The sequence below is a fragment of the Grammomys surdaster genome, unplaced genomic scaffold (genome assembly GCF_004785775.1).
Source record: "Grammomys surdaster isolate TR1022 unplaced genomic scaffold, NIH_TR_1.0 174, whole genome shotgun sequence".
Taxonomy (NCBI): domain Eukaryota; kingdom Metazoa; phylum Chordata; class Mammalia; order Rodentia; family Muridae; genus Grammomys; species Grammomys surdaster.
The window spans coordinates 24631792-24702404 of record NW_021604622.1 but is presented as its reverse complement, the minus strand read 5'-3'; the positions used below and the strand labels follow the sequence as shown (position 1 = coordinate 24702404).

The 70613-nt window shown below is 44.3% G+C and overlaps 1 pseudogene; it reads left to right on the top strand.

Moving 5' to 3' along the window:
* The first annotated feature begins 9980 nt into the window (after positions 1 to 9980).
* LOC114621306 lies at positions 9981 to 41287 on the top strand (annotated as a pseudogene).
* The last annotated feature ends 29326 nt before the right edge of the window (positions 41288 to 70613 follow it).

Below are 70613 nucleotides of genomic sequence, written 5' to 3'. Positions count from 1 at the left end.
TGTGTATGTGTCTCTGTGTGTATATGTGTGAGTGTGTGTCTGTGTGTATGTATGTTTGTGAATATGTGGGGAGAGGGAGGACCGTCGAAACACTGGGAACTGAATGTAGGGGTTCATACTGCTGGGCAAGCACTCTATCACTGAGCTATCCCCACCACTCCTTTCCCTTTTCTATTTTGATACAAAGTCCCACTAAGTAACCCAGATGAGTCTTGAACTCACTCCATAGCACAAACTCGCTTAGAATATGTAACCCTTCTGCCTCAGCATCCTAAGATTACAGGCCTGAGACAATGGCCCTGGGTAGAAAATATATATATGTATATCATATATATATATATATATATATATATATATATATATATATATATATAATATGATATATATTTTACATATTATAATATATCATATATTGTATATATCATATCACACACACACACTGAATGTATATATTGAAGTAGTGTTTTCTTCACCCCAATATCCAGGGATGGAATGATAGCTGATAAACACGTGCCCTCAAATATCCATCCTTTTTCCTCCAGACTGTATCTTCTAAGTGTGTGTGTGTGTGTGTGTGTGTGTGTGTGATAGACTAGTGTGTGCTGTTAAATCTACCCCTCCCCCAAATGTTCCTTTCCTCATTCCAAGAAGTTGAATTTTTCCTAAACTACTTCAAAGCCCTATCTGCCTCCTGCCCTGCCTGCGTTACTCTGGGCTCTGCAGAGAGCCTTGATGCCCAGCATGAGAACATTCATCCCTACAGGTCACTTCTTTTAAAAGGTTAAAGCAATTGGAAGAAGTCTTTCCCTTGATATCAAAGCCGTAGACCTAGACGGTTTTCTAAGCCTAAAGAAACCCACTGTAAAAAAATAAAAAATAGGCATTTCCTTAAAAGAAAAACACCCGCTGCTTTTTCTTTGCCCAGAAAATTATCAGTTCACAAGGTGAATCTCCCCATGAATAAACTCAGATGTGGATGGGGAAATAAATCATTTGACTGTCGACATTTTTCCTTTGTGACAGTCATCTTGGAGGAAAAGGCCATTATTTTTTGTACTAATGGAAGTGTCTTGCTAGGTAAGACTTATACATTATAGAAAATGTTTAGAAAGCTTCATCTTTTCAGAGAATTTTTCTCCCCTTAGCTAATAATTTTCTGCAGGAGTCTTACAAATTATGCTACAGGTATAAATACCTGCATTTCAAAGAGATGATTTTTTAAAAAAACCTTACTGAGGCCACCTTTAAATGAGCTTGACATTACGACCTTGAGCTCGGCCTTCTCCATACACTGAACCATATGGCCCCCAACCTCCGGGGATGGGATGATTGATAGCTGATAAATAAATATCCATCTTTTTCCCCCAGACTGTATGTTCTAAGTAAATTTTTATTTGAAAAATATGTCCATCAGAGAGGTAGTCAGCTCTGGTATCGTCCAGAATGCTCTGCCAGTCTGTAGCAGCAAGTCTGATGAGCTGAGCCCGTCTACTCTACTCATGGTGTCCAGTAGAGTCACCAAACCACTGACTGGTGTTGCTATAATGCCCACTTCTCTAGACACTCTCTGCTCTCTTCTCCAGGACCTCTCCAGCCTTATTTCCATGCCCAGAGTTCCTTTTGGGCTGTTCCTTCAACATCTCCAGATACCTATCTCCACATCCACTCAAGCATGGCAGGTTGTTTGTTTGCTTGTTTACTTGCTTGTCTGGTTTTTTTTTTTCTTGAAACAGATATTGCTCTGTAGCCCCAGATGTCTTGAAACTCACTATATGATCTAAACTTGTCTTGAACTCACAGCCTTTTGAGTACTGGGATAACAGGCATGAGACAGCACTCCAAGCAATGAAAGATGTTGAGTTATTCTCTTGAACAGCCAGCAGCAGCAGGGAGTACTACACTACTTTTCTTTGAAGATGTTGTTTATGTGTGTGTGAGAGAGAGAGAGAAGAACAAGGAGACATAGCCATACAGAGAGAGACATAGACCAGGAATGTACATATGCATATGGATAGCTTCAGAGGCCAAAAGGAGGGCATCAGAGTCCCTAGAACTAGAGTCCCTGGTATTTTGAGCAACTTGGCTTAAGTACAACGTTGTGTGTAGCTTTTGCTATCCCACTTTAAGCTCTGGGAACAGACCACTCTACTAGCCCTTGCCCAGAGAATATTGGATCTGAAGATAAAAAATACAGACACAAACGTTGTTCAATTGCAACCTGCCTTATTGGCTCAATTACTGGACACTACTAATCTCCTGTGGATAGCGTGCCCTTCCAAATACTCTTAGCTCAGCACCTCTCAATCTGCCTCCAGCTTCTGTTGCTCCGTTACCTTTAGTCACAGCTCTACACCCTAACCTTCTGCCTGGAGAAGTGGCCTATGGCTGCTCTACCTGAGAGCTCACATGGATGGTCACCTTTTATCCCTCCAAAGTGTGGTGACAACTCCTCTCCTTTCTCCTGCATCTGCTAGCTTGCATGCAGGACCCCGGACATTCCACCTATTTCCTTTCACCCAGCAATTGGCCCCTCACATCTTTATTGATAGATCAAGAACCAACTGGGGAACAGGACCTTAGCATCAGCACCACCTTCTATAGTACAAGAATCCAAACTCTAGTCTTCTACAACTTCAGCCAGGGCTTTTAATCCTGAGCCATCTCTCCAACCCTTCTTCCCCTTTCTTCTGCAAATAACTTTCTCTTCTGTTCTAAGAACACTGCTCGGGTTGTTTCCACCACTCCTGCCCCTTCCTTAGGAGTTCCTTGCCTCCCTAATACCCATGACTGTTGCCATTCCTTGAGGTATGTTTGTTATAGTTTTACTCTATAATGTCGTCCACTTTGCAGTTGCCATATCATCATCCCCAACTGCGGTCCCTCTGTGTCAGTTGACATATCCAATAGAATGTCTCTCAGGAAGCTCAAACTCTACATATCCAAAACTGAGCTTGGTGTATTCTGCACTCCATATTATTCACACAAAAGAGCACTCTATTACACCCGGGACATAGCACACTGCAGTCCCTGGTTTTTGAAAGCAGGACTGTGAATATTCCCTATTGCCCATTTTCACTTTCTAAGTCCCCTGAGAACCTCTCAACTCTGGTTCTTTTTGTCATCACCATTATCTCCACCCTGTGGTCCAACATCATCTCTTGTCCATCCTGCCCTGCATCAACATTGATGGCATACATGCTCCACTTGATTCTCCTCCTCCTTCTTCTGCACACTAAAGCTTGAGCACGCTTCCCTAAACTTAAATCAGATTCTGCCATTTCACCCCTGTAATATTTGAAAAGTCTTACATAGCAGTCCATTGTCTTTGGGATGAACTCAGCCTCAGGCATTCCCAGATGCAAGCTGTTGTCTACCTTGGTAGCTTTACCTCACCATCTTTGACATGTAGAACTGCCTAAATATGTCACTTACCTGCAGGCGGGAGTACAAGCCCCTGCCTCAAACAAACCTTTCACATTCCAACTCCTGGCATATAGTAGTTTAGATGTACTCATGTGACCAGCTCCCACTGGCTTCTCCAGTTGCATTTTAACTACATTTCCATTGAGGACGATGCTCCTGACCTTTTGGCTGGGCTCAGCCTTTCTGCACTGTGTTGTAGTCTCAATCATCATAACTAGGCTTCAACTTTTCCCTAAAATTTTAGTTTTGTTCTAGCCCATAAACTCCACAGCCCCAGGACTAGTTTCATGCATTCTGTATTGTATGTCAGGAGAAAACAGATTCTGGTAAAGCATAGACACTAAGTATCATGAGTAAAAAGGAAGACGATATCTCACCTCTTCCATGAAGCCTTTCTCATCCTTCATCATGTATGAGGATTTCTCAAGCTTCACAAAATTGCCATGTTAAAGGAAATTGTTCATCTAGGGTAGGACTGTTCTGTGAGTTACAGGCTATCTAATACCATTGTTAAGTAACGCTAACAGAGACTTGCCACAAACTAGGACAATCATACCTGTCTCCATCCTAGAGACCACAGGGGCCAAGCTGACCTCTCTCCTCTCGTATAATATCTGCACAGCTGCCCTTTGTCATTAACATCTATTATCACTTGGGATTTCTTTCCTGGGACATGTGCATTAATTTTGTCGAACCAAAGTACTAAAACCTTCTTGAAATCAGGTCTCCTCTGCTAGTGTCACCATAATACTGTATCCAGACCTAAGAGTGACAACACTGGATGTGTGTGTTTGTCAGTGGAAGGAAAGACAGCCAAGCCTTCCACAACGAAGATGGATTCTGACTCTGTAGCTCAGGTTTATCTACCTGCCTAGAATTGCTTCACATTCCAACATCAGTGCGCTCAACATCCTCAGAAAACCCCGCGGATGACCTCGGGATTGTGAGCAGTCCTGAAAAGATAGTAAAGCCGTGCCGAACTATCGTCTCCCCATCTGGGATTCATTAAACTCTCATTTCTGAAAATTCAACAAAATCAACTGAAGCGCATGCAGCTTGCTATGCATGCTGCCGTCTCTCCCTGGAAATGATTCCTTCCAGGACTCAGTTCTGCATACCTTCTGGTACATTCCAAACAGCATCAAAGGGAAGGGTGCCAACTTGCCTTTGGACCCTCTGTAACAGTACCTGACTTTTCTTAAACTATCTTTGCATACTTAATTCTCTTTTTACAAAATAATAGTAATAATGAATTATTCAGAAGACATTCAATAATTTAATCCTTTTAATTACTTTTTATTATTTCAGAATTTCATATATGCTTACTGTGTGTTTTGACCAACCCCCTCCCCGAACCCCTCTCCTCCAATTCCTCATTTTTCCCTCCCAACTCCATATGCTTTGATAAAATTAATTGTTCATATTGAATATTTGGCAAGTGTTTATATACTAACAGTGAACTTAGCACTGAAAGGGTCTTGCTTAAAAAGAACACCAGTGTCTCATTTTTGAGATTACAAACATGCTTCAGTTAAATGATAAATCTGTAGTAAAAGCTGATAGTGAAACCCTCAGCTTTCCTTTATCCCCATGTGTGCTCAGACACACTGGAAACTGGTAGATGACAATGAACCATTTGGTATTTCATCCACATAGAGAGAACAACCCCCCCAAAAAAAAGCCATAACCCTGTGTTCTGGGCCTGGCTCCACTACTAGTCACCCTGTGACACTGGGGACATTCCCAGCATGGATGGTTTGTTAAATGCATTATGAATGTAAGACAAGTATATCTAGACTTCATCCCACTGTAAGTCAGGGAGCAGCCGCCACCATACGTCTCTCTGGTCCTCAGCTTGTTTATTCTGAGAATGAGAAGACAGATTCCACTTGATACCCAAAGTTCTTTCTAGAGCTAAAATCTCACAGGTCATGATGGTCAATGTTGAATACCAACCTGTCAGGACATGGTTGATGCTAACTACCATCCTGACAGGAGTTAGCATCAAGGCATGCTTGTGAGAGGTTATATACATTAGGTTAATTAAGGTGGGACGGCTCACCCTACAGGAAGAATTCAGCTTTCTTTGGCTTGCATCCTAGATTACACGCAAAGGAGGAAAGCAGTTAGGCACCAGCAGTCATCACTCCTTGTTCCTGCCACCATGCCTTCCCTACCATGCTAGACTATATATTCCCTTGAACTCTAAACGAGTATAACCCCTTTCTCCCCTACGTGATTTTGGGGAAGAATTTTTAATCACAGAAACAGGAAATGTAACTAACACTGAGATTTGAGAACAACTTATAGCACTGTTATTTTTTTTACCAAAATATTTTTCTAAAGATTTTTATTTGATGAGTAACAAACATAGATGCAGTTTAAAAATATTGTCTATATGGCCCTGGAATTAAATGACACAAAAGAGAAATACATATTTGGTGAAGGACTGTTTTTTCAAGACTCAGAAGTCAGCAATGAAAGAGTCATACAGAAATCGTCACAGGACAGGAAGCTCCAGATTCGCAAACTCCAGTCAGAGTTTACAGAGTTAAGAAATGACCTCGAGATGGAAAAAATCGTAATAATGAAAGAGTCATCATGGCCTGCACCCTCTCTGATTAGCTTGCTCCAGCTTCAGCCGTTCACTTTGGGACTTCTTCCTGCCCCCTGATTCTCTTCAAGGAAAAAGGCAAAGAACGGAAGAACAACTTTATCTCTATATGGAAGCAAAAACTACACCAAAGACCAACAAATGGATCAGCTTCACATTCCCACCGTTACCATGGAGGCACGCCATCAAGGTTTGTTATGGGAAGCAGAAGGACCTATAACTAAGTTTGCTCAGACTATGAAGCCACAGGTATAAAATCTTTTTAAGTTATTTTTTATAGGCTGAAGAGGTAACATAATAAGAGCCATCTGTGACTTCATTCATCCAATGAACTGTCTCCTAGTCTCCTGCTACTGTCAGGGGCTGGGTGAGCCAGGAAGACTGTAAGACAGTCAAGGAGGCATTGTGTCGAGATCTCTGGTTCGAGCATAAAGCAAGCTGCAATTTGAGTCCCATCTCTGCCACTTTTAACTCCATGACCTTAGGCAAGTCCTCTGTCTCTTAACATACCTTTCAGAAGGCTGGCATAAGGGTCAGCTGAGATAATGTGTTGCTCTTAGCACATATTCATCAGTCCTCTGGAGAAACAGACCTAGCAGGCTGTGCATCTAGAAAAAGAATTGTTTTAAAGCTTCAAGCTTGTAACTGTGGGGGAAAGCTAATCCAAATGCTGCAGAGCTGGCTGGAAAGCTAGAAACAAAAAACAGTCAATGTTGTATCTTGAGACGGGGAAGGCAGACTGGAGGTTGACCTGTTCCCTGGGGAACATCAATGTTTTTCATGTGGGGGTCTTCAACAGCTTGAGAAAGGTGTACCACATTTGAGGGGTCATTTTCTTTTCTCTGTTTATTTAAAGATTAACCTTATATAAAAACTACCTTCTATGAGACATCTAGACCATGGATTTGACCAAGCGAAGTTAACAGATAAAATAGCCTTCACAGTCCATTAAGAGTGTTCATTAAATAAGCCAGGCATGGTGATGTGACACATACCTTTCATCTCAGCATTCAGGAAGCAGAAGCAGAGAGATTTCTGAGTTCAAGTCCAGCCTAGTCTACAAAGTGAGTTCCAGGACAGCCAGGACTACACAGAGAAACCCTGTCTCGGATCTAAAAATGAAAATTAAAAAATGAAATAAGAGTGTTCAGTAAACAGCTATGGGTTTAGACTATAGTTGGTGAGTTAAAAGACATAGAGCAATGTCTTGACCAGGTCAAGTGTCATGCAGTGTGACCAGCTCTCTGAAATAGATGCTCAGGGTGCTGGAGGTATTTACAAGAGGATGTGTGGGGGAAACGAAAGTGCAAAGAAGAGATCTGAGGAGCTGTGCCAAATGCTGCCAGCCTATACATGATACCAGCTACTGGAAGGCTGAGTCAGGAGGATAACAAGTTTAAGGTCAGCCTGGGTAAATTAATGAGACCCTGACGAGTTTTTTAAATAAAAAAGAAGGCTGGAAAGGTAACTTCATGACAGAAGACTTGCTCTACATGTCGATGGCTCTAGGTTCTAGCACCAGCACCACAAAATGGGCGGGGCATGTCTGAGAAGTAGAAAGGCACACCGAGTGGCATAAAGGATACACATGAAGAGCAGATCTGTCCAGTTCCTACCCACCAGAACTGACTGCCTGAATATCTAATGAGAGCACTGCCCTTGGACATCCTCTTGCTGGCTGAGAGTCGGGTATGTATCCAAGGCAACCAAAAGCAGCAGTCCCTATCAGCAGAAGAACAAGATCATGTTCAGAGTGATAGACCAAGCATTAAACCCAAGGGAAAAGAGAAAAACCAGAAAATAGTCTTTCTGCCACTATATGGAAGGGTCCTCAGCAGAGGAGAATAAGGAGTAGGGATAGGAGAAGAAAATACTTAGAACTGGAGCTGCAGTTGGCAGGACATGTCCACAGCCCCATTGGCTCCATGTCAAATCAGTCTGTTCATGGCAAGTGTTAGTAGAATAGCAGTGGCAACAGAAAGAACCCGTGAAACAGACATGGAGCATCAGGTGGCCCCAGGACCAAATGGTTGGCCACGGCTAGGACTTAAGAACTTTGACCAGTACAGTAATACACAACCCACATGCAACACAGAACCAACCACCAACACTGTTACTGCCTTTCACAGCACAACCATCCCCTCCCAGGTACTCAGCCCAGTTCCCTGAGGGTCACAGGAATCTTTATTTCTAGTCACTCCCTCCAGCCTGTTCCATGCCCCACGAGGTTAATGTTCACTTGTAAGTCAAATTTTCCCAATGCTTTTCTTACATTATTTAGTTATAAATGGAGCGCTTGGCCCTGGTCACATCCTGTGGACTCCAGGTGTTCTACTGCCAAACACTTGCAGCAAATCTCCTGGGATGTTCTTCTGTCATGGAGATCCTGATAGATTTTGAATGAGTGAGAAACATTGCCATCACACTGAAACTTGAGTCTATCCATATCTCCGTCAGTGACAGACAGAGACACTGAGAGAAACAAACAGGATTCATCTGCCACATGACAGAAAGAAGGCACTACCTCAGATTTGTCCCCAGCCTTGGCACTGTCAGTTGTAGTGGAGATGAGAATGGCAAGCAACCATGGTCCTTTGAGTTTGTTTCTAAAAAGCAAACAGATGAAAGGCCCAATGGGCATTGATGTTTTTAAAAGACCGAAGACATAAAAGCTAAGAAAACCCAAAGTCTCCAAGTCTGGAAATTTGGGGGGAGGGGAGTCGTTTAAAGCTATTTCGATCTCTTCTCACTAAACTTCCAATTATACAACTCACGACACAAGGCGGGGAGGGAATTGTAATCAATTTCTTGAGTAAATTCATGTAAAATAAATTTATACCCAAAGGATTTGAATAACAAGGCCATTTCATTCAACCAGGAAATCAGATTCTGACAGCTGAGGCTTCTTGAAAAATGGAATCTATTTTCTAAAGGATTTATGAAAGTGCTCACTGCCATCAACCGCCAGGACAAAGCTGAATGCAAACTGCTATTCTCTCGTGGGTTGTATGCATAATTTAAAAACATCTGAGACAAATGGGTTACATGGTGTCTTTTCTACACAGTGTCCACCAAGGAAGTCACTTCTCTAAGCCACCTTAAGTGGAAGGCTGTGCTTTATACACAAGCGACTTGATGCATCACTCCTACCACAGCCTTCACTTTGCCAAGTAGGTTGATAATACTCTCCAACTCTGATCCCAGCCTAGGTACACGAATTTATTTAGTAGAATATAAGAGAACTGGTACACTAGTATGAAGCCCAGGCCAAGCACTTTCATACACGTCCACATATTCTCATGGGCTTCTGCTGTTCCTACGGAAAGGATATCTCAGGGATAGCTCACTGACTCTGTGAAGTATGAGGTGTGTGAATCAGAGTCAAATCTCTGAGCTCAGTGTGTCCAGTTGTGAGTGTTAACTTTTACTGTCAACTCGATTATATTTTTTAGATGTCCGTTGTCAAGATGCGCCCGTATGTGCAATACTGGCACAACTATTATGGAGGCAACCCATAAGATCAATACATCCAGGAAACTGTCAAGAAATAAAATGTTGGGAAATAGCGTACACTGCCTTGGACTCTGGGGACTCTGTGTCCCTTTGGTAGAGATACAGGGTAGGGTAACTGTTCTGTAAAGTAATACAGGAAAAACATGAGGAATGAGAAAGACAGTGAAATGATGGTCTTGGGTTTGGAAGATCTTGCCTGCTGGGATGATGATTATGTCATCTGTCCATCTCCACCCCATCCTTATCAGTCAACACTTGCTACTGAACAGTCTTCTTCCACTACACCATAAAAGACCCACAAGGTCTCATGCCTTGTTGCCTCCCCCCTGTATCTCTTGCTTCTAAACAGAGCTGGTACAGACAGATAAACACTCAGCACAGGCTTGGTGAGCATGTGTGTTAAAAACACACCCTGTGAGTCTGTGAGAAGATGGCAGACGAGAGTGTCCATGTGGTTTCCTGCAGCGGCAGCTGGCTGAACTTCAAGAGAGCCTTATTCTCTGCAGATTTCAAATGACTCCATCTTCCATATCCTCATGGGCTTGACAACACATATGCTTGAATATATATAACTCTTAAACTATTTTGAAAGGTATGTCTTCTGTGTCTCTGGAGACTTTGTAAAGGTCTATAGCACAGCCACAGACGAGCGTGTACACATTTTGCATGGGCACAAAAATCTGGTGTCTGGAATCCTCATCAACCCCAACAACCATCTTTAACTCTATTCATGTTCCTTTGATGGCACAGTTAAGCTATCTTGATAGCATTTTGATAAAGACTTTCATTGTTGGACCTAAACTGCATGCCCTGTTTATTCTTCCCCAAGCCAAAGATTCTGTCTTCCATAAAGAAAGAACCAGATGTATTTCAGGTGGTTTCAGTGAAACTGCCCAAGTCACCAAGCCAGGATGAAGAAGCTGAAGAGCTCACCTTTGTTTTGGATTACATAAACGGGTCCTCCAAGAGCACTGCCTTTGGAAATGAGGGAGAATATGTTGGTGCAGTCCAGGGCTTTTGCCTATTTTTTTTTCAAAAAGAAAAAAAAAACATGCAATTTTACCTTACCATCAACAAAAAAAAAAAAGAAGAAGAATGCAAAAACACAATCTCACATGTGTAGCCTGCCACCCAGTGTAGCCTGCTACCCAAAGGAAGATGACATCACATCTGGTCACATGGGCAACAAAATCGGCCTTCAGAGGAATTTTCATGATTATAAGAAGTACACCTATATATATTTGCATTGGCACCAAGACATGGTTATGGACTTGGCTTTTACAGTCAGGGGCATCAACCTGTTGAGTGATAGGTGTGAGTGTGTCTTGTAGAGTAGCGAGAATAAGAACAATAATGGGTCAGAGAATAAGGAGTGTCTCTCTCAGTCAGGATCTACCATTGAGCACTCTCCATCTCACCTTTGGGAGACTTGTTCTCTACTTCTCACTCTGATAACAAGATAACAGTTATCCACTGAACCCTTGACGCATCTGCAGTGATTCAAGGCTTAGTGAAAGATGGGAGTTTATCTACTGGTTTGATGGCTGACCCAAGAGCCAAAGCTTTAGTTTTGAATGGAAAGCCTGACCACCTGCAGTTTTATTCTCTCAAGGGTGATAGGCAGTTATATACTCTAGATATCATACAGCAAGGGTACATCAAGGTTGAGGGTCTACTCCAAACTGAACTAACGAAGGCTGCCTTCAGCTGCTCTGGTACTTGGTTGGCAACAGTTGAACAAAGGCAAGGAAATGAAGATGAACTCCAGCTGCAAATGGAACTGTGGAGTTACAGCAAGAAAACCCAAGGGTTTGTTCTTAACACCAAGATCACCATGCCACATGATAACCACATCCCAGCTCCCTGTTCCAATAAAGCAGAAAACTATGGAAAAAAACCCATCCTGCTCACAGCTAGCAGGGATGGCCAAATATGGGTATTAACAAAAAAGCCATTGGCTGGACTTGTGACTTTTTGAGTATCAAGTACCATAAATATCAAGCAAGCAATTGCTGTTTCTCTGAAGATGGCTCCTTACTAGCAGTTATCTTTGGGGAAATAGTTACAATCTGGGATTCAGAAACATGGAAACTAAAATGTACATTTTGCCAACGAACTGGGAAAATAAGGCACCTTTGCTTCGGAAGACTGACATGCTCAAAGTATCTTCTCGGCAGCACTGAGAATGGCGTTCTCTGCTGCTGGACTCTGATCAGCTGTTCAATGCAGTGGAGTGCAAAATTAAATGTTAGCGTTGTGGAATCCAACCCTTACTCAAACCATGTTGCTGCGGTGGCTCAGTCTTCAGTGGGCTCAGATCTGTTTGTGTTTAAACCTAGCGAGCCAAGGCCATTAAGTATTTGTACCATGAGATGTCCCGGAATCATTCACCTCAGAACCTCACCAGTGGCTGAACAGATACAAGTTTTACGTCCTAACTAAATCACCAACAAGCAGACAGCTGCTAGCAGAAGAAAGTTCACAGTGACCCCATTTTCTTTCATATCGGGAAAACACAGGCAACAGCAGGTTGCAAAGTTAAATGAAACTTCAGAGAATGAGCTGGTACAACCCCCCTAATCGAAGAACCCACCTGCGACTAACGAGCTTCTTCACACCGCAGCCCACGTGCTGCCGTGGGCTTCTTTCCTGTGCTCTCTGTTTGCAAACTCACTGCTGCTCTCTGAAGAAACTGAAAGTGCTGAAGAAATTCCTGATGATGTAGATACAGAGGGAAAAAAAGGAAGTGAGGATTCAGATGAAGAAAATGATCTTACTGAAAAAGCCAAGGGAACAAATTACCATGGACCTGGGAGAAGATGCTATCAAAATCAGCCGTCAAAATCTGAAGAGAAGCCGGGCGGTGGTGGCACACGCCTTTAATCCCAGCACTTGGGAGGCAGAGGCAGGCGGATTTCTGAGTTCGAGAATTCGAGGCTAGCCTGGTCTACAGAATGAGTTCCAGGACAGCCAGGGCTACACAGAGAAACTCTGTCTTGAAAAACCAAAAAAAAAAAAAAAAAAAAAAAAAAAAATCTGAAGAGAAAGAGCTGAGAACATTCAGAAAAGTAGACGGCCGCTGGCTAGCCGCTCGGTAGGTGTGACACAGAGACATACTGTACTTAATTTTTACTGTCTGTTAATACTCAAAAAAACCTTTAATATTATTTTATTCTCAAGACAAAACACACACACACACACACATCCCCCCAAAAAGACTTGGAGTTGAAAAGGGGACAATATCAGGAGATGAGGAGGGTCAGTGGACAGAAATGGGGTAAATGGGTTCATATTTTAATGTATGCATATATAAAAATTCTCAAGAATAAATAAAAAGTATCCTTTAAATAAAGTAGACTGTCCCTCAAGGGCAACCGAGGATGGATTTTCCCACATACAGTCGTATTCTCTGGGTGGTTCTTTAGGATCCAATCTGTCACATGGTAAGCGTCTATATCACTTAATTTAATCTACACCTTCTACTTAGTCACTCACACAAGGACAAAAGAATGTCACACTGTGTACAACCCGCCTACTGACTATACTTTACCAGAATAGAAGCATATCTGGAGCAGGTTTCCACTTAAGGTAGATGGGAACCTGGGTGGCACAGAGTTCACTAACGAGCCTTAAACACTAGCTTGAAGCAGTTAAATACCTGAAGGGAACGTGGCCCATGCTGGGCAGGTAGGCAGCTTTCAGGATGCCCAGCCCTGTTGGCTTCAGTTATGGATAAATTCATCAAAATTCCTATTAAGGAAAGGCCAGTCTTGAGACTGTGAGTTAAAAGGTGCAAATGGAGTATTTAAAAACAGTACACTACCTGTGTCAGACCGCCAGGCAGCATTTGTGTGACCCAGGTTTGTTTCAGTGGAAATAGTGGAAATGTTTGAGCTGTCTGTCTTTCCAGGGACCTGTGATGCTGCAAGTCACAACCCGTACTTGCTCATACTTTATTGACTAAAGTAGTTCATGGGCCAAATAGATGAAAGAAGTGGTCCCCCGCCCCACTCCACCCCCACCCCTTCCCGAGGAGCTGTCGGCAGAGCAGTCATTCTTTTTTGAGATTGTGCCCACCGGTAAGTTTCGTGCTCTGATAGATGGCTCCACACCCATACACATAAGGACAACAACTGGAATTTAGTGGGTTATCATACATACATACATACATACACACACAAACAAATAAGATTAGGAGAAGCCAATGTTGGAGAAGGATATGGGGAGAGTTGGAGAAAATTGGAGGTGAATGTGATTGTATTTCATTGTATATATGTATAAAATTCTCAAGAATAAATTTTTTAAATTTTAAATAAAATTAGAATGCAAAAGCCATGTGCCCAACCTCCTGCTCAATGAATCAGGCACAGATGAGTGCCTTTCAGCAAAGAAAAATAAATGCCAGATCTCGCAGCTCGCAGACACTTCACGATCCGCACCCCTCTCGGACTCAGAAGCAGGCTCTGGTCTACAGGGTAGATAAGCCCCACTCTGTTCTAAGGGAGAAGAAAAGGCTGAGTCACTGAGCTGAGCTTGGCTTTGTGACTTGCTTTGGCCAATAAGATGTGAGCAGACGCAACATGTGACATTTTCAAGCGGAAGCCTTCCCAGTCATTACCGGAAACCACCATGCACTTCCAGAGAGGGGCTGCTCACTGTGCCAGCCAGTCATCTTCCCTGATTTCAGCCTTTGTCACTCTGTAAGCTACAGACAGTCTGGTGGCTGTCCAGGGAGGCTGCGCAATGCAGACTGACACAGCAGCTGAGGTGCCACCACAGTGGAATGCAAACACGTCCCTGGACTTGAGGGCTGAGCGGCAGGTGGCCGGAAAGTTCCTAGTCTGCAGTGGTAAAGCATCTGCCAACCCTATCGCCTGTTATAACGTTGAGAGTAGAAAGTATAACAAACGAACTCCAGGCTCCCAAAAGGAAATGGGAAAGCTGAACGTATTGGATATTTGCTAATGTCTGCATTTGACAGGCAGGCGCAGTAAGGGAGGACAAAAGAAGAAACGGCCATTTTGCTCGCAGAATTGGGAGCTCAGAGAAACCGGAAGTTCCACGATCTGCCGGTTTACGAAGTAGAACTGTTTTCTCCTCCAATTGGTGAAAGATAAAAGAAAGAGAACATTGAACTACAAAAGCCCACAACTTTGAGACCAGAAACTCCGTGACCTATGTGGACTCTTGGGCCTTTGTTAAAACCCTGATGGGGCAGACACGTGTAGAGGAGTCCATACATTTGTGAGAGCGGCTTCACCCATCACCAAAGAGGCAAAAACAGTGACAGCTGAAGTTAGTAATTCTGTACATCGGACTCAAGTACATTATTTAGAAACTCAAAGCATACCTACGTTCCAAAGCTGTGAGGCAAATACCAAACCGTAGCTGCTAAAGTATCCCTGGCTTACACTTCCGCCGGCGCCCTGCTAAGAAGACCTGCGCTGTACCCTCTGGGTTTCCATCCTAAACCACATCAGCACAAACCAAGATGACTCTCGGGTCTAAGACAAGGTTTGGAAGAACTGATAGCAGAATTCACATACCTGCACTTTTAGGGCTGAGGTCCTCAGCTCCAGAGCCCAGTCACCACTCCCTGACATGTGACAGCTCTAGAGGAGGACCATTCAGAGAGTACCACTACTGCTTTGTCTGTCAGCCTTGATCTCTAGACTCTTTGGAAGGGCTCACCTGGTGAGGCGATGCCTCAGATTAACAAGTAAATCTCAAGTCAACTGCTTAGACACAATTTCCTCTGTAAGAATCCACCATCCTTTTCCATATAAGCTAAACGTGGATGCCCATTGCCGTGCCGATTCCACAAACAAATATGCAAAACTCCATACACGTGAAGTTTTAAACTAAATAATAAAATAACTTTTTTTTTCTCATTTGGAAAAATATGCCGATTTCAAAAATCATTGTTAGGAGAAGTAAGTAAAGGCAGACTGAAGTATTCAGTGTGAAGAAACCACGGATCTCCCAGGTACCTGTGAATGCTACATCACGGGGCAAAGGAGAACTGGGTAACAGAGGAAGACAAATTTGCTAGCTAGTCTAAAAATAACAGGTTAATAAACATGAGTTATTTTAATGTGCCAATGTCACCTTAAGGCACCTTAATGTGGGAAAGGAGGCAGAAGAGGGAAATTAAAGACAGATGTGCCTGCCGAAGAGAGGGCAGAGCAGAGTAAGGACTTACCTACTCTGCTGGCTTTAAAGATGGAGGGGGCGACCCTGAGCCAAGGCAGCTGAGAGATCTCTAGATGTGGAGAACACAGAGACACATTCTCCTTGGGGAGACTGTGGGAAGGAACATGGTGTTATAGACTCCTCCTTTCTCCTCCTCCTCCTCTCCCTCCTCTTCTTCTCCCTCCACCACCTCCTCTTCTTCCTCTACTACCTCTTCCTTTTCTTCCTCCTCTTCCTTTTCTTCCTCCTCTTCTTCCTCCTCCTCCTCCTCTTTCACCTTCTAAGCCTTCTCTTCCTCTTTGTTTTCATTGTTTCTACTGCTTTATATCAAAGATTAAACCAACCAAGTAAATCTCACATATAGAGCAAGTCCTCCACCACTAAGATGTATAGCCCCCCCCCCTTTTTTAATTTGAGACAGCTACACTGGCCAAAATGACTTTGACTTGTTATTCTCTTGCCTCAGCCTCCCAGATAGTTGGGATTACAAAGCTAGCACTGTTGTGCCCAAGTAATGCTGGAGTTAAGGTGACAGAGCCGCAGGGTTGTAAGTCTGAGTTCTGCAACTGAGAATGTGAGGGTTAGGTGAAACATGTTTATATGCAAGGGCTGAATCCTAGACCCATCCACTGGGGGCAACTGTTCCTGCAAATGAAAATGGAAATAGGGTTGCATTTGGTTTATCTTCCATAATATAAATGACAGAAAAAAAATATGGTACTAACTAACTGTAGAGGGCGAACTATGACCTCCAAAATCGCAATGAGAGGCAATGCCAGGTCTGCAAGAGAAGTACAGAGATTCCCTAGGTCTTCTCAAATGTGAATAGAAAATATAGGGAAGCGTCTGATCATGCAAGAAATAGATAACGTGCGTACCTATGTAACCGCTGCAATGAACCACCTTTCTCTGCGACAATCACACTGCTAAAATCTCAACTGTCAGAGGGTGTGTACTGCAGTTGGGAATACAGGTTCGTACACAAGCAAATGGATGTGACAACATCTTTTCGGAAAGAAAAGGAAAGCACAACACAAGGAGGTAGGATGGTGACCTCGGAGAAAAACCTTTTCCACAGTGGCGTCTGGGAGCAGCTTGCTGAGGAAATGAACAGAATAAAACTGTAAACCACAGAATTAAAACAACATTCCAAGGGGAGCAGCAAAATGTGTGAATCTGAAAGCAGTAAGGTTTGTGGTCGTGGCTATGTGGATGTGGCAGCATAGGCCTGGCTGTCCTTCTGTGTGGGCGTGGCTATGTAGATGTAGCTGCATAGGTGTAGCTGTCCTGCTCTGTGGGTGTGGCTATGTAGATATGGTTGCATAGGCGTGGCTGTCCTGCTCTGTGGGCGTGGCTATGTGGATGTGGCTGCATCGGTGTAGCTGTCCGGCTGGGTGGACATGGACAGAGCAACACGGGCCCTGTGGTGCCTGTGCTTCAGGGCAAGCAGTCAAGAAAACCAATGAGTTCTACCTCGTGTGGCCTTCAAGTTTTGTTGTATGGCTGCTTCTGTAGTCACACGTCACCTAGCATTCGAGGGAAAAGAGCCTAGCCCCCACTCCTCTATGAGAAGAATGCCCAGTTCCCCCTACAAAAAGGAGCTTTGTGGGATGAACAGAATGTTTGGCCATTTGAGGGAAATATAACCTGCCATGGCATATTTAAACGAAATAACAATTGAGACCCATAATAAAACAGTAATCAAAACCATAGCCAAAACTGCAGCCGAAAAGAAAGCACACAGACAGTGTTATTCAAATAAACTGCAGAGGTAAATTTATTATTGGACAGGATGTTACACTACAAGTGGGCAACTTCCCAAAGAGATTTTACTCGTATGGTGTAGTACGCCATGGTAGAACCTCGTGACCGTAAGCAAGCACCAGGCATTTGCTTAGCGCGGTGTTTGTGAACAGGCAATTTGGTTGTGTGCAAACGGACTATACTAATAGGTCATTCTCCATTTGTGAACAGCTGATCCATACCTGGTGTGGGTTAACCACCAGAAAGGCCAATACCACGAACGGTGGCAGTTGCAGCGACATCTTGCTCTGGCCAGCACTCAGCTGCATGAGGACAGGGAACTGAGCCCAAAGAGCAATGACAGAGCAAGCCCCAGGAGCGGGGACCTTTTGAATCAGTGCTCCTTGTATTTGCACGAAAGCCTATCTGACAACTGGCTTAGTATCAAAATAATCCAAACTAAAGCTAAAAGAAATATAACAAGATGCCAGTAAAAATCACGTGCATAGTTTCAAAGCAAATTTCCGATCTTTATATAAACAATAAGCAAATAAGGAAACAGATTTGCAGTGTATAACAAATAAGGTCAACAAATATTAACTTTACCATAGAGGATATGTATCTTTTTCAATGTCTTTGGGGCAGCTATATAAAAAGTGTTCATATTTTACACCAGCATTGATCATCTTCCAACAACTAAATGAAAACAGAAGCCCCATAGGTCACACACAGCCTCTTCCCAAATACAATAAAAGGGAGAGATCAATAAAGTTATGGATAAGAAAAAGCAAATAGGAAATTAAAAGCAATTTCCTGGATAACTTTGGGGGGCATTAATAATTGCAGATTAGTTAGAAAATAAAAACAGCAAAGCTGCATATCAGAAGTTATGCAATGCTTTATCACAGAAGGCACTAGGCCTTTCCTGTGAATTGCCATGGTACACATTCAGGCTTGCCAGCCATGCTGACCTGGCGTGCCACACTAGCATGGGAGCAGGCATATCCAGTGGGTGGATAGGTGGGTAAGGCGTGCTCTGCTGAGGCTTCATTTACAGCCACAGAATGGATGTTCCTCCCGCACCTTTGGTTTCCCAACCTCGGTACTAATCGAATGCTAAGTACTTGGAGAGAAATTTCTAACTTTGAGTGTTTTTAGTACTAACCAAAAAGCAGAAATTGATGAAATAAGCAATGGACTCTGCCAACTAGAAAAACATCGATAATACCAAGAAGGGGAAGGGAGATGAACACAATGCGGATAAACAGACAACTAAGTAGCAAAGCAGCTGCACTGGGAAGTAAATCCAGTGCTGAAAAAAAAAATAAGATGAGCCAACTCCAAAACAGTCAGTCGAGAAAAATGAGGGGGAAATACAAATACATATTATTAAGTACCAAAAATAGATTGTTATAATTACAGATGCAGGAAAAATGTTATTAAAATCATCGGGTATCAAAAATAGCATCCATAAGTCTATGCGATGAGTGATTTGCTCTCCACAGTGTCCTGTCCAGCAGGGCATTAAACAGGGGTCCAGGGAGATCACCTGAAAGAAAAAGTGGGGGACAGGCCGACACAAAAAAAATGGTGATCTGTGTATAGTCTGACCAAATCGCCAATTTTACTTTTTTCACACAGGGACTATATACACAAAAAAGACAGGATGTGGGGAAGGGGATGACACAGGGGCATAGGTGTTCAGGGGGAGTACAGTTATCTTCCAGAACAGAGTATCAGCTGGATGAAGGTTCAGGGGACATGTCACTATGACTCTGACTACGATTCACTTGTCCTTATCTAAGTTGGTACTATCCACCAAGGTTACCTATCTACAAGGTCTATAACTATTCAACATGACAATTTTCCACCAAAGTTGCTTGTTTACAATAGCTTATAGTCATCTGTTTCAGTGTTTTTCCACAGAGACCCAAGACTTTGTGTTAGCAGACATGTATGCCAGGTCTATTGCTGATTTTTAGGGCTATAGCTGTTTTTAGGCCTTCAGTGTATAAGCAGGGTTGCCCGACACCACAGCATTGGGTGTTGCTTATCAAGAAATATCAGAAAAATTCCGGTGACTAGAAGGGGCATTTGGAAAAGGAGGAGTCTGATGGCTGGAGAGCAGTGCAATATCAAGTTCTCCGTGGCATCTCCATTAACCTGCCCAGCTATCTGTCTCAGTCATAGGTCCTCTTACTCTGCTTGCTCACATGAATCCACACAGGTTGGAAAGGTTTAAGATTCCCACAGTCTACTAACTGGGATTGGACACAGTCATCCAGGCTGCCTACAGATACTTAAGATCATTCTGTCTTGGTTCCGCACAAGACACTGAAGAGTTTGTCAACCAGGTCAGGAGTGTAGGTTCAAAAACACCATTGCACCAAATCTAGAACTGTATTACATAACGGCATGCCCTAAGCACACAGATTGCAGTGGGAATTTGCACGTGATTGTTGGAGGATTAAATTCCAAGCATGATTAATCATCCGAACTGGTCAAGGGGAGAGAAATCAGTCCTCCAAAAAGACTCTAAACTTAATCTCCTTTCTGACTTTTAAGAGAATTTAGACAAACACAAACTGATACTTCCTTAACAGCATAGGTGTGTTCTTATCGAACACTCAGCAAGTTTGGTGCTAAAATTCTCCAGAAGAATTTCCCAAATGGTATTTTATTGAGTATGAGCCTCAAACAAAGACATTCTTGTTCAATCTTTTTAAATAATTCTGAATCTCAATAAACAATTACTTTACACTGTATGTCATTTTTAAGGTTCAGCCTGGACCTTACTGAACTTAATCCAAAATCATGGTAAAAACAAAACTAAACAAAAACAAAGAAACAAACAAACAGCAAAGAGATTCAGAAAATGAAGACACAAAAAGCATCTTGTGCACAATGTTAAGAAAATGTATCAATATAACTGAAAAAAGAATCACTATAAAATACTCTAAAAAAATTATAGTTTAGTACATGATAAACAGGCCATTTAAACAGAGAGAAGAAAACTATGGCTATTCAACAAAAGATATTAAGATAGCATATATATATATATATGTATATATGTATATACATATATATATATATATATGCATATAGATATGTAGATAGTGATCTGATAAAAATTCCTGGAAAGAAGCTGTGTCTGCAAAGACTGGTTGATTAAGGCTACAGTCATGTGAGGGGGTTGGAATGCTGCAGGTGCAGAGGCTCCTTACCTTATCTCGGACTAGCCTTAGCCTCTGAAAACCCATTCCTACCCCACCGCCACATCAGAGTATACCATGACTAATAGATAAAGAGCTTTTGAAATTCATTACCATAGCAAACAGCTAGCTTCTACCAACCCAAAAGCTAAGACTGTCATCAGATAGCATCTGAAGCCTACAGGAGAGTTTCCCTCGGCTCACTGTACCCACCTCTCTGATGGACCCACCAGTATATTTTAAATCGGCCTTTATTTATGACTTTCCTTGTTTTGTAACTATTAAACTGCTTCAATGGTGGAATAGGGAATTTGGAGTAATTCAAAAATGTTTTCCTGGACTATGTTGTACACAGTGTTAAGACATTGTATCAACAATGATACTCAAGATGGCTCCAGAATAAACTCTCTTATTCCCTTAGAAGTATGGTTTTTTGCATTGACAGTACTATACAATATATCTATTGTGATACATATATGTGTGTATATATATATATACACATATATATATATATATAGAAGAAATATGAAATCATACAAACTTCACTCTCTGTAAAATTTGAAGAGAAGTTTAATATACAGATGGTCAAATATGTGAGATCAGTAAGTGCAGCTGTAACCAAGTGCAGGTCACATGGGAGAGTAGAAAAGCACAAAGTGACAAAAAAAAGTATGGGTATATATATATTCATCAAAATGCACCAAAAGCACACTCTCCTGATGGTAACAAGCCACATGCTGCTGTGACAGGCATCGTCCTCCATCCCCAGCCCCAACCAATAACCACAGAGGGTAAGGGGGAGGAGAGTGAGCAGAGCCTGTAGCAGGAACCCTCCAGGGTTTCACTGAAGGACGTAAAGAAGGCTGTGCGAAAGACCGTGCTTTAAAGGCTCACCTCAGCACGTGCCCGTTTCTGAAAGCCATCTCAGCTCTACTCTCAGAACAGAACTGAAGTCAGAAGTGGAGGTACAAGCCTTCCAATCCATCACTCAGGAGGCAGAGGTAAGGGCATCTGTGTGAGTTCACAGGCCAAGAAGGTCAGCATATCGAGTTCTCCGCCAGCCAGCAGTCCACAGCAAAACGACATCTCAGGAAAAGCAAACAGAAAGAAATTGCAAGGAAAACATGACAATCAAGTGTTGAGCAATGAAAGAAGCTAGCGCACCTTTCTTCCTTCTGTGAAAGATTGCCTAAAATAGGGGGTCTCCACCTGTGTAACCCCTGCATATCATACCTGTACATTACAACCCACAACAGTAGCAAAATTAGAGTTATGAAGTAGCAACAAAAACAGTTTTATGGTTGGGGGTCACCACAACACAAGGAATCGTATTAAAGTGTTCCAGCATTAGTGAGGTTGAGAGCCACTGGCCTGGGTAATAGTGGTTAAATGCATGTCACTAGGACAAACAGCCACCAGAAAAACATCCCGTGGAACATTTTTAAATTAACTAGGTGTTTCACCATAGAATCTGGAAAATCCAAGGTCAAAATCCTGATAAAGGGAGTTCAGGAATGCAGCAGCCTGACAGCAGGACAGTGAGTCAACAAGAAGAGACATAATCTGAGCTAATGTATAGAGAAAGACCAGAGCGTAAAGATGGGTGTCTTAATCAGGGCTTTACTGCTGTGAACAGAGACCATGACCAAAGCAACTCTTATAATTGAGGCTAGCTTACAGGTTCAGAGTTTCAGATCATTATCATCAAGGCAGGAAGATGGCAGCATCCAGGCAGGCACAGTGCAAGAGGAGCTGAGAGTTCTACATCTTCATCTGAAGGCTGCTAGCAGAATACTGGTTTCCAGGCAGCTAGGATGAGGGTCTTAAGCCCACACCCACAGTGACACATCTACTCCAACAGGGCCACACCTCCTAATAGTGCCACTCCATGGGCCAAGCACATACAAACTATTACAACGGACCACAGCAGGATGAGCCTGGAAACGTCCTGAGAAGCACACCGAACGTGAAAAAAGGAAACTTGTAGACAGAAGACGTCAGCATTACACAACATGTTCATCACTGGAATGCCAAGCAACAAAACAGAGCAAATAACTTGGGGAGCGTTTACAAAGCTTTTAAAAAAACAAGACAATCTCTATGAGGAAGCAGTATTCTATGCAGCATGGGGGTGGGTGATACAGGATGATCACCTTCTAGACTGAATATAGTAAAGTTTTTCAGCCTTTAAAAGGGAAATTGTGAACAAAGAAACTATCTCGTTTCAATTTGCTCCCCATTAGACACCATAGGCAACAGGGAGATATCAGTGATATACTCGTCAGAAAATACAATCTGCTCCAATGGAAGAGCTGTCACTGGGCCAGTGATATGGCTCAGCAGACACAAAAGTACTTGTTACCAACAAGCCTGATGACCTGAGTTCAATTCCCAGGCTCCCCTCAGTTAAAAGAGAAAACCAGTTCCTGCATATTTGCCTTTTGACCTCCACAGGCGTATCATGGTATGCTGTGTGTGTGTGTGTGTGTGTGTGTGTGTGTGTGTGTGTGTGTGTGTCTGTGTGTGTGTCTGTGTGTGTGTCTGTGTGTGTGTCTGTGTGTCTGTGTGTGTCTGTGTATGTCTGTGTCTGTGTGTGTCTGTGTCCGTCTGTGTCTGTGTGTGTGTCTGTGTATGTCTGTATGTTTGTGATTACTTTTAGATGCAGAAATCCGAGAAATATTACTCAATTACAAAAAAAGAGAGAGCAAGGCTGGGATTGTAAAATCAACTTAAGATGGAGTACAGACTGCAGAGCAGTTCAATAAAGAAAGATGAAAACAGACACTTTACACAAAGTTCAACAGTACAACTTCACAATAAAGACACAAAGTTCTAGGTGTGTGTGACTCTCCCTCTGTCCTTCATACGTGGACCTAAAAATAAACTCCAGAAAGACTACCTAAGCAGCATAATTAACATGGAGGGTCTGACTCCTACGTGTATAAGAATCCACATACACATATATTCACACACACACACAACCTGGAATGAAGACCAGTCAATGAAGACCACCTTCAGCTCAAGTGCCCGTGAATGTACAATAACAATCGTCCGTCCTCGGGCAGAACTGGAACCTCTGGGGAGTAAAAAGCTGCAGGAACTCCCATGTTCATCATGCCATGAAGCCATGAACTCAAAATCAAATCAAAATTAAAAATTCCAACTCCATCCAGAGGAAAAACAGAAATATGCACAAGCCCCCATGAATAAAAGAGAACGGATAAGCAGAAACCTATGTTATCTGAAAACACTAAGGCGTAGTCACACATAAGAGCCTGTGAGAAAGTGTTCAGCAAAGCTCAGCAGGAAACACACTGAGCTGATTCAAAAGGGGAGAGAAGGCATGAATAGGGAGAAATTAATTAATGTCCAAGTCAAAAAGTTAGGACAAGTATGACAGTGTGAGCTACAGAGCCCTAAATGAGGACTTGTTTTTTTCAAAAAAAAATTACAAATTTGAAAATAGGAAAACAGTAGAAATTTGGTTTTGCCCGGAGAAGAGTTGCTCTTGACTGAATAATCTTCACCAGAGTGCCTGGATGAAAATGATGCTCAATGCTGGGTGGCCATGCTCTGGCCAATGCAGAGAGTGTTAAAGGACTGACCACATAGGAGGAAGTTACCATAAGCAAGGGTGGAGCAGAGCGGAATAAATGAATTGCTTTGTGTAATAAATTGAAAGGTCTTTGTAGGGATCTAAGACTCAAGACTCAAGAATAAGGGCTCTGGAGAAAAGAAAGAATAGGAAATATAGGAAGTAGACAGACAGACAAGACAGAAAGGATGGGAGGATGGAGGAAGATTGAGCTTGCGAGCTAGATGGACCATCACCTACATTTTACATGAGCCTTGTTGATTCTGTGCTCAGTGACGCCTGGAGCACATCCTTCAGTGACTCCCTAACACAGGGGGATCAATTGCATTCTCACATGCCTGAAAATGCCCGAAAGTGCCCTGGAAATTAATGCCCACATTAGACAGAGAGCTCTGCTATGGCTGTGCTGTGAAACCTTCTCCCTCTGGGTTTCTGCCGTATTATTCTATTTGTCTGCACATCCTAGCCAGCAGTATGGAAGATGAAGGTCAGTGCGTGCTAACGTGGATCTCTCCGAGGCACTCACTGAATGGAAGCAGCTAAGCTCAGAGTGATGCAGGGGAGTTGGGAGAGTGTCTTGTACAAAAGAGCACAGAGGGAATTCAGATACATACGCTGGAGGCTGGGCTTCATGGGGGCTGGTATAACTGAGCAACAGACTAAAGACAGTTACAAACCCTCCAGTAGCAGAGGCTCTGTGAGTACCATGTCCCATCTGCTTACGGCTGTCACATTTACCATTTTCACTTGTCACTTCTAACATACCTGGGGATTTTTTGGCTGTAGGTCTTGCTGTCCCACTAGGTTTTTTCTGTTTCTAATTACCCCCAACACTGGTTGTTGAGTGCCTGTACTCCACCAATTTAAAAGCAGCCCTTTGAGGGATGTGTCATTTTGGAAAAAAAACAAGTAGCATGGGACTCAGACGTCCTGATGTCCAACCTGGTGACTTCTCTGCTACATCCCTTAGCTGGTTTGTAATAGCTCCTGCGTTTTCTTTTCCTCCATGTTTAAAGTGTTTCCATTTCTAACATGCCCTGAGTGTTTAGACTTGAGTCACGTTGGTCTTCTCTGCTGCTTTTGATGGGTTGGTGGGGTGTGGCAGCACAGAGTTTCTTCTCTCGTTCACTGGGCAAACACTGCTCTGTTGTTGCTGTGGGCTTTCAATGCATCCTCTGGAGAGCCGAGCATTGACAGTTTAGTCTTCAGTGTGGCAGGCTGAGCAGCCACAGCAGGACGTTGAAGAGGCAGAGCATGGTTGAATTTGGTTAGGTCACCTGCATTATGCCCTTTTGGAGAGTGGGGAAATTCTTGAGTTAATAAAGAGTTAGTTCCTCCGAGAATTGGATTATTATAGATGATTGCCATGTGATCATCCACTCTATTTCCATGGAGCCGTCGCCATGGGGACTCAAATGGATAGGGCCACTCAAGCTTAGACTTTCAACCTCCCAAACTGTGCGTTAAATAAACCTCCTAGTTTCATACAGTATCAAGTATTCTACTATAGCACTGGAAAGCAACAAAAAAACAAGCACTTACCGTGTTCCATACTTCTCCATCCTCTGAGGGAACATCAGGAGATGAGGGCAATAAATTACCTCTTTCTGATTTCACCTAGTATTGTGTTTCAGACTCTGTAACCTTTCCCTCATGTCTTTGTGATTGGATCATTTGTTCCATCTACCCTGGAGGGTTTATTCTGTTGGGAGATGCTGATTCTTCTGTTTTGATTCTAGTCCATCTGTATCGTTTTGACAGTTGTTGGCTTCCCATTGACCACCTATTTGCCCAGTGAGCTTCTTCCTCCAGGACTTACAGGAAGGTATATGAGCTCTTCTGCTGAAGTCATGGGATTGTGTTTTGTCTGATAGAAGCAGGGTTGGAGGGTACTGTCAGATCCTCAATCTTTTTCTGCCTCTGCCTCCACTAATAAGAAAAGGGATTGAGAGGGACAACTCCTATACTCTTTCAAAGATTCTCTGCAGCATAGATGACTGTCCACAGAGCCCCAGAACCTTTTCCACTTAGCTCTGATTTATTAGTCTAACTCTAGGCCTGCCTCCACCATCTCACAGTTTCATGAAACTCTCTGTGGTAGTTGAGATCTATAAACCAATGACTAGATTCTGCTCCTAACCACAGGAGTGATCTGCCCACCCGCAGCAAGTGTGGCGTGAGCAACAATCTTCATGTATCAAGACCATTTATATGCGCTAAGTGACTGGCATGAGGGGAGGCCCCTTGGTGGTGGTTTAACTCTTGCTGAGACAAATTGAATCCAGTAGAAATCAGAGCAGAGTGGTGTTCTGTGTTTGGACCCTGACACACCTAAAGACATAAAGCCTGTCTGAAGTCATTATACATGTTTGAACAGCATGTTCCAGTGGACCTGGCTGCCTCAACTGCCCATATCACTCGTGTGTAAATAAGAAATGTCTCGTGCTAGAGTGTCAATGGTCTCTATAAGGATAATGACTTTGAACCTGAAACAGCACTAGAGATGAAAACATCTCAATACAGTGGCATCTGGCAAATGGGTTAGAAGTACTTACAGGGTCTGACTTCTCCTCCCACAGAAGAGCAGAGTCCAGACCCTTCACCAGTAACCATGGGTACTCTCTCCCATGACCCTGCATGAAAGCCGTCATTTTCTGCAGATTTCTTGATGTGACAAAAGGCAGGAAGCACATTTGCAGTATGACTTAAGTTGAGGAAATGCCAATGCCAGTTTTATAGAAAACAAAAAAGAACATTAAGCAAATTGTCAATGCCGAGGACATTCCCAACATGCAATTGGTTTTTCTATTTTCCTCCTATCAGCAGGAATGCAGAGGAGGAAACTCTCCCGAGAGCAAATGGCCCCTTAGTAGTACACCTGGTGCGCTGTTGGTGGGAACAGAAAATGGCACAGCTGCCATGAAAAATAGCTTGGCAGGTCTTCAAAAAGTTAAGCACAAAATTACCATATGACCTATGAGTCTACACTTAGCTATATACCCCAAAAGGAAATGCACACACACACATTCACACACACACAAATATAAATAAGTATATATATGTATACATATGTATATTACACATATTAATATAAATATGCATATATGTATGCATATGCATATATGCGTGAATATTTGTGTCAATGTTATTTACAATAAGCAAAAGATGTGGACAACCTAAATGTCTGTCAGCAGATAAACATACCGTAGTATGTAATTCCATATGATGGAATATAATTCACCCATAAAAAAGAATGAAGTATTGATACACAATGCAACGTGAATGGGTCTTTGAAACATTATGTTAAGTGAAAGAAGCCCTACCCAAAGATCTCATTCCATTTGTATGAAATATCTAGAGTGGGTTAATCCACAGAGAAAAAAAGCTGTAGTTTGGAAGGTGCCATGGGCTGGAGGGAAAGGGGAAGAAAACAGGCTTCCTTTGTCGTGTGTTGAACACATCTTGGCAGTAAGTAGACAGGCACTTACACAGTATTGCAAATGCATATCACAAATGCCACTGGGAAGGTGATCATTTGGGGCTGGAGAGGCAGCTCTACGACTAACAGCACTGGCAGCTCTTGCAGGGGATCCAGGTTCAGCTCCCAACACTCACAGGGCAGTTCACAATTGTCTCTAACCCCAGGAGTCTGCTGCTTTCTTCTGGCCTCCGAAGACACCTATACTCGCTGGCACAGACACACAGACACATACACAATTTAAAAATTAAAAAAAAATGAAGGAAAATGATCATTTCTGTCTGAAACAGTAAAAAGATTTTCACAAGGAAAAGCATTGCTAGAAATGTAAAGGAAGGTGGTGTTTGGAGGGCGTCAGACCCGATCACCTTAGCAGGTCCTTGACAAGACCCAGTGACCACCTTTCCATCTTTGCAGCAGATGCTTTGTGGCATTTCTATGAAATGTCACACCCACACATGTCCCCCACTACTCGTCCTGTTGCTGAGTGACTAATGGATGTAGGACCCTTGCCCTCAAAGACAGAGGTGGAAAAGAAAATAAATGAGTCCTTCCCTCCCACACAGGCCCTCGTGGTTTGCTGTCAGCCCTTCCCAAAAGGGCCATGGAAACAAAGAGAATGACAGGCTCTGAGAAGGAAGGTGGCACAGACTGGCCGCCACCTGTGCTGATGGCTTCTTCTGTCACCAGTCACGCACACTTGAAACTGCACAGGTCCTGAGTTGTTTGGAGGAAAAAGAAGGAGAAAGATAGGAAGACAAGGGAGAGGAGGGGAGGGAGGAGCTGAGGTCCTGGTGACAAGCTGGAGCCCAGACTGACAGGGAAATCTGTAAACTCTGAGTGACAGCTGTCCTCCACTGCTTAAAGGTAGGGCTCTCTTGTGAACAGAGGCCTCTTGGGCTCGTAGTCTTGTCACAGCGAAGGATCTGGGAAAATGGCTGTCCACATGGGTTTCTTCTTCTCTCCTCCTGAAGGCCCTCCCTTTTTGGAGCTACACTGCAAAGTGGTGCTAATACAGCCACTTTTAATCACCCCACCCAGCTGGCCAGATATCCAAGAGGACAGCTCAGCCTACTTGCCTTGCCTACCAAATCCTCCTCTGAACCCATCTTCTGATGCCCCCCACCCTTTTGTTCCTGGTCCTTCCCCCTGTCTGCTGATCCAAACCTCTCATGGGCATGAAACCTGCAGCAGCAGACACAATGCAGTGAACGCCATCTAGTCTTTGGGGAAGTTTTATTGTCATGCAATACAGAAATCCGTGAAGCCTCTGCTTCAGTGACAAATTAAATTGCAGCCTCTCAGAAATAAGCCATAGCTCAGAGCTCTACTCCTGAAACCAACACGATTTCAGTAAAACAGATCACAGTGGAAGCACAGATGGTCCATGCCAAATCATCACTGGGCCACCTTAAAAAAAAAAGAAGAACACACTTTGCTTTTCAAGTTGACCTGAAATAGCTTCCCCCTTTTCAGGTCATTGTAATAAATGAACCCAAACTGGGTAGCTTAAAAACAACAAAAGATTTTCCTCTCCTATTTCTGGAAGGCAGGGGCCCAAAATACAGGCATCAGCAAGGTCATACCAGGGCCTACTGCTTCAGGAAAACTGTCCTTTGTCTCTTCCAGCTTCATTGGTTTGACCTTGACTGGGTCACAGCATTTCCACCATCATAGTAGTCCTTTATCCTTCTCACTACATCTGTTAGAGCTTCTGAGGATGCCAGTCATCGGGTCAAGTCCACCACTCCAGCCAGAAGACCTCATATTAACTCATTACATCTGCAAACAGTGCTTTTCTAAGCAAGGATGCCTTCTGGGCTGCAGATGGGTGTGTCCGCTGAGGGATAGAGGAAAGAGAAATCTTCTTCGGTCCAGCAAAGAAGGAAAGGAATGGGCAGAAAGCAAGACGTAGAACAGAAATAGAACACAGTTAATAAGGTGCTTGTCCAGCATACATGAAGCCCTGGGGTTTGTCAGCAATTTCTTATAAACTGGGTTGCTATCCCAGCACTCAGGAGTTAGAGGAAGAAGGCTTAGAAGTTCAAGGTCCAGCCTTCACAGGACCAAGTACCTCCTCTCCCGCCTATGCCCAACAAGGCCATCCAGGCACATCCTCATAAAAGCAGGAGGGGGGGGGGATGGGATAGGGGGTTCCAGGGACTGGGGGAATGGGGAAAGGGGATAACATCTGAAATGTAAATAAAATATCCAGTAAAATAAATTTAAAAAAAGAAGAAGAAGAAGAAGTTCAAGGTCATTCCTGACTACCAAGCAAGTTCAAAGCCAGCATGAGTTACAGGAAAACCTGTCTCAAACAAAAAACAAAAATAGAAAGAAAACTTAAAACAAGGAAGATGACTGCAGTTTCTGAAGCAAATGCCGTAGCTACCCAAAAATGGCCCCTGTCTCTCCCTTGCCGTCTTGGTCTGTCTCTAGTCTCTCCCTCTGTGGTCCCTGACGGGGTGGCTGCCTCCAGCCTCCAGCTGCTGTCTCTGCCCTGAAGAAGTCCCTGGGCTCTTGCTTTCCTTGCCTGCTTGCAAAGTTTGCAGAGAGAAAATTAAGTCGGACCGTCACCTGCTTCGTTACATTCTGATGATTCTGAGCCACTGGGATTTTCAATTGGAAAGGAAATATTTGGATACAGCAATGCCCACAGGACAGCGACAGCAGGAATGGCATTAAAGGACACTTGGAGCATTCTGACGGCAGCAGAGTGTGTCTGTGTACAGACATGCCGCTGGAAGACCTCTGGCCAAACCAGTAGACAGCCCCCAGGGAGCTGTAGTTATGTGCAGGGGTGTTAATCAAAATTTCAGTATAAAATAAAGGGCTCCAAGGACAGAAGGCATTCATTCCATCCACACTGCTTCCTGCTGATTCTGCTCCACTCATGTTAATGGAGTTAGATCATTGAGAAGAGAAAGGCAAATGCAAACCACAGACCTGGTTTATGGTGTGAGCTTTGGCTATGCCAGCCCAGCCCAGGATGCTTCAGGAACTCCCAAACGTTCCTTCAACCATGGTGTTTCAAGAGAACCTACTGCATCTTGCTGTCTGTGGGCAGTCCCGGAGCATATCCTGCCCTTACCCGTGTGTGTGCATGAACATCTGTTCCCCTCCCACATGATGCTATGCCGACAAGAACATCTGACCCCCTGGTTGTCTTTTTTTCTGAGTTTGTCCTGAGTCTAATTCCTTTTGTGTCCCACAGACCCCTAGAAAGAGTTCCTCCTGCTACTATAACCTTTGGAGTCTTTCTCTCAGCAGAGATTTGGTGACTCTGGTACAATGAATAGAGGACTATGGTGTGTTCACTAGGTTGTATTTGAACTATAAAAGAATATTTACTGTTTGTACATTGCCCATTGAAGTCCAGGCCTTCTCTCTGGACACAGACATATCAGTGTGCTGGGAGCTTCCAGCTCCTCAGAATCAGGATGTCTTCACAACTGAATCAAAGGGATGAAGATGATCAAGAAACGCCTGGCTGGAGGTGGACAGAGAAGCCTCGAGATGTGTTGCCCATGTGAGCAGACAGACAAGAAAAAGGGACCTAGAAGCTGGACATAATACAGACAGGAATAAGTATGAAGGAGCTGAAATCTATTTAAAAGGACCCACCCTCATCATGGGTGACATCATCATGGGTGATAGACTGGGACCTGGGATGAATACAAGGGATAAAGAGAGCTGAGCCCAGCATTCACCTCTCTCTTCCTGACTGCAGACATATGTGACAAGCCACCTCCAGTTCCTGCCACCATGGTTTCTTTGACATAATGGACTATCAAACAAGGAGCTAAAATGAATCTCTCTTTCCTTAAGTTGTTCTTGTCTCGTATTGTGTCATAGCTGTGAGAAAAGCAACCAACTTCCACTGGGAACTTAGAGATGGTTATTCATTACTTTTCTTGCCGTGGTGACAAAATATGCTGACAAAACCAACTTAACTGGGAGAGCTTGTGGCTGGGCTCACTATTCGAGGGTACAGTCTGTCATGGTGGTACAGTCTGTTATCGCAGCCAGAGCTGATACATCTATCACATTACGTCTGCACTAAGGAAGCAGATTGGGTGGGTGCTGGTGTCTGGCTCACCTCTCTGTGACTCTTTGCAGTTGATTTGGGTTGTACCATTTCAGAGTAAAAATCCCAGCCATGTTCTGTCCTTCCTCCTAACCTCACATGATGTCTGCTCAGTCCAAACTGGCATACTAGCTTTTTTGTTGTTGTTGTTTTTTCGAGACAGGGTTTCTCTGTATAGCCTCGGCTGTCTTGGAACTCACTTTGTAGACCAGGCTAGCCTCGAACTCAAAAATCCACCTGCCTCTGCCTCCCAAGTGCTGGGATTAAAGGCGTGTGCCACCACCACCCAGCCGGCATACTAGCTTTTATCACCTCAACAACTACTGCCTGATTTGTCCTCTTGTGTTGGTCACATGACAATAAAGGAAAACATACAATGGTCTTCCACATATAGAATCCCAGGGCCTCACCACATGTCTAGTGTCCAGCAGTGATTCACTTTGCCGAAAAATGAAAGGAATGGTCTTCTGAAAGCCCAGGGTGGTGGGAGATGGACTATCTGTGAGATACTGAGAAAAGTCATATCTCAAAGGTTAAGGACCAAACCAATGGTCAGACTACACCATCACCAATCTCACAGGCAGGATTCAGGACCAAGAACAAGGGTGAAGGTAGAAGGGTGTGTCCCCCTCTCCCCCCGACCCCCGGCTGTATCTGGTAGCCCATTAGAAAAACCTGCTTCCCAGGTTCACAAAACCTTGGCCTTGTGGGTTTAGGGCTTGTCTTAATTTTTGTCTCTGAGCTTAAGTCACAAATACGGGAAGGATCTTGGATGACAGAGATTAATTTCTCACAGTTAGAGAGAGTTTGAGACGTTCAAGATCAAGACAGAGTCTGTGTCCAGCAAGAGCTGCCTCCTGGTTGACAGATGGTGCCTCTCACTGTGTCTTCACATGCCAGAATGAATGAGGGAGATCTCTGGAGTCCTTTTATAAAGGTTCTAATCCCTTTAACATAGCTCTGCCCAATAACAAAATCACATCCCGTCCTGACACTCAGAGGACGTGTCCGCCAAGTTAGAAGTACACAGCCAGCCCATGATCCACAGAAAAGCAAAGTTCTATATTATAGAAAAATATAATGTATAGGCGGGATAGCTGCCCTCAAAGATCCTTGCTTAACACTGAGAACCTGTGACTATGTGTCTAATGTGACCCAAAAGTCTTACTTTATCCCACAAAGAGCTTGGGGTGAAGAAGTAATCCTGATAGACCCCCACCTGATCACAGGAACCCCGTGGCTGGAGGACAGCCAGGATGGAGAGACAGAAAGCTCAGGAAGATGGAGAGTGTTTGGCTCTGGCTTGTCTATCCCTGAAGATGGGGACCGGTCAGGAGCAGAGAGAGTGGCAGCTTCTGAGGCCTAAGACTCTGATGATCTCCAATGAGCAAATAGGAACTTCTGTCCTGTAGCTGGGGGACACACTACTCAATTAGCAAGATAACAAATGGATGTCATTTTAGCTGCTAGATTTGTAGTGTTCTGTATGGCAAGAAAGAAAATAAACTCACAGAATGGCAAAATTTTCTTTCTGTGTGTTCTTTGTGTGTTCTTCCTTCAAAAAAAAATAAAATAAAACCCACCTGAGTGAATGTGTATTATTGACAAGGACGGGTGTCTCAAGCTGCTGATGCAAATCAGCAAAGTTTTCCTCTCATGAGGCTCAGAGCCAAATCAAAGTCTCCCTCTGATCTAAGAATGTTTGGGAAAGATTGACCAGTGTGAGCAAAAAGTAGCCACTGTGGTTCCTCCTCCTGAATGAACAGAACCCAAGACATTCTACAGAGACCGTCTACTAAGATTTGCCAAGTCTTCCTTCTCTGCTGCACAGATGGATGCTAATCTGAGTTGGTGCTGTTCTGTCAGACAGACCGTGGCCTACCTGATCCCATCCTTTCTGAAAATGTATCTGTCTGTCTTTTCTTCTTCTTTTATCATCACAGGCTAGATTGGGAAATAATGTCTTCATTTTAACAGTAAGAAGAGTGGACAAGAAAAATCCAGCTATATGGCTAATACAACCAAAGAGCAGTGTGCAGACCACAGCAAGGATGGGCACCAGCCATTCCTCTCCGGCAGTTGCACACAGGACAGTCCAAAATCAGGCTGGTCTGGAAAGCCAGCCCCTCTATAAAGGAGTGTCCTTATGAAACAGGCCCAAAATGCTACACAAACTGTCTGTTTGTGAAGGCTGATGGCCAGTGGCTCATCCATTATAAATCTCAGGGGAAGGAAGGGACTCGGCACAAGCTTCAGTGAAGAGCATTAAAGGCAGAGAGTTATAACCTTCCTTCCAATCCAGGTAATGAAACATCTGGGTGTGGAGAGGAAGGGTTTGACGTAACAGGAATTAGATGCTTGGATACATTATTTAGTTACTCAATTAAAAGCAGAACTAAATAGGTGGTACAGCTTTCAGGGAGGGGAAGGTGGGCGGAGGGAAGGTAGATTCTCATCTGTTCCAGCAGGAAGCCAATAGATGGTGTTTAGTGTTGATAAATCACGGGAGCTGTGATAGCAATCGTTTAGAGATGTGGGGGTAGCTGCCAGATGATTAAAGAAGACAGACCGTGCTTGGAGAGATGAACCAGGCTGATGAGGGAGTGGAGCAAGGCATGGGTGTCTTCTGCTTCTAGCTGTAGGCATGCAGACACGTTACTTTTACAGTGGAAGGAAGAAAGGAAGGGACAGGGAAGGGAGATGGGGAATAGGGGGGAAAGAGGAAGTGGGAAGAACAGAAAGAGCTAGGAAGGGAAGGGAAATGTTGCCAACAGACCCTGTGACTAACTGAACAATCTCAGGCTATGCCAGCCACACACACACACACACACACACACACACACACACACACACACACTTCAGTGTTGCCCTCCACTGCTATGTAGAACACTTCAGAGATCATCATGCATGTGGCTTGCAGCAGGAGAGACAAAGATGAGGAGGGGTGTGATAGTGAGGACAGGAAGGCTTGGGCCAGAGCCTGGATGTGATCCCTAAGGAGATTGGCAACAACAAGAGAGTCCAGGAATAAATCCTTCTTCTTCTTCCTCTATCCTCTTCATCCTTCTTCTACTCTTGTTTCTTTCTCATTTTTCTCCTTCCTCTCTCCATCCTCTGTTCTTTTCTTCCCCTTCCCTTTCATCCTCTCCTTCTTCCTCCTTCTGCCTCCAGGCGTCCTAAGAAGAGTAAAATAATTCCAAAACTCTCAAACACAGACCAAGAGAAAAAGAAAGAGCTATCTCTAGATAGAGCCAATGGTCAGCCAGTACCTATAAGATCCCTATCCGTTTAGAACAAGACAGATGAAGAATAGGGAGCAGAAATGGAAGCCAGAGAAGAGCTTGTTTGTGACTAAGTCATCCTCATGGACAGCTTGAGCTGGCTCCCCTATGCTGTTGTGGTGGTTTGAATATGCTTGGCCCAGGAAGCAGCACTATTTGGAGGTGTGGCCTTGTTGGAGTAGGTGTGGGCTTGTTTGGAGGGAGTGTGTCACTGTGGGTGTGGGCTTTAAGACCCTCATCCTAGCTGACTGGAAGCCAGTAATCTGCTAGCAGCCTTCAGATGAAAACGTAGAACTCTCAACAACAAAGTCTTCTATATTCCTACTAAGATGGCCCATTAAGCACCACTTAAAGCATTTCACTGTTTGCCAAATCTAAAGTCCCCAAATCCACATTCCTCCAAAGAAAAACATGGCCAGGCCTATCATAGCAATACCCTACTCCTGGTCTTAGTTAAGATTTTACTGCTATGAACAGACACCATGATCAAGGCAACTCTTGTAAGAACAACATTTAACTGGGGCTGGCTTAGAGGTTCAGAGGTTCAGTCCATCATCATGGCAGGAGCATGACATCCAGGCAGGCACGGTGCAGGAGGAGCTGAGAGTTCTACATCTTCATCTGAAGACTGCTAGCAGAATACTGGCTTCCAGGCAGCTAGGATGAGGGTCTTAAAGCCCACACCCACAGTGACACACTCCCTCCAACAAGGCCACACCTACTCCAACAAGGCCACACCTCCAGATAGTGCCACTTCTTGGACCATATTCAAATCATCACAGCTGTCTAAGGGACTGGACATTGTTCCCCTATGGGAGTAGGGCAGACACTGGCCCTCTCTATCAGTTGGTCCCATCCAGATGTAAAGGGCTCCGATCCTCTCTGTACAACCCCACAATCTACTCAATGCACAGGCTGAGTGCTGAGGTGCAGGAGGAGGACATCTATGTGAGTACATAGGTTTGTTCCAAAGGGCAGGAGCCCTGATGGGCTGAGGACCTGGAACAGGAGCCACCAGCACTTACTGCAGGGCTAAGCAGAGGATCTGTCAGCCATGATGCCTCCGTCTACGATGCTGGTTGTGTTATACAAACTGTTGTTTTGAGCTAGTCTCAAGTGCTCTGCAGAGCCACAGTCTCCTGGACCCAGCCATCCCTCCTAGAACCAGCATACTGCACAGCTTCCAAAAAATGCAGGGAAACTCCCACTGTCGTGAAGCCTGGCGGACCCAACAGAGGAAGGGGAGGAGTCGTTGCTAGACTCTCATGCACCAACATAGGTCACAGACCTCCTGTGACTCCGGAACCCTGATCAGCAGATTAAATCAACTTGGGGAGCAAGGGGTGGGATATAGAGGGTGGTGGTCCCCGCCCCTTCTCTAAACAACCACAGGAAATAACACAGAGCAGCAGGGACCAGAGTTCCAAAATCAACGTGCTATTTGCAAAGGATACCGGAAGTCCTGGCCAGGGGATAAGCACCTAAGTCTCCCTCAGGTCTTCACACAACAGTGTTGCTGATTCATGGCAGCTGCTGAGAGCAGCTTCCTCCACAGAGGGAAGAAAATACATAATAGGGAAGTCATGCTAGGGAAGCTGGCTACTCAAAGACCTACAGGACGACAATTGGCCTGCCAATGGGAACGGGAGAAATTTCACAAGGCTTATCCCGAGACAACAAGCCACAGTGAAAAATTGCTCAGAGAGAAAAATACCCTTTCCAGCCAATACCAAGTCATCAGCCATAAAACATAAGCCTAAAGGTAACATTAAACAGACTCAACAAATAGCATTTAGGTATTTAGCCTCTCTCTCTCTCTCTCTCTCTCTCTCTCTGTCTCTCCCTCTCTCTCTCTCACACAAACACACATTTTATATATATATATATATAATACATATGTATGTAGTATGTATTATGTATGTATATAATATGTATTATATATTATGTATATATACATTATATGTCTATATAATGGCTGTGATAAATATCATTGCCAAAAGTAACTTGGGAAGGAAAGGGTTTATTTCAGCTCAGGTCTCTCAGGTCAGACTCTATCACTTAGGAAAATCAGAACAGGAACTCAAGATAGGAATCTGAAGCCCAGCTATGGAGGAGTGCTGCTAACTGGCTTGTTCCCCATGGCTTGCTGAACCTGCTTTCTTCAAGTAGCCTGGACCATCATCCTATGAGCTGGACCCACACACACACCAATTATCAATTAAGAAAATACTCCATTGCCTTGCTTACAGGCCAGCATGGTGGGGGACATTTTCTCAATTAAACTTTCTGCTTCCCAAATGACTCCAACTTGTGTCAAATTGACATAAAACTAGTGAGCACATCCCTGGAGGAGTGTGAGGAGACCACACCTACTATACTCAAAAGGTCTGAGACCCTTTCGCCTGGGTTCCCTGAGGCTTCCTTATAACATGGCCACCACTTTTAAGAACCATCACGGGAGACTATAGAAGTACATGACACTGTTACAAAGCCTTAAAAGTCACATGGTGACACTTCTGCTGACTCCACAGACCAAAAATGCTTACTCGGAGTCTAGGTAAGGAGAACAGACTTCAGATATTGATGGAAGAGCTTCCTAAGTGGGAGCCACCGTTAGGGCTTGTGTTATGAGTGCTACAAAGCCCGCCATCTTCCCTCTCATCCCTCCTCAGTCTCTCCACCTACTTAATACCCAGCATACCTTGTTACACAACTCAGCTCGGTGGGTGCCGCCTTTGTCCTCCTGCCCACAACCTTGGATATGTCTCCCCTCCCACCAGAGTATTTTTCAGGTGCTGAAATCTAAAAATTATCATGAAATGTCTAGACGAACCAATTATGAGCTATTCAGGCATACAAGATTTGTTTCACCAGAATTTATTGAAGCTACATTTGCAAAGCTGTATTAATACTTTACCCATGGAAGGGGGCAAAAAATATTTAGTGAGAGAATGGATAAATAAATGAGTGACCCAGATATGAACTATCAGCCAAGAAGTGGAGATAACCTCATTACTTGGAATTGAGTGTTTTAATGCTATTCATTAAAATCCATTCTATCTGTATTTGTGATATATGAATGCTTAAAATTCATGGAGAAAATGAGCATTTTAATTACAAAAGGCTGAAATCATTAATAATTTAAAGACCATCATTCAGTATCCCTTTCTAAGTCACCAAGACTGCTAAGCTACTGTAGACAAAATAGACCAGCCAAATAGGTCAGCCCAAGAGGAGAGAAGGAAGGAAGGTCAATTCCTTCTATACTTGTGGGCATAAAAGAACTGAACTTGCCAAAGTGTCTGAGGCCCAAAGATATCACAGAAGGAAAGAAGAAGGGCTTTGTAGGACCTCTGTGTGTTCTGATCTGTGTTCTCAGCTTAGAAGCAGACCTTCTAACTCCCTTCTCTCAGCCAGCAAGCCCTCCATGTTCAAGGCATTCTCCCCATGGCTGAGAGGAAGCCTGTGGTGTCCACCAGAATTCATTCGCTCACTAGCTTTGCCTCTGCTGCAAGGAAGTTGTCACTCCATCCATTGTATCAACCCACACCCCAACATCCTCAAAGAACCACAACCCCTTAACTCCCACCAAGAACCTACTGCACCCACTCTCTACACCCTTGTCCTCTTGCTGCCCCAGACTGAACGTATCATAGTCTCCTGTCTACACAGGAGTGAAGGCCAGGCACGTGGGACGTGTTCACTTCACTGGTGTTCTTGTTCCCCACTTGCCCCTCATTCATTGAGCAGGCCACCCAGACAGGAGAACATCCTCAGTTCCCACAGAAGCCAGTGCCAAAGTAGGAAGAACTACCTGGTGGCTCCGCAGGCAATGTCTGAAATGCAAATGAGCATGACTTCCAACCATCAAGAGGATGGACAGTCCCGTGGTCGCCTGAAGTACTGCGCAGGGACCACGGTAAGAACTGTGTGCTGATATCTCATTTGGAGGTTTGTCCTCAGAGTCTCGGGTAAACCATTTCAACTGCCCAGTGAGGGGGAAGTATAGATCGAATTCTTTTAAATAACAGTATTTAATGAAACAAGGAACTACACATACCTTCTGCCACCTTCCAGAGACATGCCTGCCAAGACAAGCTACTTACTGCTGTTACACCAAACCTTTAATACATTCTGTTTTCACTTAAAATGCTCATTTTTCCAAACTGGTTTAACGTTTAAAAAGAAGAGCTACTCAACTACTGTAGAAATATTTTTAAGCCGGGCAGTGGTGGCGCACGCCTTTAATCCCAGCACTTGGGAGGCAGAGGCAGGTGGATTTCTGAGTTCGAGGCCAGCTTGGTCTACAGAGTGAGTTCCAGGACAGCCAGGGCTATACAGAGAAACAGTGTCTCGAAAAACCAAATATATATTTTTTTTAAAAAAAAGAAAATAGACCCATTCCATCTGTCCTCTACAAGTAAACACATCTTAATTAATACAGGAAAGATGGGTGACTCTAGGCTGTTTCTGAGATAGACAGGAATTCTCAGTGCATGCCCTTGCTGCCCCAAACAAGATACCTCACAGAGAGAAATGTTGGACATCTTGCCACCCATTACTCTTCAAAGCACCACTGGAATCTGGAGAGACCCTTCCCTCCCACAGCCTCTCTCCACTCTCCTTAAAACCTTGTGGAGATGCTCCCTTCCCAGGTTTGGAAAGTCCTCCCAGATCATCTCCTGTTCTGGGCCAGTATTTCTGAAGTGCTCTCGGTTCTATTTGTTGCCCTGAATTATATTGTTCTTAGAACTGAAAGCAGCTTAACTCTCTGGATGATGAGGACTATGTCTTATCAATACCAAATTACCACAGCGAACAAACCACAAAACAGTCCATGAAAACCACAGAAAATCCAGGAGAACGGTTTCCCTAACATCCATCTCCCACTTCACCCTCTGTCAGAACCTCCAGGCTCATTGATCAGCTGCTGCAGCAACCCAGACGCTCTACCTGCAGCCTACAACTAGGCCTGGCACAGACTCTCAACCCCTGATGTGCTGTCAAAACGAAATGTGTTTTAGTTTTCCAGCCTTCTGTAGAGTCTGCCTTATCGTTAATGGGCCCACAAGGAGCTGCTGCCTGGGGCTTTCCTGGCATTAAGGAGGCTGAGGCCTGGGCAGAATGCTCTGCTGGGGGCTTGCTTGCCTCACTCCATCTACTATCTTCTCTTTGTTCTGTCAAAGGGATAACTTTTTCACCTCAAATCGCCTCCCCACACATACCCAAATGCTGTACTCTGGGTTGAATGATTTTTTTAAAAAAACTTTCAAAACTCCCTGTTAGATAAATTGACAGTTACCTTTTAAAGCAAATCTATTGTGTATCGTGAGCATGCTCCCAACAGTTCATAAACAACAGGAATCTTGGCCCGGGGTGAGAGCTCAGTTGGTAAAGTGATTGCCTTACAAGCTTGAGGACCTCGGTTTGATTTCCCAGAACCCACATTTAATAAAAGACACGTGTGGCAGCAAACATTCACTCTCCGAGGGCTGGACATGCATGTAGACAGGCAAAAATGGGCAGGTCCCTGGGCGCTCAATGGCCAAGCAATCTGGCCTACTAGGCAAGGTTCAGGGGGTGAGTGGCCCTGCTTCAAAACAGTCAGATCATGGCACCTGAGGCATGATAGCCAAGGTTGTCCTCTGGCTCCCATGTGTGTGATCAGACACATATATCTGCACGCGCACACACACACACACACACACACATGAATGAAAATAGGAATCTTTTAATAGTACTGAAAGTGAGTCTCCCCTCAATCACACATGCACACGGACACACACAAAGCACACACACACATATCAGAAAATAGGAGTCTTTTTAACATGACTCAATCCAAGTGAGTCCCCCCCCACTCCCGTCGCTTACAAAAGTCATCCTCAGCGATAGAACCCCACTGTGTCAGAGAACGGGGCTGGCGGCCCACGTCATTGTATTTCAAGCCTAATTTGGAATTGTCCTTGTGCAGATGGCAGTAAACACCCTGGCCTGTAACTCAGAATGGAACCATCGTCTACCCTAGAAGAAGGGGTCACACAGAGCTCCTAGGCCAGCAGAGCAACAGCCAACAAGCTGCAGCCTTGAAGGCTGAGCACGACAGCACCAGCTGCCGTGAACCATCCAAGTCACTAAAACCGGAAACGTAATGTTCCATCTAAAGACACTTACTGCTGTGAATGTATGGTCACACCCCCATATGCATACTCAAAAGAAAAAAAAACTCCTACTACTCATACTTACCTACAGCATCTTACTTGGGAAGGAGGCTTTATATGTAATCACCCCCGTTAAGATGAAGTCATGTGTGTCTTCCAATCCGCTATGACCAAGAGAGATAACCTAGTGACAGTGTGGAGTTGCACACCTATAATCCCAGCACTTAAGAGGCTGAGACAGGTTGATCAAGAGTTTGAGGTCAGTCTAGGCTAAGATTCTGACTCCACAAAAAAAGGAGAGGGTGGAATCTAGACAGACAAGAAGATGGCCATGTGGTAATGAGAATCGGGAATGATGGAGCTTCCAATTAGATTACTCTAGCTAGCAATTATTGGGCACTCTATCTGTGGGGGAGACTTAAGCAATGTCTTGGTAAGAGACACATCCACACCTGGAAGAGTAGACCTGAGGGAAATGACAGAGTTGCAGGTCAGGAGAGATACTTCTTCTATACGACTAGTCTTGTGACGAAGACTGACAACCATCATAGGGAACCTGGAGTAGCCACCAAGCCCAGGCCACTGTCCTGCTGGACAGCCCGTGTGACTAGCACAGGGGAGAGCCAGGTTTGAAGCGTATCTGTGGGTAGTAGTTTCTGAACTCAGTGTTGCACCTTTCTCCCTGACAGCACCTGAGCTCTGACCCCCAGGGATTCTAGGGGAGGCCTGACAGGGAGGATTCTGTCACTGTGTAGCTTAACTCTTTTCTCCAGAGGATTCTACTTGGACTTCCAAGACACTAGGGTGGGAGTGTCACACTGTAACCCAGAGAGTCCAGGAAAGACTTGGGGACTCCAGAGTTCCCACAGCTTAGGGACATAAACAATAAGGCAGAAAGAGTGACAGCCTAGCACCAGGATCAGATCCAGAGAGCTACACTTCACAGGAAAGATTGAGCCCTAAAAAGTAACCTTTACTGACTTAGAAAATGTGAACAGTCTGAGAGCATTTATTTTCCCCTGGTTTTCCCAGAAATGATTGAGAGAAATTGGCACACAGCCCTGCACACCTGTTGAATACTTGTACAGGCAAGTATGTAAGTACATAAATTATCCAGTGCTAGCTAGGTGTAGTGATACACATACGCTTAGGTTTTTCAAAAGCTACTTTAATAAGGGTTCGCAAATGCTTCGGCTCCCTTCTAGCCCACCATCCAAAGGTCAGAGAAAAGATGGTAAATAGGACATGGGAATGTGGACCTGTTTAGAAGTGGTCATTTGGGGCCATTCCAATCTCCAGTGTCAGTCTAGATTAGCAGTGTCAAGATACCAAACACCAATCAGCAGTGGTGGCAGGATCCAGCAGAAACAGCCAGGCCTCAGCAGAACTGGCACGAGTCAGTAGGAATGACGAGACCCAGAGAGGATGCCAGAAGTTCTCTGCTGTGCCTCTTTCAACTAAATGAAAATCAGGGAAGGCTTGAGATCAGTGAATCACTGCATGGCTAGCGATGCGAGTGCCCAGTCACTGTCTGTTGAGTCCTATGTATATCCTCTCCAAACATCACGTGTCCTTTCACATGTCTTGCCTCAGCAAAACACCATGTGAGTCTGCATCACATGACAGAACCAGAAACTTCCACTTCGGGTGCACACCTGTACTGCCAGCACTTGGGAGATGAGGCAGGGAGATATTGAGTTCTAGGGCATCCTGGGCTACATAGTGAATTCTAGGTTACTCTGGTATGCTGGATAGTTTTATGCCGACTTAACACAAGTTAAAGTTATCTGAGAGAGGAAACCTAAACTGAGAAAACAAAAACAAACAAACAAGAACAAAAAGCCTCTATCAGCAGGCCTGTAAAGCATTCTCTTAATTAATATTGTTAGAGAAGGGCCCAGCCATTGTAGGTCGTGCCATCCATGAGCTGGTGGTCCTGAGTTCTATTTTAAAAAGCACTCTGAGCAAGCCATATGCAACAAGGCACTAAGCAGCATCTCTCTAAGGCCGCTGTATCAGCTCCTGCCTCCAATTTTCTATTTGAGTTTCTGTCCTGACTTCCTTCAATGATGAAGAGTGATATGGAAGTATAAGCCAAATGAATCCTTTCCTCCCCGACTTATTTGGCCACAGTGTTTCCTCACAGCAATCATGACCCTAATTAGGATACCTAGTCTTCATATGGAGACCCCTGCTGAAGAAACAAAGCACTCTTTACTGCATGAGTGCGGTGCAACCTCATGTGAAATTCTTTAATCTGCCCTCTGCATTCATCAAGATTCCTAAAACCATAAATGCCAGAGTCGATAGCGCCATTGCTATCTTAGGCTGCTATGTAGTGTTTTGATGTATGAATTCATACGATACTGATTATCGGTGAAGAGTTATTTTCACCTTGCCATAACATTCTTCTACATACGTTTGCATGGAATTGCTTTGGGAGCTGCTCCCTGTAGACAGTCAGGGAACAGGACCCATGTTGAAAAGTGCAAACTGCTTGATTATGTTCCTGTGAGAGCAGAACTTGGGGCTAAAAGTAAAAGTGAGCATTAATATACCAAGATCTGGAATACCAGGAAAAATGAATAAGTGGGCTAAAAGGGCCGGGTATAAAATTAACCATGCTAGATGGGTAAGAGGAGGGCCAAGTCTCTCAGCCAGAGATGCAGTCAGATGTTCTACCCACACCCAAAGTCCTTGAGGGACATATGTTTCAGGCACTTTTCAAATAATCTTGCTTCTAACATAGCTGATCATAGGCAGACTGAACTACAAGTTACGATGGTTTCTAACAAGAAGCTTCTGTCTAGGAGACCAGCTCACCACCCTTAGACATGGAACTAACTATGGGGTAATCAAGAAAGTCTGAGCTAAATCTTGGTGTCTTGGAGGGCTCAAAGTCTGCATGGATAAGCTACAAGCAGATCGTGTCAATGAAAACACTACAACCTTGGTGTAAGGAACTTCCCTTGAAGAGCCAGCAGCCTGGTTGGAAGGTAGCAAGAGCAGGTGAGTGTGGCCAGCAGCTAGCGACAGTCAAGGTCAAAACTAGAGTTGGATGGGCAGAGAGATTTCAATCACCCCTAACTGAACAGCTCCCTGCTGGGGACAGAGGACAGGGGACAGGTATGTATCATGTGCATCTCTCCCCATTGACTACCCTTGATAGCCCAGAGGTTGAACCAGACTCAACAAGAAAGTACCTCAGCCTTTGTCCACTGTCCTCTGTGACCCTATAGAAACCACTATGAAAGGGGATTTAATGGCTTTCCCTCTCTTGGGAACCTCTCCCTCTGTGGAGAGGAGTTCCTCTTGTGTTCTTTCAGCCTTACTTTTTTAAACTAATTCTTATTAAAGCGTTCTTCCACTTTGAATACTCCCATGGGAGTCTGCCTTTAATTTACACAGACATAAGACAGCAAACTTGGAGCCTCTGTCTCGAGTCAGTCTTTAATAATCATTGAACATCCAGCATCATCTTTGGTTCTTCCGTCCTGCAGCAGCTTTTATTGAACTGTAGTTTGAATTTTCACATAACCAAATTTACCAATTGTCATGGCTTGAATATGTTTGGCCCAGAGAGTGGCACTATTAGGAGGCGTGGCCTTGTTGGAGTAGGTGTGCCACTGTAGACGTGGGCTTAAGACCCTCACCCTAGCTGCTTGGAAGTCAGTCTTCCACTAGTACTCTTCAGATGAAGATGTTGAACTCTCAGCTCTGCCTGGACCATGCCTTCCTGTACACTGCCATGTCCTTGCCTTGACAATAATGGACTGAATCTCTGACCCTGTATGCCAGCCCCAATTAAATGTTGTCTGAGTAAGACTTACCTTGGTCATGGTGTCTGTTCACAGCAGCGAAACCCTATCTAAGACACCAATACTTTTATGCTTTGTGTTTTAAGACCTCATCTGCTTGCCATAAGCTCACAATGAATGGGGAAACATGAAATAATCTTCTAATCTTTAGAACCTGCTTCTTAATCTGAAAGGGGGGTCTTTACAAAAATTATATATTTTTTTATTTACATTTGTGTACATACAGAGGTGAGAACCATTTGTGAAAAGAAAAGATATGCAGGCAAGAGAGGGTGATGGGAACTCATTAAGTACACATATAAAAATGTCACAATGGAGCCTGTTATCTTATACAATTATGAGAGAGAGAAGGGGGTTCCCTGTTAGTGGGATAAAGTTCACGATCTTGGCACATGATCATCCTGAATTCCCTTGATGGATCTTACCACCACAGCAGACTTTTGATGGAATGAGGCAGGGGGATGTTAGCCTCACACATAGAAGTCCGTATGAGACAGAGACAGTGATGAGACAGATGTGGCCTCAGGAAAGTGAGTGCTGTGGTTACACAGAAGTCCCAGAAGCCAGGCGTGCTGCCCTTGTCCTCTCTAGAGCCTCAGGACAAGCAGGGCTACCACCCCATGATTCCACACTTCCACCTGCATTTACATTGCTTGTTCGATGCCAGTGAGAGCGTGCAGTGAAGGAAATTGAGATTAACGTGACCTAAGGGGTGAAATAAGTTCTCTTTCTTTCCAAGTGACAATAAAGATTTGGCCTCATGCTTAAGTCTTTAATTCCTGTAGAAATGGTTTCCGTCTTTGAGAACTGAATTTAAGGGTTTTTTTTTTTCTTTCTTCCCTGTGTTTATCCAGATCCTGGGAGAAGTAGCTTCCCAGGTGTGGTGATTATGGGTTATTATGGAGGCTTTTATTGGGAGAAATGCCTTTTGAAAACATGGGTGGGGAACAGAGAAGGCTGGGAGGCTGGCCCATCCTCTGTGAGAGCTAGACCCAGAGGAACATTTGGTGGAGGCTCTAGTCTCGCCTCCAGCCCAAGGTGCCCATGAGAGGAATCTACTTCGCCCAGACGGGGGGCGCTGTCTCCACAGTGGTGGAAGGGCTCTAGCTATTATAACCTCTCTAGTGATGTCGTTAGGGAGCATGCTGCATTCGGCATGCTGTCCTTCCCCCTTGTCACCAATACTCACCCATGGACAGGTGGGTAGTCTCCCTTGCAGAGCCATGTGAGCTCACTGTTCGGGCTGACCTGAGACTTCCTTCATCCTTTCCCAGGTTTCGGTAGGCTCCGCCCCCTTCTGTGCTCCTCTTTCATACGAATTCTGAAAGTAATTTGTCAACTTACAGGAATCACCTCAAAGAGATTTTCCTTAGAAATGCACCGACTCTTAGTCTGAGAAAATGCAAGCTCTGTAGCAGAAGGCTCTCTGTTCTCACCTGCAGATGCAGGGTGCTTCTCCGTGCGCGGTACCTCTTATGTCTTACGAAACATTACCAATTTTCTCCATTCAGTGTTCTCTTGTAATACATTTTTACTTATTTATTTTGCATAAGTGTGTGTTTGTGTGTTCACATGTACGTGAGTTGAGGTCAGAGGACAACTTTCAGGAGTCAGTTCTCTCTTTCCACCATACAAGTCCTGGGAATCAAACGCCATCAGGCTTGGTGGCAGAATCCTGGATCCACTGAGCCATCTTGACAGGCCAGGTTTCACAGTAAAATGAGATGGAGGTACAGACTTCCCATATGCCCTTGTCCTTACATGCACAGGCTCCCCATCCCCAACACTCCACACCAGGATGGAGTATTTATTTCTCAGACTCCCAGAGCCCTCATTGGTCAACATGTCAACATCACTCATGTCCACATTGGGATTGTTTCTAGGTGTCTGAGACTGGACAAACCTGTAATGAAAAGCACCTACTGTTACAGTATCAGAGCATCAGAGTCCCATGAGCTGCCGTGTTCTGCCTGTTCACTCTTATTAGCTCTCTCTCTCTCTCTCTCTCTCTCTCTCTCTCTCTCTCTCTCTGCCTCTCTCTCGCGCACTCTCTCATGCACACACACACACATACAAATATGGGTCATATCAGACAGCATTAAAAAGCAAATAAATGCAGGTTTATCTGGCACTGCTCCTGAGTGGGTTCACAGGTTCTAAAGAACAAGGCCGGGTCAGGGGAGTTGCAGGCCTGGACTAAGGAAGGTAAATTTTATAGACTTTAGGTAAGGAATGATGACATGTCAGTACAGAGCTGAGACTATGCCCAGTGTGTGGGCAAAAGCTAAGCCCCTAGGCGGACACTTGGGCGGCTGGCTATGTATGTCAGAAAGGCAGGTTGCATCGGCAGCCAGAAATGCACAACTGGGCTTTTGGCACCGTTCCATTCTTCAGTTTTCCCAATGCTGGCCTGGTTGGGATAAGGAAGACATACAGGGTTTCCCACCTTATGCAGGGACAAGCAAGGGTTCCAGCAGAACAACTCCTCCTTCCTGAAGCCTCTGGCAATCACTGGCCCCTCCATGCAGCCAACATGTCATGTCTCGCATATCTGAAACCACACGATGCAGAGCACGGTCAGAAATCTCAGCTTCCTTCACTAAAGAGCAAATGCTTCTGGTTATCCCGTTTGCTATTCCTAGCTCATTGTTAGCACTGAACGGATCTGTGAGTGTGCCATAGTTCATTTACCCACTCACTCACTGAAGGACGTCATGGAAATGATTAAAGTTGACGTAGGTATTCACTCATAGGGTTTCTGTGTGGACATATTTTCACCTAGTGGGTAAATACCAAGGAGCAAAGCTGGTGGCATCTGGTAAGGCAATAGCATAACAGGACTCTGCCAACTGCCTCCCCAGGTGTTTGAACCACTTCACTTTCCCACCAGCAATGGAAGAGCATTTCTGTTGTTCCACACCCTAAACAGCATTTGGCATCGTGCTTTGGACTGGGGCCATGAGTGACCATCATTGGTTTTCACACATTTTTACAAGTTTTTCTTTAATTCAGGGTTATAGTCACATGTGAGAGAAACTAATCATCAGTGGCTTCGGTGACGAAGGCCCCTCCTCCCTCAGTTGTTGTTGGTTTTTTTTTCTGGCCTCTCAACAAGATGTCCGAGTTAAGATGTCCAGGGCCAGTGACTTGTTTTAGGAGATCACCAGGAATGAGGAGTCCTTGGTCTTGTCCCCCGCCATCTTCTTCAGAAAGCTTTTACAGTGTGACAATAAAAATAATTTCTAATGTCTATGCTCCTGGCAAGAAGACAAAAGAGCCAAAGCCACCTTCTTGGAGGCACGTCTTCTCCTCTGATGCAAAACATCTTCTCAAAGGAGCTCTCCCATGCTCAGCACCCTATGACATGAGCCACGGTGGTTGCCGAGGATGCTGGTAGAACGTGTCTTACAGGAAAGTGGCTAAGCCTCTGGCTTGATGGACACAGGCCTATTTCAGATACCCAATAAGTAATCCTGTTACTGCTAGGAGCCAGAACGCTCTTTCTGCTGCAGTTTCTACTTTCTATTCCAATGGAAGAAAAATTACTGATCTTTACCCGGTTGACTCATTCCACACTCTTGCTACAGTAGTTTATTGATTCCAGTCATTCACCAAGTGAGATTTTGAATTTTTCAAATTGAACAATTATAGCAACGGAAAAAAAAAATAATTGTGCTTGATCCTTTCCAGTTCTTATTTCTGATATTGAATTTTGGTTATGACATAATTTTAGAGGATTTACCTGACATTAAGTTTGTCACACAATTAGCTCTGACGGATTCTATAGTTTTTCCTACTTATCAATTCAAGGGATTTCCTTTTCCTCAGGTTTCTAGGTATTTCTGTCATCAATGAATGCTTACTGGGAAAGGACTCAAAGGGCAACATTTACTGTTAAAAATCATGCAGCCTCTCCATCTGATTAACTAGAGTAGTTGATAAACAGCTAGATACTCCTTGTCGAGTCAACTCTACTGCTTCAAAACACATTATCACTGAAACTATGGGATTCAGCCTATTAATATTTCACTGATAATTTTGCAGAAGGCTTTGGAATTTTCTCATGCTTCTTGGTTTGGCTTAGGAGTTTTCATTCGCTTTTTAAATGAGTTGGTTAGCCTTCTGTCTTCAGAAGTTTACAACAGTTCCTCCACACCTGAGTTATCAAGGCTTGGATAGCCCCTAGACCTCATCTGTTAAACACTACCTGTCTAGTGCCTCTGTGTTGCGAGCGGGGTCTCTTATCTATTACGAGCAAGGGGTTTGAATCCCCCGCGGGGAGAGGAGCGGCAGGTCCTGCTCCACTCAGGGATCGTATACTGGATTTGACTGTGAGATCATCAGCTCCTCGAGAGGGAAGAGAGTACGCTAAGAGACAGAGAGTTTGTGGAATTCAGTTACTTCTTTAATGATAATGCACAGCAAGCAAACACAAACACAAATGCTAAGGCTATTGCTACAACAAGATATTGTCACATTTCCTATAGGTTGCCCCTAACAATATGCACAGTTAACACAAATAATAAGTTGCTAATAAGTTGTTAATTACCAAAGAAATAAGCATAGCAGTAGACACATCATTCATTCATGGATTATATGACCTGAGTCCTTATGTTGGTTTTGGGTTACAGGTCCGGAGTCCGGTAAGGCGGGGTCAGGCTGTGGCTTCCAGATAATTTGACCTCATAGGGTGCTTGACCACGAAGAAGCTGGAGGCATTGGTCTCTGGGTTTGAAGCTGGGGCTTGGCCATGAAGTTGGAGGCATAGGTCTCTCACTTAACTCTTTGATGACTGGGTGCCGAGGAGGCTTTGTCCGGAGGATCACATTGGCCAGTCATGGCTACAAGTGTGATGAAGTGCTTCGGACAGGCTCCTCTTTTATGCTGAATTTGGAGTTACTGATGACGTATATGGCAGATAACCACTCGTGTCTGGTTATCTCAGCACAGCTTCATTTCCAGACTTGCCTTTACAAGTACCAGACATGTTCAGACATGTCTTACAAGTTTCCTATTACAAAATGGAGTTGGTCCTGTTTAAGGGCCTGCTCCTTACACTCTGGTTCTTACTCTTTGCCTCTTGTGTTCTTTTATTTTACCAACACCTCACTATTCAGGTTTCTGGATCTTGGTAAAGTGTGATCATATGTGTTATCTGAGGAAACTCAGTATCAGCTACTATTAGCATACAATAAAAATATATTCAACTCTTAGAGTTGAAGGTATCGCTCAGTGGTATAGTATGTGACAAGCATATCCACAGCCTAAGTTGAATCTCCAGCATAGATAGATAGATAGATAGATAGATAGATAGATAGACTGATGATAAATGGATGGATAGATGAATGGGTGGATAGATGAATGGGTAGATAGATGAATGGGTGGATGGATGGATAGATACTGACTCAATTCTTTGATAAATTTTGCAGGTTGATTAAAACCATATCTACAGACCTTTTCTTCATGTTTCCTCACAATATTTATCTTTTTATCAATGATAACTGCCAAAAAAAAAAAAAAACTTGTTCATTATATTGATGACTTCAGAGTGTTTACTTTATTAATTCCCCTAGACTTCCAGGCTATTTTATTAATTTCTGCTTTGATTTTCTTTTCCTCTTTATTCTACTTTTTTGGGGTTTGTTTTGTTGTTCTTTTCGCCGATTTCTAGTTAAGATCTTTACTTCTTTCTCTAGTTCCTCCTTTCTAATAAACGTATCTCTGGCTCTCCATTCCTCTGTGACTATCATATCCTGTAATTTTTGTATGTGTCAACCTTCTATGTATGGTCTGTTGGCTTTAAATCCTGTGACTCATATTTTTAGTCTAAGACATTCATTATTTAGAAGGCTCTTTAATTTCTATGTGTAAATGCGATGTCCCAGTACCTGCTATTGGTTGCTTTTTTTCTTTGTTTTGCCTCTGTTAGAATAAAGACTTGAAAACATTCAGGGCTGTCTTCACTGCCAAGTGCATACATGGTTAATGTTTTAATAAACATTTGTGGTGGACTAAATATGCTTGGCCCAGGAAGTAGCACTATTAGGAGGCGTGGCCTTGTTGAAGTGGGTGTGGCCTTGTTGGAAGAAATGTGTCACTGTGAAGCGCGGCTTTAATACCCTCATCCTCACATCCTGGAAGCCAGTCTTCTGCTAACTGCCTTTGGAACAAGAGATGGGACCTTCGGCTCCTCCAGCCCCACATCTGCCTGGATGCTGCCATGTTCCTGCCTTGATAACGGACTGAACCTCTGAACCTGCAAGCCAGCCCCAATTACATGATGTCCTTATAAGAGATTCCTTGGTCATGGTGTCTGTTCACAGTATTGAAACCCTAAGACAATGTACTTACATGTTCTTAAAAATAAGTAAACTACACCAGATGTAAGATTTGCAAAAGCTGTTTGTATGTGTGTCTCTGTGCATGGGCAGGCAGCTGAGGAAGGCAGCTGAGGGTTCCAAGTGCCCTAGAGCTGGAGTTACAGGTAGTTGATTGGTGTTGGTGTTGAGAACCAAACTTCGATCCTCTGGAAGATCAGTAAGTGTTCTTAACCATTGAGCCATTGCTCCAAGTCCCGTAAGTCATTGTTTTATAGTCACTTTCATTTCCCATGGCTACCATGACAAATGACCACAAACTCTGTCACTTAAATCAATAGACATCTCTTCATTCACCAAGCTGGGAGCCAGAGATTCAAAACCAATGTGTCAGGAAGACTAGCCTCTCTGAAGCATGTCCATTCCTTTACCATTGTGACTCACCATTGCCATCTGCAATGGTCTTCGCCTCAAGAACCACACGGATGACCCACAAAGACAAATTGCAGGGAGAAAAGACACTTTTTAATAACTTTACAGTTTAATTGTGGGTCACATTTATAGGTATCCTTCACAAGTTGGGCATGCCCATGAGAGACTCTGGGAGAGAATTTGTCCTATGACCTCTCTGGTTCTAGGTGGCTGCCCACCTTCCTTGGCACTCTCTGGCTTATGACTACATGATGCTCTCTCCTTCCATCTTTGTGGAGCCTTGACTCCCCATTCATGACCTCACTTTCCTTGGGCCCATCTCCTACAGGGATCCTTGTAATGGCAGAGAAATCCCTCCTAGGTGATCTCAGAATGCTTAATCACTTCTGCAACAACCTTTTTCCCAAATATTTGTGGAGATCCTCGAGATTAAGATGTGGCTAAATGCTTATGGTCACCAATCATCCCACTGAAAGGCAGTATGTCCAAGTCCTCCAAGTCTGTCATTCTCCCTGTCTGGAAAGGATGGTAGAAGGTAACACACCATGGAAACTGCCACACCTTGTGAGTGCAGCTTCACTCATTAGCATGAACTTCCTGTCTCACCATGAATACTTCTCACCTTGAGTTATAACCCATCCAAATCTATGTATATTGCTGTATTCTTTTATGGAACTTTCAATTTTATGCACATCCTGCTTCAGGCTGGTTGCCACCTTTATGTTGTCACGATGATATATTCAGACTTATTTCTATCATCACAGCATTTCTTTTTTCTTTACCCTTCTCCGAGTGTCCTCTGTCTTCTCCAGGCCTGGCTTCTATTTATTCCTCTGCACAGGTATGGCTGCAGCCTCAGGTGTCTTCAAGCTCAATCAAAACTTCCAGGGTAGGTTTAGTTATGTGAAGAAGGCAGTTGCCATCACATAGATGCACTGACTTTTAAGCACGAGATCTGAGGCTAGGGAGAGACCAGCTATAGTCCCATCATGCCTCCACTACCCCAGAGGCAAAAATCCCTTGCCCGGGAAGATAGAGCTGGTGAACTCACTGTGTTAAAATGCATTTGGTCACTCTGTTCCTTTGTTAAAACATCATCATAGTACAGCTTGAAGTATTCCACAGACACAGCCAAAGGACATGCTAGGGTAAAAGCTGTGCAAGGTACTCAGTTTTAAAGTCAGCAAACAAGAGGCAGCTGGAGCCCTGTCATCTGAAATTGTTGTCCACTGACTTTTTCTTAAACCCAGCTGTGGCCAAGTTGGCTCTGAAAGGACCAAAGTTACATAAGGGGACCAGTGTGCTGAGAGAGAACAGGCCACGGAGGTAAAGCGAGGCAATCCCAGCCTGCATGCGTCTTGGCCACCCGAAGCAAGTATTCTTGGCTCGGTTCAGCTGCAGCTGCTGAGCAAGTCAAATCAGAGAAAGGAGCTCAGTGAATAGGGAAGACAGAAGTGAAAGGCAAGTCCACAGCCAAGAGTCTCCAGATAACGCCAGGACATTAGGGAGCAAAGGAATTTATGACCTAGAGAATATACTTAGCTGGGCCTTTCTCACATCGCTACAATCGCAGTTAAAATTATCTGGGTTTGAATAGAAAAATGCTCTGTCCCAGTCATTATTCATGTTTCTCCTAAAGGCACAAATTCCAGCATAGGCAATTTCACTGGGAACCAACCTATTTATTTACAAGAGGCTTTGCTTACTACCGCTGCATTGGACAAGCAGAAATCCACTCACATGGAATCCAGGCCTGGCTCCCTCTGGCCTCTATCTGGGTGGGAGGAGGGGCTCTGCCATTAAAACAACATAAATAACGATATAAATGAGCACCACTGGAAAGCCTCAGCAAGGCCAAGAGCAGTGGCAGCACCATTTCAGAGCAAAGACATAATCCAGAATGAAGGCTCCTGCCCCGCACACTCTGGAACTTACCCCAATTTGGAGATTTTGTCATTGTATGTCTCAGTTTCCACACTCGAGTGCAGGTGATAGGGCACTCGAGTAAATTCAGAGGTGTAGAGAGGGAAAATCTGTTGGCAGTTATCCATACTCAGTGTAGCAGGGATGGGTAAGAAGAACACAACATCCTCCAGATGGGGGATGGTATGACGCAGAAGATGACCAAGAGGCAAGACAAAGGAAGCTTCCCTGAATAACAGAGTAAGCTCTTGCCCCTGCCTATCACCCTGGCTCTTTCTCAGGGTCAGTGTGGAACCCAGCAGTGGCATCCATTATCCTCGCTGGAAAAGTGGGTCAGGTATCTGTCAAAGTGGACTGTCCTTCAGACCCCAAACGCTCTCAGTGAGTGACACAAGAGCTGGGCAAGAGCTCACTGGTGTCTGTTGTCACAGGAGAGCAGGCTTCTGGCTGCTGGGTTCCAGGCTGTGCTCCATACAATATGGGTATCTCATCCCTAAGCTTCCAGGGGAGATGAGCCTGGCCCCATATCTATCCCTTGTGTGTGTCCCTTGGCTGCACCAAGTCCTCGCTGGTATGTCCATGGCCCTGCCTTCTGGGAAATGCCATGGGAAATGTTCACACCTGGATTTAACACCTCCCACCCTCCATGAGAACCCGTTTGTCCTGGCCTGTGCTAGACACGTGTCTTTGAGCTGAGTGTCCAAGCTTCTCCCTGACAGAATCTGATCTCCTCCTAAGAAATCGCTGAGCCCTCAGGTTCAGACAAGGTCTTGGTAATGTTGCTGGGATCCTCTGGTCCCTCAATGACTCGTGAAAATGGTGAAAGGCTAGGTGTCTGGTTCTCACCAGCCATGTGGCTATAGCCTGCTCCCAGTGAGAATGCATAGGTATGCCCCCTTCCCTGAAGGAAGAGCCTGGATCCCTAAGTCACCAATTTATGCAGCTTTTACTTGAATTAGAAGTGAACTTCTATAGAGTCAAGCCACTGACACGAAAGGTTTTATTTGGTTCATAAGCCATAGTTAATCCCCAAGAATCTAACCACATACACTAGAAGAGCCTATAGAAAAAACTGTCCAGTTTTCATTAAAGGGACCTGTTCAACTTCATTCTGTGTGGTTGTACTACAGTGATTTGTCTTCCAGGTCTGCACAGATCTCTGGTCAGTACTCCTCCTTGACTAACCAACAACCTGGTTCTATGAGAAGTATGGGAAGCCATGGCAAGCACTCCCCCTTGGCTCTCCTAGCTACTAGTCTTCTTTCTGCTTACCTTCCATGATTCACGTGCTGTATTTTCAGTTCTCAGAACTTCAAACAAGGCCTCATAGCAATCCACCCTGGTAACCCTTCCTCCAGATCTTTAGATTTAGTCAACATCCTGCTAGATAGATGTTTTTAGAACCCCTGGTAATGGCGAGGCTTTGTGAGAACAACAGGTATAACCTAGTTAGACCCCACAGGTACAGCCAGCTTCCTCTACCTGCAAAGCCTCCTTTCCTTTCCTACCCCTCCCCATATCCTGTTTTCAGAGTATATAACCTGTGTGAACAATAAAATCTTTGCCAGCTTGATCAGACTTCTCAACTTGCTATGCCTCCTTATTTTCTCATGCATCTCAATCCTCTCCACAGGGTCTAAGGGTCCCACTTGATTGTCCAGCTGGACTGGACAGAGAAGTTACAAAGCCAAAATTGTTCCACACATATGCCCCATCCCTGGGTCCAAAGCTATGGCCTCGAGGATCCAGTAGAGCCTTGGGCATCTTCCTGCTGGCCCCCAGAGTTGTGTATCTTAGTCTACTTCTTGTGATTATAAGAAAATGTCACATGGTGAGTAACTTACAGAATGGTTTACTTCGCCTCACTATTCTAGCATCCCAGAGCATGGTGCTGATGTGGTCAGTGTTGAGGTAAAGGCAGGCAAGAGAAAAGTAGAAGCTGAACTTGCTTCCATGGCAACCTTCTCCTATGACAATGAGCCATCTCAAATCTTCTCCAACTGCCTGTGAGTAAAGACCAGGATTTTACTTCTAGTCCGTCACAGACTGATACGTTTGTGATCATCAAAAGTTACTAAAAGCCGGGCAGTGGTGGCGCATGCCTTTAATCCCAGCACTTGGAAGGCAGAGACAGGCGGATTTCTGAGTTCGAGGCCAGTCTGGTCTACAGAGTGAGTTCCAGGACAGCCAGGGCTACACAGAGAAACCCTGTCTCCAAAAACCAAAAAAAAAAAAAAAAGTTACGAGAATAGTGAAAGAGGGAATGTCAGGCAAAATAGACATCTGCACATTTTATCTAGAGCTTGGGCAGATGTAAAACCGCCCCACCTGAGGTTTCTAATCACTCTCCATTTTGCAAACACTACATGGTATAAAGTGACACATAGGGGCTACTCTGGGACTGACCCAGTTCATATCCACACTCAGCAAATACCACCTAGGGTAAAAGCCTGACTGCTCCCAGCCAGACCAAACCCATTGTCCCATTGCTGGCTCTCGTGATAGAATACTGTGAAATAGTAAGAGGATATTAGCAAGCCAGGCATGGTGGTGAGTGCCTATCATCTCAGCCTATGGGAGGCAGAGGCAGGAAGATTGTCTTGCTACATTGGGAGTTTGAGGACACCCTCAGCTATATTACGCACCCTATCTCAAAAAACCCAACCAAAAAGAAAAGGTAGAAAATAATTAGCTTACTGAACTTTACTGAAATGTTTGTCAACCTACCCCAGGCCACTTACGGGACCTTGCGCATTCCTCCAAGGCTCTCTATCCTCTTGGGAGTATGTCTGCCTACATGCTATTCCAGCAATAGTGAAGATTACATAGGTAACAGCTAATGTAGCAGTTCCCTGAAACATCATAATAAACTACAGCAAACAGTGACTTCAAAGTCCCAGGGTGGGGGAATACCTAGAGGCAGGGGTGGTACTCTCAGAGGCAAAGGGGAGATAATAGGAGGAAGAACTCTGTGAGAAGGGACGGAGAGGGGGCAGCATTTAGGATGTAAATAAATAAAACAATTTTTTTAAATAACAGTCACACATTCTCTCTCAGTTCCTGCAACTAAATGATCAAGCACTAGGCAGGTCTGCGATTCTCCAAAGGCTCTGGGGGCTCTTCTCTTGTCTCTTGAAGCATTCGGGTATCCTGACATTTCTCACCTTCTGATTGCATCACTCCAGGTCTGCAACATCTGCACATGTTCTGTCCTCCATTATAAAGACACCTCCCTGGAGTGAGTGAGAATCCAACTGGAAAAATCCAAGATGGGATTGTCTCAACATGGTTAGCCTGCTTATAGCTGCAAAGACACTTTTCTCACATAAGGTCACCTTCTCAAGTTCCAGCGCTGAGAGCACAGACATATCTTTCTGGAGGCTACCATTTGACCGCTGCACCGAGTGTCTATTCTGAAGATCTCATTCTTTAACCTCATCCACACAACACTTCCATGAGGAAGAGACTGTTGTCCCCATGTAACAGATGAGTAAACCAGTCCGTAAGCAGACAGTTCATACTGAGCAGAGGATCACACAGTTTGGAGAGATGAGATCAGGCAGCCTACTTTCCAGCCCATGGCTGTACTCTGCACGGCCACAGAGTCCTGGAAGTGATGCAAGGTTCACAAAGTACCGTGTGTGTCAACTATGGCTCTCACCCTCTGCAGATGTTCTCCATCCTCATGCCAAATTGGCATAACTGCTGTTGTGCTCTACAGAACAGGAAATTGAGCTGTCAGGTTGAAGACAATGCTCATTTAGCTAACAAGGGGCCACATTAAAGCTTGAACTTGGGTCCATCTGAAGAAAAGTACTGCTTACATCCACCACACGAATGAAGACTACTCATTATCAGGTCATTCCCAAACTGAGCACCAGAGAAGGACCATTAGCTACAGAGAAAGAGCCATTAAGTCTCCACAAAAAAATACCCCTGCCTATCTGTGCTTAGGGAGTCCCAGTGGCTCCTGGGAGAAACAGTGGGGCTCGGTGCTCACCACGGAGATGACATTGGACTTCGTCTTCATACTGTTACCTGAAACATATACACAAGGAGATTGGAATACCATGCAAAGTCAGCAGAGTTCCAGAAGATTTAAGTAGAGAACCTCTCAGATGACTAAAGCTATATTTTATAAGACCCTCAAATTTCTCAGAGCATCATCTTGTAGCCAGCATTCAAAACACTTTTGAAAGAGTAGATGAAGTCAGCTAGGAATGAATGTTGGTGTTTCTCAAGTTGAACAACTCAGACAGTGCAGCATTAAGTCCCTGGTGGTCAGGGGCAGTCCAAGGCCTCACTAACCCATAGAATTCTTTCCTGAAAGTTATTAAAGATAGGCATGTCTTATCCAAGACATTCCTCTAGCTTAAGCCTGACCTTAGTTGGAACAAGTCAGTTTACTGCCACCTACTGGAAAAGCTAAACATACAACTCCACAGTGTCTTTGATGTGAGTAGTTCCCACAGGCTGGTACCTGGAACAGGTGCCATTTCTGCAAACATGGAAAACTGTACAGAACAGCTCTGAGTGCTGGTGGTAAGACTGGCTGAGCAGCAGAGGCAAAGCGGGTTCCAATGTAGGAGGTGGTTTCAACATGGACCTCATGAAGGAGAAAAGCCACGGTGAGCAGGAATACAGGCTGCCCTCCAGCTTCCAGGTGACAAACAGGTCTTATTCACAAGTCTCATGGTCTGAGAAAGGCTTTTCTATGGAAGACACTGTGAGAGAGTGATGCATCCTCCCTTGATGTGGGTCTTAAGAGGCTATTCATGCTCCAGGAGACAGTTCAGCACCCATGCACACACAAGCAGCACAGTGCAGTGTTTATAGACTCTGAGTATTTAAAGACAGAGCAATAGAGAGCCGGAGCAGGAAGTTGGGAGGGAAAAGTAGTTGGGGGTAGGGGAGGACTGAGAAGGGACGGAACGGATGGTGGATTTGATCCAAATACACACCGTGCATGTGTGAATGTTACATAAGATATTATGTAAATAAAAATAATAAAATTTTTAAATAAATATGTCTTCTCTCCCTATTTTCTGAGTCTTCCATGCTTGAGGACCCATGAGCATGAATCCCAAAGGTCACACTTCATTTCCTTGGTAGTGTCTTTCGTAGTTGAATTGTTCACATGGACAAGAGCCACATGAAAGAACATTTGCATAGGATGCCACACGGCCTGAGGGATGCCCTGGTGGGTACAGGAAATCCTGTCTGATGAGGCTGTGGAAAAGAAACTAACAGACACTGTGATGCTTTGAATGAAAATGGCCACATAGACTCATAGAGAGTGGCACTATTAAGCGGTGTGGCCTTGTTGGAAGAAGTTAGTCACTAGGGGTAGGCTTTGAGCTTTCAAATACTCAAGCCAAGCCCAATGCCTCTCTCTCTCTCTCTCTTCCTGCTGCCTGTTGGTCTTGATGCAGAACTCTCAGCTATGTCTCCAGCACCATGTTGCCATGATGCCAATGAACTAAAGCTCTGAACTGTAAGTGAGCCCCAACTAAATGCTCCTTTGCAAGAGTTGCCACAGACATGGTGTCTCTTCACAGCAATAGAACCCCCAGCTGAGGCAAACACAAAAGCCAGAAGCCAGGAGTGCTCATCAGAAAGGAAAAGGGGAAAGAGAAAAAGAGATAGTTTAAAAACAAGGCATTAATTAATTGTGTTTCGCCTCTAAGAGTAGTTTTTCCTGTTGCCTTTGTGTCTTATATATCAGACAAAAGGCAGGAAAGTCTGCTCAGGATCTGCTCAGAAAAATAAAAACATTGAAAATTAAGAGTGTTCACATAGCCTTAACATTTTCTTTTCTAATAATCTTCCACTAACATAGCTAGAATAACCAGCAGACTCACTGGTGTGGGTTTAAGCAAGTGTATCTTCTAGGCAGATCCTTGAATTCCTTTAATTTTACATTAGGATATAAAATTATTCATTGTAATGGGTTACTAAATGCACAAAATCCTTCTGAAGTGCCACTGACGAGAACTCAGCTAGGCAAAGGGAAATACACTGTGATTTCTGCTCTGGCTGTCTTTCCATTTCCTAATAACAATAATGAACTTGAAGCATTGTATTTGCATACAGATAGGTCTAGATCCCTGTTTAGCGGAGGCTATACAGTTAAGCATGTCACTGATGTGCACTTCCCAGTCTCGAAATACAATTTAAAGATTACTTTATGGGGAGCAGAATTACAGCAATGTGGCTAAGCAATGGGGCTAGGGCTTTTCTAAAAATTGTTGGCAACAGGGCTGCATTCTCTAGCGCATAAAAGTCGAGCACAGGTCCTGAGCCCCTAGAGCTCAGTGGAGGCAATCCTTTAAATGTCAGCACGTCACCAGCAATCCACACAGTCCCGCCACACAGTCCATCTCCAAAGCCTTGACACTGTTCCTCCCTTCATTCTGCCTCTGAACCACAACAATGATTAGCGTGGAAAGATATCCCTAAAGGCACAGTAGTGGCACTCATGTGTTGGTGTGTCTTAGTCAGGGTTTCTATTGCTGCAACGAAACATCATGACCAAGAAGCACGGTGGAGAGGACAGGGTTTATTAGGCTTGCACTTCCACATTGCTGTTCATCATTTAAGGAAGTCAGAACAGCAACTCAAACAGGGCAGGAAACTAGAGGCAGGGGCTGACACACATGCCATGGAGGAGTGCTGCTTACTGGCTTGCTCCTCATGGTTCATTCAACCTGCATTCTTAAAGAACCCAGAACCACCAGCCCAGGAATGGTACCAACCCACAATGGGCTGGGCCCTCCCCACCTTGATCACTAATTGAGAAAATACCTAACAGCTAGATCTCATGGAGATATTTCCTCAACTGAGGCTCCTTTGTCTCTGATGACTCTAGCTTATGTCACAACCAGCCAGTACAACTGACCACCTGTCAACTTAATACACAAACACATCCCTATTAAGCCATAGGCCTTTCTTATTCATCCCCAAGATCTCACATTAAAAACATAACTTTAAAAGTCCCACAGTCTTTACAAATTCAGACACATTAAAATTTTAGTCCCTTTAAAATTTCCAATCTCTTTTAAAACCCAAAGTCTTTTAAAATTTAAACTATCTCAAACTATGGGCTCTAGCAAAATATTTTCATACTTCAAGAGAGAAACATCAGGGCACAGTCACACTCAAAGCAAAGCAAAAACAAATTCCAGCTTTCCAATGTCTAGGATCAACTCACGATCTGGACTCTTCCAAAGGGCTTGGTCACTTCTCCAGCTCTGCCCTCTGTAGCACACAATTTGTCTTCTAGGCTCTGGCTGGGTCCACTCCACTACCAATGCTGTTCTTTGTGGTTATTCATAATGTTAGCATTTCCAAAACTCCTAGGGTCTTCTGCTACAACTGGACTACATTTCACCAATAGGCTCTCTTCATGGCTCTCCTCAACTTCTACTGAGTCTGCACCTTCACTAATGGCCTCTCCTAGCCTCAAGGCTCAGTGGCTCTCCATGATGACATCATGCCTTAAAAACCAGTACCACCTGGGTGACTCTTACACTACCAACCTTGGCCACCTCTGTAACATAGCTTTTTGTGGGCTAACTCTCAGGAAACGCTTCCCAGAAGATTTCTTATCAACAATGCTGGTCTCTTTTTGACCACCACTAAATTCTCAGCTCCAGCTAACCAGCACTGAATATCCCAAAAAAGCAACAGTTTTGATTTAGTAGTTCTGGTAACGTGTTAATCACAGCTGAGGGCTGGTGAGATGGCTCAGCAGTTAAGAGTACTGGCTGCTCTTCCAGAGGTCCTGAGTTCAAGTCCCAGCAACCACATGGTGGCTCACAACCATCTATAGGGGGATCTGATGCCCTCTTTAGGCAGGCAGATGTATATGCAGCAAAGCACTCATACATTAAATAAATAAAATTTAAAAAAAAAATTAAAACATCACAGCTGATTCTTCAGCCCCAGCTGAGTTGACTCCACAGGTTCTTCACACAAAAGGCTAATAGAGTCTTTGCTTTACTCTGAAAAGCCACTAGCCAGGCCTCCATTTTCTGCACTGCTTTCAATGTTCTTATCTTGAGGTAAAAATGTTCCTACAGAACATCCCAATGAGCTCTCAACACTCAATGGCTTTTCTAGCCCAAAGTTCCAAAGTCTTTTCCCATCCTCTCCAAAATGTGGTCATGTCTGTCACAGCAATATCTCACACTACGCTGGTACCAATTTGCCTTACTTTGGACTTTTTCTGCAATGAAACACCATAACCAAAAAGCAAGTCGGAGAAGAAAAGGTTTATTTGGCCTACACTTCCACATCACTGTTCATCATCAAAAAAAAGTCGGGACAGGAACTCAAACAGGGAATGAAACTGGAGGCAGGAGCTAATGCAGAGGCCACGGAGAGGTGATGCTTACTGGCTTGGTCCTCATGATTTGTTCAGCCTGCTTTCTTATATAACCCAGGACCATCAGCCCAGGGATGGTACCACCCACAATGGGCGGGGCCTTCCCACTATTAATCACTAATTGAGAAAATGCCATACAGCTGGATCTTATAGAGGCATTTCCTCAACTGTGGCTTCTTCCTCACTGATGACTCTAGTTTGTATCAAGCTAACACAAAACCAGCCTGTACATTATAGTAACCAACAGCTGCCTAATTTGGCTTCAGGCCTTTTCAACAGCAGGAAAATCATGCCTGGTTCTAGAAACTTAGTCAACTACCCATGACTAGTGAGGTCACTGAGCTCAGGAAAAAAAAAACTTCCCACTGCCAGTTTACTCTGCTGCCATAATCCCTTACTGCCTTCTTAAACCTATCTCTATCCCCACAAATAAGTGTAGCTACCACCTGAAGTGGAAACTTCCAGTTTCTTTGAAAAGTTAGTTATGTCAAATGAGGTTTTGCTGGGGCACATTAATGAAAGAATGTCTTGCTAAAGCAAACATGAAAGAATGCTTTCCTGAGGCAGACACGGGTGAAAGGATGTTTTGCTGGAGCAGACATGGGAAAGAATATTTTCCTGTTGCAGACACAGGTGAAAGGATGTTTTGATATAGCAGACACGTGAACAGACCTGTGATGAAGAAGTATAAATATGATCCTGAACATTGGTTTGGTTTGTTCTGCCTTGCTATTCTTTGCTAATGACACACATGTATTGGTTTGCCTTAGATAGCGTTGTTGAGCTCAACCTGTGGTAATTCCACCATTGAGAGAAACTCACCAAAAACTGCCCATGAGACTCCTGCAGCAGCTTGCTGCTTCTGCGGCCTCACCTCAAGCCAGTTGGTGAGCCTTATGGTTTCTTCAGAACTGAACTACAGCTGCTGGTTCATGCCTGGTGTCTGCCGAAAAGATTGGACTATATCTCCTGAGTCGTATTTGGTGTTTGATACGGGACTGAACTACTGATAAAGATCAAGCTTACCCCCAAAGAACTATTGTTGAACAGGTCTGCTTCCCCAATATCCTGATAACTTTTCTCTTACACTACCTCTGCTGGGTGCTGGGCTAGAGGAGAGGTTGAACCCTTATTAAAAGTAGGTTGTAAATAATGTATGCCTACAACCACCCCTCATTAAAGAAGCTTCTCTTTACAGCAGATGGGTCCATCACAGAAAACAGACTCAGTGGGTTGACACGAATGTGTCATCATGAGCCCTGCCCCAGGAGACACATCTACAAAACAGCTGTGCTAAGGCTCAGGCAATGGCTCAAGACGGAGTGTGAGACAGAAAGATTGTAAAAGTCAGAATACTAGGAAGACTGCTATGATATTGTCTCTTAGAAATGGCTGCAAAACCAGACATGAATGATGATAATATCCATACACATGCTAAGGCACAACGAAGAAAATGTAAGGAATCTGATCCCTAAACCAAGAGCTGTGTGAAACTAGAAAACGTGGATCTTTCTAATCTCTCTGCTAAGAAAGGGGTCCTAAGGATGAACCACTTAACTGGTTGTCCAACACAAAACGGTCAATCCTGAAATCATGTACGTACAGAGAACAAAAACATTCAGTAGGTTGTGTTCATATAGTTGTGCACATATGTGTATTTATAACATGAAAGTTTATAAAAATTTATTTATAAAAATTATTTATAATTTATTTATAAAAATGAAGTCTTTCAACCTGAGAGGGACTGGGGTTTTGGAGGGTCTGTAGGAAGGGAGAGTGATGTGATTATATTTTAATTAAAAATACAATTATATAAAATCCAGGAATGAGAAGATGAAACAGTTTAGGGAACAAGAATAATTAGTGTTTGTGCATGACTCTTGGCCATTCATGCAATAAATATCTAATGGTCATACTTGGCATCCAGGCTGTAGGAGTAGAATATGCCTCGGTCCCAGAGCACAGGACAGAGAAAACACAGCACTAGGCAGTGGTCTTGACCAAGAGGTCAAACCTGAGAGCTGTACCACAAAACAGTCCGGTTCTGCTGGGACAAGACTTTATGTCCTTCCCACCAAGCCCAGCCCTGGAACATCTTTCCTCAAGAATTCTTGCGCCCTCTGCCCATGGTAGCAAAGCCTGGGTGGCCACCTGACATAGCTCACCACCTCATCAGCACGTGCATTTGTGTCCCAGCCCCGGGAGCCTTGAGTCCTCTTTTCTTTGAACACTGGTTCACACCCCTGAACAAGCTCTTGCCCCAGGCCTGAGCTATCTGACCCTCTTCTAGTGTACTTAGTCTCCAGCTCCAGAAAGTTGGTGGCATCATCAAACCCATTTGACAGACAAAGCAAAGGCCAGAAGAGCAGAGAAACTGGCCCAAGGCTAGTGGAGGTGGAGCTGAGCAGTGCACAGCCCTTTCCTAGAGCAGACACATGAGAGTTGCATCAGTTGTGCTGGCTAATCTTATATCAGCTTAACACAGGCTAGTGTCATCTGAAAGGCGGGAACCTCAGTTGAGAAAATGCCTCCATAAGATCTAGCTGTAAGCCATTCTCCTTATAAGTGATTGATAAGGGAGGGCCCTGCCCACTGTGGGTGGTGTCATCCCTGGGCTGGTGGTCCTAAGTTCTTTAAGAAAGACTGAGCAAGCCACGGAAAGCAAGCCAGTAACAGCATCCCTGCATGGCCTCTGCATCAGCTCCTGCCTCCAAGTTCCTGCCCTGTGTGACTTCCTGTCCTGACTTCCTTTGATGATGAACAGCAGTATGGAAGTGTAAGCTGAATAAACCTTTTCCTTCCCAACTTGCTTCTTGCTCATGCTGCTTCATCGCAGCAATAGAAACCCTAACTAAGACGTTACAATATGAACAGTTTACATCTGTTCTATGAAAATAGTAGACTAGAATAATGCAGAAAAGGGTACATTACAAGGGTTTTATTTTTACATTTTAGCCGTACATATGGGGCGGGGAGGGGTTCACATTTGTAGGAGAGTCCAGAAAAGGACATTTGGTGCTGGCTTATGTGGTGAGAGGAACTGAACTTGGGTTCTTTAGAAATAGTACATGCTCTGAGCCACTGAGCCCTCTCCAGTCCAAGACACATTGTAAAGGACCGGCATTCAGACTACAGATGTAGCTTGGTGGTACAGTGCTTTCTCAGTTGTGTGAGGAGCCCTAGAATAGTACCCAGAATGGAAAAATAAAGGTGTTTTGAACAATAAATAAATAATAATCTTCTATATTCATACCACGTTTACACACTCCTGACTTAATTTGTACCCACATTGGAGATATGAGATTATGTTTCCTTTCAAACTTTCTGTTCTATTCAGGCTGCTCTCCCCCTAAGTCTCTGGGTCAGTCAGAACTGAGGAGGTTTTCTTATCCAGGGCTCTTCAGCAGCCATGATGTTGTGTAAGAGTTAAAAGTCTCAAATGCTTGAGTGTAAACGCTGGCTCTGCCGCAAATCTCCTGGGTGAGCTTGGGTGAGTTCTTCAGCTTCTCTGACCAACTACTCTTCATCTATCATGGAAATGATTGACAGAGCCCACCTGTCCTTCATCAATAATATATACAATGATGGAGGTACAGGGTTGGCACAGAGCAGACGGTAATTACCAATAGTTATTCTAGGCCACATCCTGAAGGTGTCACTCGGCAGCATACAAAGCTGACTCTGCCTGGCTCTATTCTAGAAACCCTTGAAGATATTGGGAAGTATAAAACAAACCCAAGTTGCATTCTGTTTTGGGATGCGTGACAAAACTTTCTATCTTCTGCTAAGGTTCAGGAAGAAGGTGTCGTTGTGCCTCTGGGCCATGGCCGGTCACAGTGACACAAGGCTAACAGAGAGAAAGCTCAGGACTCTAAATTCTGAATCCTTCAGATAGTCCTGCCAGTTTCCAAACACGGCATAAACATCATGAAATGATTCAAAAATCAATAAAAACGCATTTGGCAGCAGAAGGCAGTTATTCACACATTATCTGAAAACAATCAAGCAAAATACACCTTCCATTCAGTTCTCGGGGTAATATGCGCTCCGAGTGAGCATTTATTTTTAGCTGACTTTCCCCTCTCCCTCTTTTTTAATCCAGTTGTTAGTTTCTGGGGGTCAGAAAGAGTTCAGTTGTATAGAGAAAGTACTATCCGCTGAATGGCTCTGTCAGGCTCCTGTATTTAAGGAGACAGAATTGCATATTACAAGAAAATGATCGTTCAGCTACTTTTTCATTAACCATTTGTCTAAAAGGAGACAGACTGAACTGCCTCCATTGAAGTTGGGAAGCAACAAATTGAATGTGCTCCATAAGGATTATGTCATACTTCAAACGTACGGAGAGCTACGAACACCAAGTCGGAACATTTGGAAATAGCGATGGGCTCACTATTGTTGGGTGGCCGTTTAATTGAACAGTCACAAATACTGACAATAAAAGGGAAAGAAGCATCTTGGCATTGTCTGCACCTCAGGTGAGATATTGTGATTATTTTCTTTCATCTGCATCTTTTGATCGCTGGTACACGTAAGGGAAATTTGTTTGAGAGACGGCGAATGAGGGTGACTAAGAAAAGATCAACTGTAAAATTCATCCCTGGTCAGCTTCTTTGGGTATGTTTGTTGTTCTTGAGACGGGATCTTGTGTAGCCCAGGCTGGCCTCAAATTTGCTGTATCATCTATGAGGAAGTCCTTGAAGTCTTGATTCTCTTGCCCCTATCACCATAGAATGACCGACGGATGCTACCATGATATGTTTATTCAGTGCTGGGGATCGAACCCTGGTCTTAATGCAAGGGAGGCAAGGACTCTACCAACTGAGTCAAATCTCCAGCTTCCATATCAGCTTCTTATACTAAACTCAGAAAAGACACCCAGAGGTGAGGACCAGGAAAATCCTGAGTGACCCCAGTGTTAATTCAGATGGGCTTTAATGGCTGTTCCCCAAGACAGAGGGACTGAGGCAGAGAGATCAACCAAGACTATCTCTGCATCTATCTACACAGCTAGTCCAGAAAGTCCATATCACCACCCACAAAGCTGTAAACCAAATGTCCGGCATCTCTTTCATATTAGTTCGTATCACTGACTTGTGCAATTTAAGGAAGATGCTAGGGTGTCCCGACTTCTAAGGCCCACAAGTCCATATCAGTAAAGCCTCTGGAGGTGCAACCATGGTTCCAGGGATGTGTGTTCTCAAGACTAGTGTTGAGTAGGAAATATTATCCACTAATGCTTACCACCTATGAATTTCACAGACTTAATGACAAAACAGGTGTTCTGTCCTGCTACTTAATAGAAAAATCACTCATCACTCATGCAGAAGAGAAAAAAAGGTACCTGTGGAAGTCACACAAGGGAGGTTGGTTCTCCATGTGAGCTACATGAGGAGTGTCCTCACTGGAGAGGAAATAGGGATAAATTATTTCCCAAGAAATTATGAAAAATAATATTTTGATATCTCATTTTTTAAACTATGGAAAAAGTCATTAGAGGAATTAGTTTGTTCCCGGCGTTTTCAAACTCAATGCCCTCCCCGTGTATCACACCACCCCTTTACTGTGTCTTGAAATGCAACTCATGAGAAATATAACCAAAATAACACACGCTAGGGTAACGACTATCCAAAATTCAGAAAATAGCAAGTGTTGGTGAGAACGCGGACTAATTGGAACCACTGTGCACTCTGGGTAGAGACGACAGTGACGCAGAACCATACGGCCAGCGTGACGTCTGCTGCATTAGAAAATGTGAGGTATGAGCCAGCAATCTCGCTTCTGGGTGTGCAGCCTGGAGAACGAAAAGCAGGATTGCAAAAAACACATTTGCTCGGTCACAGTAGTAGTTCACAGCAGCCAAGAGATGGAAGAAGCTGAAACCCTCACTGACAAGCCAACGGGTAAACAAAATGAGATGTGTGTGTGCGCGTGTGTCTGTCTGTCTGTCTGTCTGTGGATCTGTGCCTCTCTCTGTGTGTGTGTGTGTGCGTGTGTCTATCTGTCTGTCTGTGGGTCTGTGCCTCTGTGTGTGTGTGTGTGTGTGTGTGTGTGTGTGTATACATGTGCGTGGGCACAGAATGCAACATTATTCATTCTTAGAAAGGCAATCCTATACTGTGACACAACCCGAATGAACTTAAGGACATTATCTCAGGCACAGGAATAGGAAGACTGTTTAAAACCTCTGATGTAAGCTATGCAGAGTGGGGCGGGGCACGTGGCCACAGAGGTCCACACTCACGGGTGAAGGTGTCTAGGAGTCTGCTTTGCTGTTGAGATATACTCAACGGTAGCTCACTCAAAATAGCTATGGTGGTCAGAATCAGCCAGCATGGAATTCACACAACCTAGCACAAGCATAACATTAGAAACCAAACACGGTGGCCCAATGTCTTAGCACAAAAGGAACAGGAAAGGTCTGTGATGTGCCCACACCTCACCAGAGAAGCCAGCGCTATAGAACATAAAACAGTGCCCACAGATTACCACTATCCTTATAATCTTCAAGGACGTGGACGCCAAGAGGCAGGAGGGAAGATGGATTCGCCTCTCACAGGGTGGGCTATGATAATCCTAACCTATGTTCACAGAAAGCTAGCAGAGCTGCCTTACCATCACCACAGCCTGAGATGCCCCTCACAGAGCGTCCCTAAAGAGCAGCATCCTGGAGAGAGCGGAAAGAGTTGCCCGACCACTATAAGCCTCAAAGAGGCGAAGGGCATCAGTGGGTGGAGCAGTTCTTTGGTGATGCCCCATGTATCAATAGCTCAGGCCCCGCCCAGACTTCTGCTAGGGGAAATTTCTGCAATATCACATTATTGCGCCTTGCCATGTTGAACCATATTGCCATCCCAGATCAGAATTTAGGTTTGGTTTTTAATTTTTTTTTTAATATGCACTTCATCTCCTCTCCACTCTTCCTGCTAAAAAGTAACGATTTCTAGTGTTTCGTTTCTGAAGTTTTGTTTTGTTTGTTTTGCTGGGACATGATACTATTGTAGTTCCAACTGCCATGGAACTCAATGTAGACCAGGCTGACCTCAAACTCACAGAGATCCGCCTGCCTCTGCCTCCCAAGTGCTGGGACTAAAGGTGTGCGCCATTCCACACAGCTATCAAGTTTTATTCTTCTTAAGACTCAAGACAGAAGTTCCAGACTCAGAGGAATGGGACTTAGTTGGTAGAGATCAAGTTGGCATTGGAGTTGGGAAGACAATGTCAGATCTTCCGAATACTCCAGTTCCTAGACAAACCCATTCTGCCAACTCTGGGTGCTGCTCCTAGGTTGGGAGCTGACATCTGTGTCTCTTCTCTGTTTGGCATCTCCCTCCTGCTTTGCTGAACAGTGCAGCTGTCTGGAGACTAGACGGGACTGGACAGCTGCACTGGCTCCTGCAGTCTTCCCAGGTGTCCCCGGGCCACAGCATCTAGTAGGAGTAGTTAAAGAGACAAAGGTCTAATGAGGAATTATGTCATGGAGAGAGTAGTATTCAAATGCCAATCAGGCGCTAATGAACACATAAACCACAGGAACTCAGAAGAGCAGGGGCCTCGGGCTCCCTTCCAGGCCGAAGGCCACACAGTGGCAAAGCTTTAGAGAGTCTTATGCCAGCCAGCTCTCCTGATTCATGCAGTCCTCTGACTTCAATATGCATTTATTGGGCACCTGCTGTTTGCTGGTAGTAATGCTAAACACAGAGACAGACAGAGAGAGAGAGAGAGAGAGAGAGAGAGAGAGAGGAGAGAGAGAGAGAGAAAGAGAGAGAGAGAGACCCAGCTTCTCCACTGCTGTTAGAGATAAACAATTTTTTCAAGAACACTGTGGGGAGGGGATAGAGGAAGAAGCTGGCAACTGAAAATATTTTCAAAGTGAAATGCCCAAGATCCTGAGATGAGGATGGCAAAGGGCTTGTGTACCTGAGTGACAGAGAACATTGAAGACAGGAAGTTCTGTGTCTAGACAGAGCAGAGCTGAGGTACCGTTATTTGATATGCAATTTTCTACTTAGCAGAGCAGGTACGCAGAATTCAATTTGGGAGTGATCTGTATTCGATTCGGTCTCACAATAGCATTCAAATGTAGGCAGGGAACAGGGAATTTATCTTCCTGCAAATTCACTCTCTAGGGGTAGACGCTGGCCCACCAGTGGGATTCGGCACTAGCTAGGTGGGCGGCAGAACAGACAACAGAGAGAAATTACAGCCACAAATCGCCCCTCAGGAGCAGTGCGGGAGCTGCTGGCCTCTTCCCACTCCGGTAATTGCAGAACCAAAGCCACTGCCAGGAAAAGGGATAACTAACCTGCAGAGGAAGAAAATGCCTCTCCTGCTGCCCAAGAACCTGGCCTCGCTCGAAACTGGAGCGGTAAATCTTCCGTGCTAACACTCGTGCTCAGCTAAAACATTTTCTCATTTTGCACGTTTATCATTTCAAAAAT